General features: G+C 47.1%; 1 protein-coding gene across 2 annotated transcripts; it reads right to left on the bottom strand.

Moving 5' to 3' along the window:
* Positions 1-25,324: 25,324 nt before the first annotated feature.
* On the bottom strand, positions 25,325-67,204 carry ADAMTS15 (ADAM metallopeptidase with thrombospondin type 1 motif 15). Of its 2 annotated transcripts, XR_014542082.1 has the most exons (9): positions 64,291-67,204; positions 45,565-45,697; positions 39,586-39,753; positions 35,798-36,081; positions 33,683-33,860; positions 32,179-32,360; positions 30,869-31,044; positions 25,854-29,617; positions 25,325-25,819 (listed from the first exon to the last, which is right to left on the bottom strand). XR_014542082.1 is itself a non-coding variant. In XM_083588422.1 (8 exons), exons 1-8 carry the CDS (start codon positions 65,284-65,286, stop codon positions 28,837-28,839), a joined length of 2,898 nt encoding a protein of 965 aa, XP_083444548.1. In that variant the 5' UTR covers positions 65,287-67,204; the 3' UTR covers positions 25,325-28,836. The 2 variants fall into 2 exon arrangements, 1 of the variants encoding a protein (XP_083444548.1); XM_083588422.1 differs by having other exon boundaries at positions 25,325-29,617.
* Positions 67,205-71,782: the final 4,578 nt, after the last annotated feature.

Here is a 71,782-nt window from a genome sequence, read left to right as displayed (position 1 = left end):
GATAATATAAGGATTTAGACAATTTCAAAGTATGCAGAGAACAATATGTGCTGAGAAATCAGAGAGAGGAGCTGAGGGAAGTCTCATGGAGGGGAGGAGGGTTTGGTGGGGAGGTGGAGAAAAAAGGAGGAAATAATTAATACGATATGTTTTGATATTTTGATATTTTGTTATCATGAAATTGTTAATTATTATTTTTTAAAAAAAAGGAAATGTGAATGGCTCTGGGGTTGCCTGGAAAAGAGGGGTGTTTGTGTATACAAAGGTAAAATAAAATCCATTGCTCTGCCCAGTTTGGTATCTGGTCCTGCCCATCATTGACATGTGACCCCCCCAAAAGGTTGCCCCCCCAAAGGACACACCTTTGTGCTGAAAAAAAGTTCCCCACCCCCCAACCTAGAATATCCTATCCTGCAAGCTGGGTTGGTCTATAAATAGGCAAAAGAAACAAACGAGCAAACCATAAACCTCAACTAAGCATAGTACAAACAGTATCAATTACATTAAACATTAATTGCTTTTCACCACAAAACTCAAGCCCTCTACATTTCCCCATGAGAAAGTCAATAATAAGCTTGCAACTTGCATGCATTCCACTTGCATTCAACTTGTGCACATTCAGCTTTACAGGTGTGATAAAAAATAAAAAGGGGGCAGGGTTCTGGGGGGAAAGACATTAGCAATCCCACCTATCATCAAACCCAATGTGTTCTGACTATATGCTACTGTATTTATTGGATCTTATGTGCACCTGAATTTTTGAAACTTTGAAACCAAAAAAGTATTTGGTGGCAAATGTAAATGTGCCATCAGATCTAATGCACACCGTGATTTTTGCGATGTAATTTGGCCCAAAAAGGTGAACATTGTTTTCTAGTAAATATGATATCTTGGCTTTAGGCGTGATCCCTGGAACATAACCCCCACATAAATTGTGGGATTGCTGTAATTGTGGATCCCTTTTTAGGTATGTAAAAATAGACATATACACAATGGATAAGAAAATGTTGACTTCTTAGAACAGGGCCAAGAGACTGTGGTCCTCCAGATGTCAATGGACTACAATCCCCATCATCCACGTGGACTGCGGTTGGTGGAGTACAACGCTTTAGATTCTACACTGCATACAGTGTTTGTTCTGAAACCACCAAAGAACACATTACAGTGGTACCTCTGTTTACATACGCTTCAGGTTACATACACTTCAGGTTACAGACTCTCCTAACCCAGAAATAGTACCTCGGGTTAAGAACTTTGCTTCAGAATGAGAACAGAAATCGTGCTCCGGCGGTGTGGCGGCAGCAGGAGGCCCATTAGCTAAAGTGGTGCTTCAGGTGAAGAACAGTTTCAGGTTAAGAATGGACCTCCGGAACAAATTAAGTACTTAACCCGAGGTACCACTGTATTTGGCATCCCAAGGAATCCGTATCTTAATGGTGTTACTGATCATGAGCTCAGAAAGGTGGGAAACCTTTACCACAGCCCTGCAAGATAGGTTAGGCTGAGAGAGAACGTCTGGTCCAGAGGCATCCAGTGAGCTTCATGGCTGATGCAGAACTTTATTCTCCACAGCCAAGAGTCCAACATCCAAACAACTGCATTACCCCAGCCGTAAGTGTCTGTGCAAGGCTGTGATTTTGAAATGCCAGCCCAGTGACACACACACGGCCCTTCATTTTGCCTTACTTCTGCAAATCGCACATAATTTCAACTTTGCAGCCTCTCTCCATTTAAGCAAAAACATCTGCCTAATGTATATAAATCCCTCATCCTACAAAGTCCTGGCAATCGAGGCTCCCCCCACCCATCCACCCCCATGTTTACTCACATCAGGCTTGTTTAAAGTCACCTTTGACAGTCGAACAAATGAATGCATTTTTCTCCCTTAGCGTTCAGGCAAATCTCACGTTTCCCCAAAGGAGACCTGGCACAGCCGATTTGAAGGTTGAGAAGCTAAAAGCCCGGTCAGCAGAGCAGGTTGACGGTACCCGTTTTTGAATCACATGAAGAGAAGGCATTGACCTTAGCCCAGGCTAAAACCTGTAGGATTTCAGGTGAATTTTGGGGTGCTTGGTGGGGTGAACTTTGGGGAGGCAGAAGGAGAAATTCACTTACCGCTTTCCCTCTGCCAGACGGCACCACCTGTTTTACAGGTTCACTGGTGGCTCCCATTCTCTTTCTTTCCCATAATGCCTGTGTGAGCAAAGCTACCTCGTCACATAGTGCAGGGAAGCTTTTACTGCCTGGGGGCCACATTTCCTCCTGGGCAACCTTGCGAGGGCCACATGTCAGCAGTGGGTGGGGCCAGAAGCAAAATGGGGTGGAGCAACAAACCAAACCTTTGTTGAGCAGGCTAGTTTCTACATGCACTCATCTCCGACTTCCATCCAGATAAACAAGAGGCGTGATCAGAGCTCAGGGACATTTTCCAGCCAGCAAAAACACTCTGAGTGTGAAGCAGGGTTAGGGAGGGGTGTGGCTTGTGGAAAAGAGATGTGTCCTAAGGACCAGACTGAGAATTCTGGAGGACCACACTCAGTCCCCAGGTCTGTGGTTTTAGGAACAAATGGCAGCCATCAGCGAAGATATAATTTCTTCCCCCAGAAGGCTCCAGTGAATCCTAAGAAACTTAGGTCTACAGGATCAGGGCAGAGATATAGCCACCAGCCCATTGTCCCTGACTGGCTCCTGGGGCCTTGGCACTTCTGGCCCCCAATATATTTCTTCTGAGGGGGGCAGACCTTCTCAATGTCCAGAGGGAGTCATCAGGAATCGCACAACGTCAAGCAGGGTCCCCTCAATCAGCTTGAGAAGCTGGCACCTCTGGACCCTGAACATCCCTGGATGCTGTTCAGTTCTCTGAGAGAAACTGAGGCACTGAATTGGAGGGGGTGCCACTGAAGTGGGAAGGGGGAAACCCTATCACCAGCACCATCTTGACTTGGCTGACATTTGAGAGGAACGTCTGAAAGAGAGAGAGCTGCGTGAATGCATCTTTTGCCTAAAAACACTTAGGTTTGGCTCATACTTTGGTCAGCTCTGGGTATTTACCCTCCATTTTGCTTGCCAGAAAGCAAGGAGCCAAACCAGAGGTGGGAACACCAAAGGGACCAGCTGTAGGACCACCGAGAACACAGAGCTCAAGCTGGTCAGGCGAGGTGGTTAGTGATGGAAGCTGCCTTTCGAGGGCCTTGTTTGAGTTTCCATTTATTTACCTCTCCTGGAGTTAAGTTCTGGGCCGGAGCCATTCTCTGAACTTCTAATGAGAGGCAAGATTGGATCCAGAGATTAGGTTTCCTCCTGCGTTTCCTCAAAAGACAACCCACCTTTGGCAGGTCAAGCCGGTGCCAAGATTCAAAAGCTCAGCTGATGAGGTGAGGAAGCATTCGATTGAGCTGGGCTTCAAAAGCATGAATGAGAAACATCACTTTGAAGAGCGTCTTGAAAGAGAAAGTGGCCTGCAAGTGCTACAGAAACACCTCCCCCCCCCTCCCTTCCTGAACCTGGAGGGGATTCAGGTTACCCAAAGGAAGGAAGGAAGGAGACCGCATCAAAAGGAAACCTTTGGACATCTTCATGTGTAAACTGGAGCCTGTAATGTTTTGATTCAGATCCATAGTGAGGCGCCTGACGTGTCATGAACTTCAGCCATAACCCGGGCTGAAAGCGATTGGGAGATTTTTTTGCTGCTCTCAGTGAAAATAAATTTCCTTTCTCACATTGTGTTATATGCAGGGAAGGTAACTGTGTGTGAAGGGATGTAATCCCAAGGGATTTATTAATTACAATCCCCATCACAAAAGTAGTCTACATACACTCAGATTAGGAATAATAATAATAATAATAATAATAATAATAATAATAATAATAATAATCTACAGGACTCTTTTTCAGCCGGAAATCACCAGAACTCAGTTCTGGCACCTCTTGGTTGGGCGCCATTGCCATTATAAGAGAACCAGTGAGGTATTCGTGGTGAGTTCCAGCACCTCTTTTTCTAGAAAAATAGTGCTTTCTATGGGACGCGGGTGGCGCTGTGGGTTAAACCACAGAGCCTAGGACTTGCCGATCAGAAGATCAGCGGTTCGAATCCCCGCAATGGGGTGAGCTCCCGTTGCTTGGTCCCTGCTCCTGCCAACCTAGCAGTTCGAAAGCACGTCAAAGTGCAAGTAGATAAATAGGTACAGCTCCGGCGGGCAGGTAAACGGCGTTTCCGTGCGCTGCTCTGGTTTGCCAGAAGCAGCTTAGTCATGCTGGCCACATGACACGGAAGCTGTACGCCGGCTCCCTCAGCCAATAAAGCGAGATGAGCACCGCAACCCCAGAGTCGGTCACAACTGGACCTAATGGTCAGGGGTCCCTTTACCTTTACCTTAGTGCTTGATAGATACCTTGATACAGTATTGCATTATTTATTTATTTATTTATTTATTTATTCATTCATTCATTCCCACCCCTTCACCCTAAAGTCCTGGGGCAGATTACAGCATTCAAACACAATATGAAAACAATTGAAAACAACTAACACAAGAAGAGCCCTGCTGGACTGTTTCTTTGTGACTGCAATGGAAGCCCACTGTTTGAAAAGGAACTTGCAAAAAAAATAAAAATGCCAGCGACATCCCCATTCCAGAAATGCACGTATCTGTCATTTTCCAAGCCTGGAAACTTAGTTGTGTTGAACCTCTTTCCACTGCTGGGACTTGGATGTGCTTCTCCTCACCCCAACCCTCCTCCTTGCTTGTAGTCTAGGCCCCCGGCTGCCTTGCTATATAAGGCAATGAAGAATGAAACGGGAACTGCATTTTCACAAATAAACACACCAAAGGATGGTTCTCAGGGAGCAAGAGCACTGACCGGGGGGGATGCTGACATTTCCCAGAATCCTTTGTGCCTGGAACTTGGACCGTTCTTCTGTGTCTGCTCTGTCTATTAGGAGAAGGTTTTCCGTTACTTCTTACCGCATGCTTAGGACTGGTCCAAGTGTGTACATAAGGGAGAAATGTTTGGTTTGGTGTCACTCAGAACCTTTTAACTTTTGGGGGAGCGGGGAGCTTCAAAAAAAAGAAAGAAAGCAGCTTTCGGAAAAATACTTTGATGTAAAAATAAATATCTATTTAAAAAAAAATACCATTGAAAACACAGCTTTCCCAAGGACTGGTAAATATAACCCGTTCAGAGAATGCATTGCAACAAAATGTATCAATGGTCATTAGCAAATACCCCTTTGAGAAATGGGATCCATGAAGGATAGCCTTCCATGGGTCATCAAAGTTTTTCTGCAGGGAGACGGCTTTGGGCAAAATGTCCTCAGTGAGATCCCTTCCTCACCCCCCGCCCCCACCTTAGCATGGATCCATATCCTTCTCAACACTGTCTCCATTACCCTGTCCGTCTGTCTGTCTGTCTGTCTCTCAGAGGAAGAGGAAGCCACACAAGAGGTACATGCTACATTATTTCCTCACTCTTCTCACCAAATTTTGTAGTGCAGGCCCTCCAGACAAGTAATGTGATCGCAAATACATACACCAGGGCAAAGTACGCCTAGAGATTGCCTGCATTAGTGAAAACGGCATACAAGTGCCTCATATAATAGAAAATTGCTTTGCAAAAATGCACATGTAAGTCAAGATTCCCTACAAAAATATGAATGTGAGTAGAAATGCCTGTTAAAAGACTGATGGATTTTCATGAGGACTTAAAAAAAGGAAACCACACACACAGACTGATGTGGAAATGTGGAGAGCTGAACTTAACATAGGAAAAAATGAGACAAAGAAGCCAAAACTGCCAGGTTCACGCATCCCTACTCATCGGCCGTTAACTTAGCTGTGTGTCCCTTTCGACTCTAGAATCCCATGAGTCTATGAACTTAATTGAATTTGCTAGCATGAGGCCGGGTGATGGTCACTAGACAACAGGTTGAGTTGTATCTCATCACTTCAACAGTCATAGTTTCCCCCAAAGAATCCTGGGAACTGTAGTTTCCTAAGGGTGACGAGGGTTCTCCCAGAGCTACAATTCCCTTAACAGACTACCAAAGGGGAAGCTATGGCTGTCCAAGTGGTATAAGAGTACTTTAAATGTATGGTGCGGACAGGACCATGGTTAGCGTCGGGTCTTTCCTGGTCCTTGTTGGAGCTATGAAGAACTGACCTTCTGTATGACCTTCTGTATTCAGGGCCTTGGACTAGATGACTCTTAGGGGTCTCTCCCAATGCTACAATTCTAAGAGTAGCAGCCCCTACCACTTCAAGTCTTCAATTTCCAACAAAAATCCTATACAACTGATTTACACATTACCCTGCAACCATTCTGGCTTTACCCCTGAATGCGGCTGCAGCTAATTCCTGTTCTTTGATGGGCAAACCCATTCTATAACCCAAGGATGGGAGACCTGCACCCCCTGCAACCACTTTTTGGACTCTCACCTTCCATCAGCCCTGACCAGCATTGCCTACAGTCAAGGAGGATGGGAGCTGTAATCCAACTTCTCCAGTACCACAGATCCCTCCATGCCTGCCATAACCTAAACTGGTGTTCTTCGCAACTTTATGCATTTGAGGTGTAACAAACTGGTGAGTCAGACACTTGCTTGTCACCCTTTTAAAAGCGTAGTGTCGGAAGTCTCGAACAGCACCTGAGTACATCCACAGAGTACGGAGGTTTGGGTGCATTTACAAAGTTAAAGTCAGCAAGGCCAATTTTTGTATTGTGACTCATGCAGAGTTTATTATAATTATTATTATTTATTTATTTAGGTCAGGTGGAGTGCTGAACAACGGCCAAAAAGACTGGATAGAAATTGCAAATCAGAATGGAAAAATAATTACATCTTGCATGATCCATAAAGTTACAGGAGAAGCCTCCTAGCTACCACTTCCTTTAAAGTCTTTTTTTATTATTATTTCCTTTTATTGTGAGGAGTATTTGTTTCCTGGCAAGGGATCAAGCTAGCCAGTTTCATCCTTCTGCAGAATTGTGCTGGATTTCCAATGAGGAGACACCCTGCCTCCCTTTTCCCAAACGGCTGAGCGTTTCACCCAAAAGGGAGGCTAGATTTCCTCCCAAATTACATTTCATTAATAACTGCCGTTGTTATTGCAAACCGGGATTCCGCGAGGGATTATTTCTTAATCTGGAAAAGCAACATTTCAGAAGCAGTGGAAAAGTTCCCCATTATCAGCCCTGAGGAGGTTCAGAGAGGAGAGATTAGCCTGAACAACACAGAGATCTTTTGCTCGGGAAAGAAAAATAGAGAATCGCTAGACTGGAGTTATGTGAAACAGGCCCTGGAGGGGACAAAAAGAAAACAGTTGCATCTGGTTGAAAGATCAACAACAGTCAGGTGTTTATCTTGTAGTCAGTCCTGATACACTTTCATGTGAATTCTTAAAAAGAAATCAGCTGAATCTTTTTCTCAACAAGCCATCATTGGACTAGCACATATTTACATCTAAATATGATGTGCATCAGTCTACAAGGCAGAACTCTTTCCTAAAGTTTGGAATCCAAGCAAAACACTGGAAAAAAGAGGAATGTGGGGGTGGGCAGGCCGCAGAATTACTGTGGGAAGGTATTGCTCTCATTGTTTTGCATGCAGGAGGTCCCAGATTCAGTCCCTGGCAGCTCCAGGTAGGACTGGATGAAATCTCTCTCTGAAACCCTGAAGAGTCACCTCCAATAATGATGCCCATTGTTCAGCTAGATGGACCAACAAATAGACACAGTTGCTAGCTGACTGCTGGAGGGAGGAAACCCAAAAAAGTGTGCGGGAAGGCAGTGGCGGAGCTTCATGCTCTGGCACCGGGGGGGCAGAGAGCATGCCGGGGCGGGGCTGTTGCGTGTCCTGGGGACAGGGCACACCGTCTGCAGTGGCGTGGCGCCCAGCACGGGCAGGGGGGCAGCCGCGATGACACCCTACTGGGATCGCGCTGCCGGGGGCATGCGCTCCCCCCACATTCCTCTTCCTCCACCAGTGTGGGAAGGAGGCATGGAGTGGAGGACTCTCCGAGGAGGTGCAGCTGAACAGGAGCGTTCCACGCTGCAACATTTTGTTGCTGGTTTCACTTGCGTCAATAACAACTCGTTTCAAGATGTAATCCCAAGCACTTCAGTAACATTTCAGTTCCAGTTTCTTGGCGGTGGGGGGGGGGGACATCAAGCTGAAAATGTTATAGGGTATCCAGCCAGCCAGCACTTTACTGGCACAGCCGAAATGTTATCCTCTTGGCCGGTTGCCAGATTTAGAGAATGGAAAGAATGGCTGCAATTTCAAGCTGGGCCATTCTTGAACATGTGCGCGCTATGCTCTAGCTGAGCATGCTTCTGCACTGAGACATCGCCTGGGCTGAGGGGGATGCACAGTGCATTCATGTAATGCAATGGTTCCCAAATTAGCGGTACTGCCCCCTGGGAGGGCTGGGTTACCTAGGTGGACTCTTAAGAGGCAAGGGGGCAGCATGGGGGCACTGAAGATGCAAATGACAACCAGACCCTGAAAAGTTGGTATCATTGCATCAAGTTCACCCATTTTAGTTTTAATTGGATTTTGAATAAATGTGCAAATAATTGTTACTGGTTCCTTGCCCCACCCAAATAATTTTTATTGATTTTCATGTAAATACAAGAGCAATATATAACTACAATAACTTGTCCCATCTTATTCAGTTTCATATGCAGTACACAGTACACAAGCAATACATTTATTTATGCTTTATCAATCTGGCTACCCTCTCCGCAGAGATTTTTGTGTTGTTGGTGGAATAAAAGTATCTTCTGTCTTGTTTCTAAAGGAAAAGACAGGAAGCCAAGTCTTGCCAAAAGTGTCTATCCTTCAATTACCCGTCTGTGGCGAATAAGGCATTCCAATGGAGCCACATTCCAAATATTATTCAACCAGATTTCAATGGGGATTTCTATAGGTTGTTTCCAGTATCGGGCTATTGTTAATTGGGCTGCTGATAATAGAAGAAATACTAAATCTCTGCATTTAAGGTAATTGTTTAAATTTGAGTCTAAGGATAACAAGGCAAGAGCCAAATTGGGATTGCTGTGGAATTTTGGAAATAATGTGAAACACCTTTTTCCCAAAAGGAGTATATTTTTACAGTTTTGAATCTTGCTGTGTTTTTTAGATTTAAAGAATCTTCTTTAACCACAATTCTGAATGGTGGTTTTGATAGGGTAGGAAGCACTTGGGATGAATTCCTGGAACCAATGGGTGAAGTGCCCTGAAAAGGCCTGGGAACCAATGAGCTCATGGCCTGCCATTCCATTCCCTCCCCTCCCACCTCCTGATAGCAGCTACTGGCAAAGATGTGGTACAGACACTTAGGCCACAAACACACCATGCATTTAAAGCACAACAATCTACTTACAATAGACTTAGCAGGCACACAGGTCACTTGGTCACAGTCTTCCCCACTATGGTGAAATGTATCAGAGTGCTACTTAATTCTGCACCTAGGAATTAGGACATGCAAATATTATGCCATTCTGTTTTGACCTGTTTTAGACTAGGGCTTGCTTTCTGGTTCGCCAGAAGTGGCTTAGCCATGCTGGCCACATGACCTGGAAGCTGTACACTGGCTCCCTCGGCCAATAAAGCAAGATGAGCGCCATAACCCCAGAGTCGTCCATGACTGGACCTAATGGTCAGGAGTCCCTTTAACTTTAGCTTTTAGGAAAATGCAGAAGAGCTTGCCCAGGATGCTCTGCTTGGGTCCATCAGTATTTTTTGTAACAATTTCTTTCCTTTTGAGCAAAGCAACTCTGCAAATGCTCAGAGGCCCTCTGTCCTAGGTGTGCAAGTTTCTTTAAAGGGCAGGTGGCAGATTGTCGAATCTTCAGAAAAGGAGAGAGGGAAGTCTCATGCATCTTTGTAGATCACACATCATGGTTTATTTGATTGTTTGATTATTTGATTGTTGTTAGCCGCCCTGAGCCCGGCTTCGGCTGGGGAGGGCGGGATATAAATAAAATTTATTATTATTATTATTATTATTATTATTATTATTATTATTATTATTGGTGTCCTTACAGTTTCTGCTTCCTGTTCTCCCTGAGACATTCGCCACCATCTCCATCTGCCTTTCCTTGACTTTGTCATACCCAGGGGTGGAGGAAGGGGGGCCGGTGGGGGTGGTCCACCCCGGGTGTCACCACTGGGGGGGGGTGTCGCTCATCATGGGGCCTGCAGCGCGCCCAAGCCACACGTCTCTCCTGGGAGAGACGCAATGGCTTGGGTGCATGTAGGCTCCATCCTGCCCAAACGGTCCACCCACTGCCTCCCCCCCAGCTGTAGGGCGGCTGAGTGGGAGGAGGCAGGCAGATTCCAGAGGCCCTGTGGTGCACCCCGCCCCATGGCTTCCTCCAAACGGCTTCCTCTTCTGCTGGCCATACCCTGGAAAACCAAGGGAATTTTTTTGACCTCATTGCCTGCAGCACCGAAGGCTGGCAGGGAATGGAAGCACCCAGCATCTTCTTGCTTGCAACACTATGACGCAGCACGAGACGAGTGTTTTTGCAGATGCTAAGAGGCAAATCTGTTCAATTGGCAGAAAAAGATTGCATTTGGGCACTGTGCAAAGTGCGGAGACTCCCTTACATACCCAGCCTGCCTCCCCTACTTTCCCCAATGCCGCACCAGTCCTTTCCAATCTGCTAAACCACTGAATTGCACTTGATAGCTATTACATGTGTAGCCCTGCCAAAACTAGCTCCCGAGGGTGACCAATTACACACACTTTCTCAGACTCGCAGAAACTTTTTATCTGTTTGACCTCGCTTTAACAGGCCTGGCCCAACCTTTTCCTTGATTCTCCAGAGTTTTCCACAACCTCCTGTATCCCCTTTCCCCCAGACCTACATGTTCCTCCTCTCAAGAAGCCTCCCAGTTTGGGCCCCCTTCAGCCCCCGAGAAAAGCCTGCGCCTTTGGCCCGCTGAACGCACGAAGGGTCTCTCCTCCCTTGTAAAACAGCTTCCTCCACCCTCTCATTACTCATTTCAAGCTGTCTCAGGCGTCACCAGTGAGGCCATTTAACTGCTCCCAGTTGAAAGCAAATTAGTCAACCCAAAGTAGCTGGACTTTCTGACACCCACAACAAGGTCAGCACAGCCTACAAATCCTTAGACACTCTTCCTGGAGCTTAGATTTTGGAGGGGATTTTTGTTTTTGTTTTAAAAAGGTGGGTCTCCCCTTTCATGGGGTGGTCGTGTGTCCTGCTTTGCAGGGGACAGTCCTCTGTCTGAAGGGCTGCCCAGTGTCCAAGTCCAGTTTAAGGTTAATGAGCCCTGTTAGGAAGAGAGAGAAAAGGTAGGAGCCTTGAAGTTGCCCAGGTGAGCAGCACCTGGGCAGCAGACCCAGCATGTTTCCTAGGGACAGACATGTTTGCCACTATGGCAAGATGCGTTTTTATTTAAAGGGCGGTCTTTATTTCCAAAAACTGGCATCTATTTATTAGATTTGCATCTCAGCCTTCGTCCCAAAGGAGACCAGGACAGAACCTCTACACCTGGTTGCATCTGTACAATTTCCAGAGTGGTTTAACAATCAATCTCTCTTCTCAAGAAACTCTGGGAAATTTAGCTCTGTGAGAGGGGAATCAGCATCTCCTTGCCATTCTCAGCATGCTTAACAAACTACAATGCCCAAGATTCTTTGGGGGGCGGGGAGTCATAGCTGTTGATAATGGTATGCTACTGCTTTAAGCATATGGTGGATCAGGTTACCAGTGGCTCCCAACCACAATGGCTATGTTCTAAAGTGGTATAATAGTCTTGTTTTGTTTTTAATATTTTTTATTTGCTTCTCAAAAAGAAATAACAGAAAAAAGAAAAAAGATTATATATATATATATATATATATATATATATATATATATACATCCAAAACCATATCAAATCCAAAAAAATTGAGATTCTATGAATCTCACGACTTCCCTCCATCTCGTCCCTGGGTCCTTCAGATTTTATTTTCAACTGCATATCAATAGTATTCCAGTTTTTCACAACCCATATTATCTATAAATCCTCCTTAAATTACAAGTGTTCCTAAAATCCTACTAATGTTTTAACCTGTTTACAATAATTTTGTGAATACATAATAAACATTTCCCATTCTTTTTTGTATTTGTTGTCATCTTGATTTCTGAGCTTCCCAATTAATTTTGCCATTTCAGCATAGTCCATTAACTTTGCCATTCTTCTTTTGCCTAGACTGCTTCTTCCTTCCGTTTATGGGCTAACAGCATCCGGGCGGCTGTTGTAACAAACATAAACAGCTTCCTTTGATCTTTTGGGATCTCTGTACCTATAATTCCTAACAGAAAACCTTCTGGGTTTTTTTAAATAAAAGTTACTTTAAGCATTTTCCCCCCATTTCATTATAAATCATTTCCCAGAATGTTTTGACTACCTTACATTTCCACCACATGTGGTAAAAGGTTTCTTCTGTCTCTTTACATTTCCAACATATATTCTATATATTTTTTGCTAACTTAAATGGGGTCAAGTGTCACCGGCACATCATTTTCATGTAATTTTCTTTCAGTAAAGTACATGCCGTAAATTTCAAATCTGTCTTCTCTAGCCTTTCCCAGTCTATCATTTGAATATCTAAAGTGGTATAATAGTGATTTACATCTATGGTGCAGATGTGGCCAGATCTGAGCTTTCTGGACGCATCCCATATCATAAACTCCCATTGCTTTTCTGGTTGTTCTGGCCTTTTGCCCTTCTGGTATCTGTCACAGGAGTCTGAAAGATTTCTGTTTGCCTCGTTGATCATGCCTGGATTTTTGCTTTATTCTCTTTATCACCGGTTCCTTTGTGTGTTGCACAGGCCATGGCTTTGAGTCTTATCTGCTCCCTGAATTCACTTGTGTTTGCTGAGATAGTTGCCAGATGGATATGGGATGCCAGTGCCGAGATTCCTGCAGGTCACTTCCGGGAGGTGTTGCGCGCTCCCATACGGCAACAGGCGAGCAGAGCTCCTCACGTGCGCACTGCAAACATGCAGTGAAAAGCTTCTCCATAGAGAAATCCATCTCTGTTAAGTGTCCGGAGCTGTATATAAGCCAGCCTTCATAGCAAGGTGATATGAGGTCAACGCACTTTTACAGGAATCATATAGCATTGTATGACCTCCCTATTTCCTTCAGAGGCAGGTAGTTAAAGCTTTTCTACAATCCTTTCCCTCGCAATTCTTTTCCTATCAGCCAGGCAACAGGCAAGCATCCAGAACAGGTTCAGAAAAGGTCAACTCAAATGATGAAAGGGATGGAGCAGTTCCCCAGAAGGAAAGGTTGATGTTTCTGGGACCTGGGGGGGGGTGAGTAAGAGGTCAACCAGGCCATCTGCTTGGCCACTGTGAGAACAGGATGCTGGACTAGGTGGGCCATTGGCCTGATCCAGAAGGCTCTTCATATGTTCAGTCCATGCAGACAGTACTCGTCAAGGAAGACCAATAGTCTGACTCGGTAAAAGGTGGCTTCCTGTGGCTTTTTAAGGTTTGTGTCTAGGTTGCAATTAGACCATCCCAACTGCAGAGCAGAGAGCTATTGTGTTAACTCGGTGGTACAAAAGCAAGACTTTGTCCTCCTCTTCCTATCTTTTTCTTTTCTAAACAATTGACAACGTTGGGGGCTATTTCAATGGCATGGGGGGGGGGGCTGGTGCAAATTTATGAGGTGGATCAACCAGGTGCTCCCATGACAGGCTCCCTCACTGAGACCAGAACCGCAGGGAAGTAAGCTGCATCTGGGCCAGGCCTTTGGGGCTGGGGAGCTACCACCTCCTTCTTCTCTTTGTGGCCGGCGAAGGGATGCCCATATGTGCCCCTCCCCTGGGCTGGCTGAGAGGGAGGGAGGCTGAGGCCATTGCCCCCCCCCCATGGACAGAGGGAGGAAGAAGGCAGGAAAACACTGCTGGAGCCACATGCATTGCCAAAACACCTTGCTGTAAGGACAGGAAGCTGAGGCAACACCATGGCGCTCCTGGCTTGGTGTTTCCCTGTTTTATCTCTGCTCCCAAGTTTGAGCTGTTTTGGAAGGAGAGACTTCCTTGATTAGATGCTGGTCCCAGTGAAAGGACTGACTACTGCCCAGTCCCCTTGCCCTGCCCTGGGCACAGGCAACCCACGCTATGCCCCTGAGCTATTCAGAGCTGGCTGCTTGCTGGTGCAGATGCCCATCTACCATCAAAGATTCCAGGTCTCATTTATGCTCCAGGCCTCTTTGTAGCCTTCCGTCTGGCACCTCTTGGGAGTGCTGAATTCATTTACACTCCCTCTCTTTATCTTCCCCCTCCCAATATCAAACATTTCAAAAATAAATGGCTGAACCAAAATTAAATTACTCTCACGCCGCCTTTACATGCATTTAACAGCCTCTGCTGAGGTCAGTGTTAATTACACTAAATGGAAACCCCCGACAACCACATGGCAATGGGGGTGTCCATCAAAAAACCTACCACAGTCAGCCTTGACCACAACAGCAGAGAGATTTACCTAGCTAAAAGAGTTATAATCTTTAACAGCTGCTTGCTTTTCTCCAGTCCTTTGATTCCCCCAATATGTGGTGATTCAGACATAAACTTTGGAAGCATGTAATAATCTCTTATCATGTCAACAGTCACTTGTTGATCAAGTCCTGGTCAACAAACCAGGTAGTTTAGTAATAGAGCACGTGTTTTGCATGTAGAAGGTAACCTTTCAACAGTTTGTTTTCAGCCCCAAAGGCACATTCCTCCATTGTCTCCCGAGACAGGCAGATGCCAGCAGTAGACCAATAGGATCACAGGATCATAGGACTGTAGAGTTGGAAGGTACCATGAGGATCATCTAGTCTAACCCCCTGCAATGCAGGAATCTTTTCACCCTACATGGGACTCAAACCCACAACCCTGCTTTATCAGCTGAGCTATCCATAGACCACTTGATTGTAATAAAAACTTCAAAGAGGTTTACATAAAAAAACAATAAAATTATTGGTAAAAACAGTTAAAACAACTACAGTGGACCCTCTAGGTACGTACCACTCTGTATATGTAACTTTCAGGTTATGAACGTGTATACTTCTGGGTTTTGCAGCGCGCTCGGGCGCAGAAGCACTCAATCGCACCATGCACATGCGCAGAAGCGGCGCCTCTGCCTACAGACTTTTCAGATTGCGGGCAGACCCCCGGAATGAATATAATTCGTATCCGGAGGGTCCACTGTATTTAAAACATGCTGAATTCTTAAAATCAGCAATAAACAAAAAAAAAAAACATCAGGCTTAGGAAAAATACATCAACACGATATCATTTAAAACACACACATAAATATTCATCTTACAAGACAAGGATGGAGCAAAGTCCCCAAGAGTGAAAAAGAAGATGTTAAAGACTGGTCCTCTGAAACAACCTTTGCAGCTTCTAGCATTGTCCAAAAGACCACAGTCAAATTACTTAAACATTCCAGAGTGACCAGCCAAGGGTGGGTGGTAATGAATGAGAATAGGAAACGAGAGTTGAGGGGGAGCTGGGGGCACTCAGCATCTTGGTGACTCCTATGAATTGGGCCCAGTTTGCTCCCCATTTCAACTTGAAGTGTTTTCTCCTCCTTACAGCTCAGCAGGGATTACATTGGACGGATCCTGTTGTGACATTCCCCCTTCAAACACCACCACAATTGCCAACCATTAATAGCTTTCTTGGCTGCTTCAAGGCCAAGCCTTGTGCAGGCCAAGAAGAGGTCATCTTTCTTGCCCAACGTCAGGTTTTTCCAGGTCATGAACTAAGCTGCCTTGTATGTAGGGACATCCAACTCACTATTGACTACTACATTGACCAGCAGCATCTCTCCAGGGTTTCAGAAAGGGCGTCTCTCACAGCCCTACCAGAAGATGCAGGAACCTGGGGCCTTCTGCGTGTGAAACAGATGCTCCCCCACTGAGGAAATGCAAAACTCCCCCTGAGGAAAGTAATGGGATTGATTTTGGAACTCTTTTGGCATCAGTTATTCCATATTTGTGTCAGTGATTCACTTGATGCAAAAACCATTGACAACCTGAGACTTTGTGGACAATCCTTTTCTACCCACCCAGGAAATTTCACCAGGCAAGTGGAAACTCTTTCAACTGCCCTTGAAGTTCCTCACATGCTTCCCCTACAGTGCACTTCCTTAAACTTCCTCCTTCTGTGAGGCTCATCTTTTAGTGTTGTGGGTGGGACTTGTCCTTATTCATACTCTGTTTTACTGAATGAACATTGTTTTCCATTTTTTCTGGTTTTAAATTGCTTCGGTTTCTTGCATTTTACCTTGTCAAGTCACTTTAATACTTTTTCTTTCATAAATGGTAAATGTAATCAGTATTAAGACTTTAAAAAAAATCCAGTACATATACGATTGCAATCTAAATTTTCACATTTTGGTTTGAAATTTGTGTTAAGCGAACTTTCAGTGACAATTCTTTTATCCTTACAGGAAGGTTTCCTGTCATGGATGAGAACACAACTGGAAGGTATGAGGCGGTGCAAGGGGATAGATCTGAATATATTCTGTAGCATGGGGTTACTTGGGCCAATGTTTTATTTTTTGGTGTGTGGAATTTAGAATAAGTGCGCAGAAATTCTCTGCATCTGGCTGTCCCATGTGAAAATCATGGCAAGGGGGAGACCAGCCTGGCTTCATCCATTGGCCAGTGAAGGAGTAGCTGCTCCTCTGCTTGCTTTCCTCTTCCCTCCTCAGTCCCCTTTTCCTTTTGTGTCATGTCTAATCAATTGCAAGCCTGCATGTCAACAAGAAACGACTAAATTTGCACTTCTTGAAGCAATGTGAGAACTAAAAAAACTGCTGCCCTTTGAAATTTTTATTTTTTAAAAAATGCAATGCAGTTCTGCAACCAGTATGCACCAAAATAAATATATTAGGGGAAAGTGTACATAGAAATGCATATATCAGTGAAAATAATATACAAAGCTGCATCATATTAGGGGAAAACCCTTGCAAAAATGTGTTTATTATTCAAAATTGCATTAAAAATGTGCTGATTTGATGAAATCAGTTCTAAAATGCTGGTGAGTTTTCATGGAGATTTTAAAACCGATGGAAAATTGCTGCAGAACTGTGGAGAACTGAATTTAAGATTTTTTAAAAAAAGGAAGAGAAAAGTGAAATTGACAGATCATCGCTCCCTAGTCTATCGACAGCCCATTTGACTTTCACGGCATCCATTCCCATTTTTTGACATGCCTGAAGACCTAATGTGCAAAGTAATCAAATTATGGTGCTGTAGGTATATAATAATAACAATAATAAATTTATACCCCACCCATCTGACTGGGTTTTCCCAGCCACTCTGGGCGGCTCCCAACCGAATATTAAAAACACAGTACAGCATTCAACATTAAAAACTTCCCTAAACAGGGACATCATATTTTTTATTTTAAAAATTGTTTAAATAGAAGGGTTTATTGCTGGCAACAGCAGCCTCTCCCTGCTGTGTTTTGCCTCCAGTTTGCTGAACTATTCAAGTGAAATAAAACAGCAGAATAAGAAAGCTGGCCAGACAAATATGGCCACTTGAGCTTGGCCTGGGTAACAGCACCACAAACCTTTGGGGTTACTCTGACCTTGGAATGGAAGAGTGGTAGAAGAGGTTCTGCTTTTTATGATAAACAGATTGCATTTGCAAAATTTGCTCCACGCAGAGGAATTGCAGCAACAAGCTTGACTCTGGGAGAGAGAGGGGGTCGAGATAAGGCTTTCCGAAGAGATGCATGCACATAGAGAATTTTAGGAAGGGGCAGAAAAGTGAGAACCATGGCCGGCCCAAGGCATTTTGATGCCTGAGGCAGAAGATCCCCCTGGCAACCCTTTCTAGTGGGAGCTGGACCTCCCCCCCGACCAAATGGTGTGCACAAATGATGTGACAAAGCACACTATTCATAGTAACCTGTTGTGCGGCCTTTCTGTTCGGTAACCCACCCCCCAAGCTTGTTTAAACATATTGATTCATTATATTTAGCAAGAATGGTCACAGCAGCATCTATGGAAGATCTTAGAAGGAGTGCTATTAATACAATAAACTAGAAGCCAGTTGGGATGGGACGCGGGTGGCGCTGTGGGTTAAACCACAGAGCCTAGGACTTGCCGAGGTCGGCGGTTCGAATCCCCGCGATTGGGTGAGCTCCTGTTGCTCGGTCCCTGCTCCTGCCCACCTAGCAGTTCGAAAGCACGTCAAAGTGCAAGTAGATAAATAGGTACTGCTCCGGCGGGAAGGTAAATGGCGTTTCCGTGCGCTGCTCTGGTTCACCAGAAGCGGCTTAGTCATGCTGGCCACATGACCCGGAAGCTGTACACCAGCTCCCTCGGCCAATAAAGCGAGATGAGCGCCGCAACCCCAGAGTCGGCCACGACTGGACCTAATGGTCAGGGGTCCCTTTACCTTTAGAAGCCAGTTGAAGATCAACCTCTATGCATGTTCCAAGACAAAGTGATCAGACTGAGGGTGGGAGGAAGCTCCACTCCTGAACTTATCCCAAGGCCCCTTTCCCCATCCCTCCTAACTAAGGCTGTGAGACAACCCCCATGGCTCACCTGAAGTCTCCCGGTTTCCTTGCCCCTCCCCTAGGTGGCAGGGGGAGTGTTTAAATCTGCAGGTAGGTGAGTTAACCTTACAATTATTGGTGGTGGTGAGGATGATGGTGATGCCTGCTGCTTGCAAATTATTGCAAAGCCACTCTGGGGTTCCTGACTGTGGTTAGTGCTTAATGTGTCATGATTAATGACATCAGTGGGACCTACCCCTGTGACATCACCAAAGGCCACTTGCAGGTCTCAGGTTTAGGCTCTGAAATCTTTGGGATGCTTCTGACCTGGGAACCCTATACCTAACCTCAGACCCCCATCACCCTCGCCCTGTCCCATCCTGCAAACAGCCCCACCCCCACAATGTTCCATGAAAATATACTTTCTCTTACACCTCTCTCATTGCTCTCTCAGATACTTGTACTGTTTGAGCCTCAATAAATAGAATAAAATACAAAACTCCAGCCTGTAATAAAAGTCAAATTCTGCTGCTAGAGGCCTCTGCCTCATACAGTGGTACCTCGGGTTAAGTACTTAATTCGTTCCGGAGGTCTGTTCTTAACCTGAAACTGTTCTTAACCTGAAGCACCACTTTAGCTAATGGGGCCTCCTGCTGCCGCCACACGATTTCTGTTCTCTTCCTGAAGCAAAGTTCTTAACCTGAAGCACTATTTCTGGGTTAGCGGAGTCTGTAACCTGAAGCGCATGTCACCTGAAGCGTATGTAACCTGGGTACCACTGTATTGCCTCTTGTTAGGGCCAGCCCCCATACAAGAAAGCTCAAAAGGCACAATGCAGAAGCAGTGACACAGTCTCCTGCTGATACATGATCATGGCCAAGTTGGCAATCAGTGAAACAAAGAAAATTCTCAGTCGGAGGAAATGGCAGTTTGGGGACCACATCACCTGCTTCATCCATTGACAACAATGCCTACTGAAAATAGCCACTCTCACTTGAGTCATTCATAATCCCCATTGTTTCACAGGAACACTGAGCACACCGGCTTCCCAAAACCATGGGCAGCTGAGTCACATGTGCCACACACAGGCAATCCGTTCTCCTTGCTCTTGCTGGTAAATTTCCTCATTGGCACCATCCTTTTCCTTGACCCACAACCTCTGTGGAGATTCAGGCTTCCTGTACATGATTGTTTATTATCCTTGCAGCCCACCCTTCCTCTAAGGAGTTCTGCCTGGCACAAAACAATTTCTCCCTTTCCATTTCTGGATTGTTCCCCAGCTTGCTTTGCCCAGTGTCTTCGAAGACCATCCCTCTGGTTTAACTAGGAGAATTATTCCAAATTCACTTTGAAAGTGGAGCATTTCACTCCTGTTCGTTTGCAACTTCACTTTTCCCTGCAGTGAAACACTACAAAAGGAGGTATTCTTTGGTGACTTTACAGAAAAGTGTGCAAAGATTCTTTCAGTGCAATGTTTTCTCTAATTGCAAATGCTCACCGCTCCCCTCCCTGTGTGTTGGTAAAACACCACACAAAAGGCATCTTATTTAGGATGCCATTGCAAGGAAGCTGTGTTCAAACTGTCTTCAGGGGCACCCCTTACAAAGCACATGTTTGTTTAGTCGTTTAGTCATGTCCGACTCTTCGTGACCCCCTGGACCAGAGCACGCAAGGCACTCCTGTCTTCCACTGCCTCCCGCAGTTTGGTCAAACTCATGCTGGTAGCTTCGAGAACACTGTCCAACCATCTTGTCCTCTGTCGTCCCCTTCTCCTTGTGCCCTCCATCTTTCCCAACATCAGGGTCTCTTCCAGGGAGTCTTCTCTTCTCATGAGGTGGCCAAAGTATTGGAGCCTCAGCTTCAGGATCTGTCCTTCCAGTGAGCACTCAGGGCTGATTTCCTTCAGAATGGAGAGGTTTGATCTTCTTGCAGTCCATGGGACTCTCAAGAGTCTCCTCCAGCACCAGAATTCAAAAGCATCAATTCTTCGGCGATCAGCCTTATTTATGGTCCAGCTCTCACTTCCATACATCACTACTGGGAAAACCATAGCTTTTACTATACAGACCTTTGTCGGCAAGGTGATGTCTCTGCTTTTTAAGATGCTGTTTAAGATGCTGTTAAGTGCATTACAGTAATGAAACCTGTAATCAAGGCACATATCACTTGCAATCATAAGTACAATTGCACCAGATGTTGCCTAGCAACCACTCAGATTGGCATGATCCTTGCGAGTAACTCAAGCGCTATTGGCTGTGTGATTCTGAGGGAGTTTCCCCCGTATGTTTAGTTGTTTAATATCTTCTTGCAATTTTTTTTCTCCTCGCATTATGTCTTGTTTTTGTTCAGCCTATCCAGTATTATCCTTTCCTCTCTGGACTCCACCTGCATTGTTTAAGTGAATACAAATGATCCCATAGGCTTGTGAAAGAGCAAGCTCATTGTTATTTGGAGGGAACCTCACAGAAAAAGGTGGGAAACTATCCATTGATATTTTTGTGACACAAAGAAGTGCAGAAACCACTGGAGATTGGCTGAGCTGCTCTGATGTCATGGAACAGAAGGCAGCAGTGTCTCTTGTGTCATTGGCTGAGCTACATAGGTCCCTTTGTGGGCTACCAAGCCTAGGAAAGATGGGGCAAGCAAAGTCCAAGCACAAGAAGGCAGACGGGGAAAAAAGAAACAAACTGAGAGACTTAAGAAATTAGTAGTGGGGATTTGAAAAGCGAAAACTCCAGGGGGGAAAGCTGGAAAGAAGCGTCTGGGAAAAGAAGGAATACAGAGAGGAGAGTTGTGCATGACCAGGACAGCTGCTGAAGACCTGAGGAATGTTCAGGTTCCATACTGACTAGGGGTGGTAGCCAACTATCACACCCCATCAGCACAAGGATTTCTGATCGTGCAACAGAAACCTCCCCCCTGCGCACTCCCCAAACCCTCCCCACATCTGCTCCAGAGGATTGGGGGAACCCCAGAACAGATAAAGGGGACATACGGGGGGGAGAGGGGGAGGCAGTCCCACTGTGCAAGCAGAAAGCCATGTACTGGTGGAAGTCTAGTGCTCCTTCAGAGACAACCCTCAAGAATCCAGCTAAATCTTTGACTGCAGGCCTCTGCTGATATATATTATGCTGCCTGAGGATGAATTCCAGTGTCACATTTTTCCCACCACAGAGGAACACCCGTGGAGGAATGCATGGGAAGAAACAATGTTGACAAATGCAGAAATCCATGTGCTCAACCACACACACAACAGGGTGCAGACATCTAATCTCCTGCCCACAGATCTTTCCGTCCCTGTCTTGATGTTGCATCTGAATGTAAGATTTCTCCATGAAGGGACAGGAAAACATCTCATTAGATCCAGCTTTGGAATAGTTAGAACCAAGCTTGCATTTTTCTTGCTGAACTTTGCTCAGCAGAAAAATGAGGGCTGCTTTTGAGATTCTCCTCATCCAAATTTCTCATCTCACTGTCCTTTTGAATTACCTGGTCTTCTTTCCAAAATGGAACAGATGCATCAGCAGTCTCCATTGTTGTTTTTCCTGACCTATGCTGACAGGTGCAGTTTGCTTTCAGATTTTTACAGAATTGTAGAGTTGGAATGATCCCAAGGGTCATCTAGTCTAACCCCTTGCAGTGCATGAACCACAGCTAAAGAATCCCGACCGATGGCCATCCAACCTCTGTTTAAAAGCCTCCAGCAAAGTCCACCACCATCCGAGTTAGTCCGTTCCGCTGTTTAACAGTTCTTACCATCAAAAAGTTCTTCCTAATGTTTCATCAGAATCTCCTTTCTTGTAACTTGAACACATTGGCTCAGGTCCTGTCCTCTGGAGCAGCAGCAAAGACATTTGCTCCATTTTCCAGTTGACAGCCCTTCATATATTTGAAGATGGCTGACTATCATATCACCTCTCAGTCTCCTCTTCTTCAGGCTAAATATCCCCAACTCCCTCAAATGTTCCTCATAAGGCTTGGCTTCCAGACCCTTGATCATCTTGGTCTCTCTCCTCTGCACAAGTTCCAGCTTGTCAATGTGCTTCTTAAATTGTGGTGCCTAGAACTGGACACAATATTCCAGGTATGGGCTGACCAAGGCAAAACAGAGTGGTACTCTTACTTCCCTTGACCTGGACCCTTTGCAATTTAAAAAAAAAAAAATCTGTTTCTTTATTCACTGCCTTTGTTATGCAGTGAATAAAACAATCAATGTATGCATTGATAAAAGACTGCAAAAAAAAGTAATTCTAATGCAGTTGTACATACATTGAGGCTATTTTTTGGAGAGACATTTCACTCTCAGTTGCCTCATCTGACTAACATTGGCCCTCCACAGACTTTCCAAGCCTTGTAATGGACAACACCAGGGCCTTCTGCATGCAAGGCACATGTCCTGTCACCATGCAACGGCCTTCTGCCTAATGGTTTGCTAGAAGAGAAGGCCAGATGTTCTTAATAAAGCTTGTTTGTCGCAGCAAAATGGAACATATGCAAGACCTTTTTTGGCTGAAGACAAAATTATCAATCATTTTCCGTGAATGGTTTAAAGAGGATTTTGGTAGAGGGTGTTGCTATTGGAAAAGAATAGTGGTTTTCCCACCCCCATCTTTACGCAAGTAAACCTTTCTGTCTCTGCCACAAAACTGAGAGGCCCTCTAAATTTGCCAAATTTTTCAATAAAAAAAAGAGACAGTCTCATTTATTTTGGAGTGGAGCAGGATGGCGTGCCCTAGAACAGACTCCCCCTCCCCTTGTTCTGTTTCAGATAAACCTCTCATCACAAACACATTCTGAGGAGAAATGTGATGGGGCTGAAGCCCTTATCGCAAGGCTGGAGCCAGTTTTGTTTCCCAAGAATAGACTGTTTCATCCAGGATGTGCTGGGGGGGGGGGGGAAAGGTGGCAAGAAGCTGGTTGAGTCATCTTCCAGACCTTCCAAGTGTCATGATTTTCCAGAGACTATCCCAGAATTACAGAAGCCATCCCGGTTTCTGATTTGATCTCGGAATGTCCTGCTTTTCCTTTTTCCTCCCCTCAACGTTTTGGAGAACAATTAAAAGTGATGTGTGTGTGAGAGAGAGAGAGAGAGCAGGTGCAAAAATGGACCTCTGTTTATACTAACAATAAAATATCTGCACCAAATGAAACCCTTCCTATAATTTTGAAGGCAAATGTCACCAATCCGCTTTAAATTCTTTAATTGCAATGCTTTTGCCAGGCTAGAATGTATCCTTGAAACATGATTATGTTGCCTTGATTATCTGACGGGAAAAACATGGGTGGGTAAGGCTGGCACCTTCAGTTTCTGTCGTTTGCTCGAGGCACATTGATTTACTCTGGCCTTTGACATTTGAGAGAGATTTTTTTGGACCTACCTTATTCTTGTGACTAACTGGTTTACAACTGCTTTTGATATTGTATTTTAATCTGATGTGGGCTGCCATGGGGCCTTATGGTGGCAGAAGAATGAATGATGGCCTCCAATGACATTTCAGATGTTGCATCTCAGAGATGACATTCAAACCTCTGAATCTTGCATGGCTAGCAAGTCGTCTGCAAAGTTAAGAGCAACATCAATTGATGCAGCCAGGAATGTTATGCAGCAGGGAGTGAGGGAATCTTGCTCTTGCATGGAAAAAAGTTCCTCAACCCAGCATGTAAAAACCACAGGGCTAATGTTTATGGGGACAGAATTATGCCAGCATGTAACTCCAGTGCTTCAAAGACTGTGCAGGCTGCCCACACTACTGGGACAGATTCAAGGTTCTTGTATTAATTTGTAAGACCCTTAACAATTTGGGCTCAGTATACCTCAAGGGCCACCTAAAGCCTTATATTCCTTCCTGGTCACTGTTAGTGGTCCCACAGTAGGGACGCGGATGGCACTGTGGTCTAAACCACCGAGCCTCTGGGGCTTGCCGATCGGAAGGTCAGTAGTTCTAATCCATGTGTTGATGGTGAGCTCCCATTGCTCTGTCCCAGCTCCGGCCAACCTAGTAGCTCGAAAGCATACCGGTGCAAGTAGATAAAGAGGTACCACTGCGGCGGGAATGTAAATGGTGTTTCTGTGCACTCTTGTTTCTGTCACAGTGTCCCATTGCACCAGAAGCCACATGACTCAGAAAAGCCTGTCTGTGGACAAACGGTGGTTCCCTCGGCCTTTGACTGGACTTAACCATCCAGGGGTCCTTTACCTTTTTTTTTTAGTGGTCCCCCATGGCTCAGACGCACAAGCCATATCCACCGGAAGCCATGCACGTTCAGTCTTGTGAGTCCAATTTAGTGCAACTCCCAGCCAGCTCAAGCTATTGAACTTCCAGTGCCCACTGAAGACATATTTTATTCCACCAAACATTTTAATTGAAGTTACGGTATTGGACTAGGATCTAGGTGAGACCAAGGTTCAAATCCTCACCCCTTTGGCCATGATGGTCACTGGCTGACCCGGAGCCAATCCTTGCCTCCCAGTCTTAACCTACCTCATAAGGTTGTTGTGGGGATTTTAAAAAGGGTGTGAGAACCATGTACTGCACCTTGAACCCCTTGGAGGAAAAGGTGGGGTAGAAATGCAATGAATGAATAAATAACTGGGTCTGATTTTAGAGTTTTGACCGATTTTTACCTTTTCTGTAGTGCGTGTCATGCACACCGCTTGTAGGGAATCAGAATATAAACAGTATAGATAAATAGAATACAAATTTTTGAAATATAGATTATAGAAGATGCAATGTGCCCTTCAGTGATTATATGTGCACCAGGACCCAAAAAAACTGTGCAACAGCCAAATTGTTTAAATACTTAACAGTTTTATTTTAGGTTTGCTATCCACACACAAACAGCAGAGACCAACACATAGTATACATGGTATACACAAAGCAGCCAGTACAATAGGCATTTCCATCCTTTTGCTGTATATCTTGCAAAAGAATCATATCTTTAACAAAAATTAAAAGCCCCTCCCTTCACAAACACACTGCAATGGGCAAGGATGTCAGTGCTGCATAGTTGATGGAAACCAACCATTTTGATAAAGGGAAGCCTCTGAAGCCATCAAAGGCTGGTGACTGCATTACTGGGCATGGCAGAAGACAACAGGGGGGGAAAACCCCAACACAAATTAAAATGCATTTTCAGAGAAGTCAGAAAGTCAGTTTGAAGTCTGTACAAGTCACAGATGTGATATCTGCATTACAGAATTAAGAGCAGGTCCTTCTGTCTCCCCCAGAGAGCTGCAGTTCTGCAAAAGGGCGAGATTTCTAATTGAGACTCCTCCACGCCAAACTACAATTCCCAGGATTCTTGGGAGTGAACCCACCATACACCATTGCAAGTAAGTTTGCAAGGTGTACTAACCCATCATACCACATGTAACTCTGCTACCCCTTTGTGGTTCTTTTCCTTACTCTTCACTGGCAGACAAGGCAAGCAACTACTTGCAAGCCTGGTAAAACTGGTATAAATGCAATGTACACCTGTGGTGTACAAAGACCTAAAGATACATGTGGCCTCTAGATGTTATTGGCCCCTATCTGTGATTATCCTTGGCCACTGGCTAAGCTGGCTGGGACTGATAGAGTCCATCAACATCTGGAGAACTACAGGTTCCCCATCTCTGTCATCTAGAGCTGCACTAATATGTTTTGACAGGTGTAACTGGTTGCCAAGAGGGACCGACAGGTCTAGAATTTTGAGGGAATGGATCTAGAACTTTGGCCACATGGTGCTTTTAGAGAAGAATGTCAACTGGGACCATTTTGCCCCACCCCGTGACTTTCACAGTGTCCTCCTTGTTGTAAATATATATATATCAACCTGATACCTTCACAATTTTTTTCTTCTCACCATCTATAGAAGAAAATAAATAAACCCAGAAGTTCTGATTCCATTCTCAAGTTCTTTGAATATCACTGCAGAACTCTTAGTTTCAATGGAACACACCAAGCATGTGTGGACAAGCAGAATATCAGGCCCAGCGACTTGAATTCACAACCTCTCTTAATATATAATTCCATTTTACAACCTTGTAAACAATCGGTTAAGGAAGAAGTGGGAATGCCACTGTTTTTAGTCAACAGAAATCCCCATCCCCAAATACCATAGAATCAGCACCATTTTGAAATCAAGACTGCCTCTATTTGCTACATGTGGCAGAGAAACAAACAAAGTGGAAGGGACTCTATCAAGATGATGAAGGGTATGGAAACTAAGCCTTATGAGGAACACTCCCATGAGGGAGTTGAGCATGTTTAACTTGGAGGTGACTGAGAGGTGATATGATAGCCGTTTAGATATTTGAAGATTGCTGACTATCACATGGGAGAGGGAGCCAGCTAATTTTCTGCTACTCCAGAGAGGAGGACCTGAACCAATTGATTCAAATGATAAGAAAGGTGATTCCAAGTAAACCTCTGATGCTAAGAGCTGTTCAGCAGTGGAATGGGCCATCTGGGAACATGATGGATTCTCCTTCATTGAAGGTTCTTAAACAGAGATGGAGGTGGAACTATCTGTCAGGGATCCTTTCACTGTGGTTGCTGCATTGCAACAGGCTGGACTAGATGAACCTTGGGGGTCCCTTCCAACTCTACAATGCTATGAAAGCTATTGACCACCTTACATCCAATGAAAATAACTTGGAGAGAAAGGTGGTGTTGATTCACCCATTTGCAGACACATGAAAAGGCACTAGCAGAGTTGAACTGAAGGGCATAGGGGCACTAAGACATGGGTGGGCAAAAGGCAGATTGACTGGGAGATCTCTGGCTGATTTGCTGTTTAACAGCAGCAACAATTTTTTATTGGGGGGGGGTGGGACTGCCATTCCCTAGAATTTCAAACCAGGGCTTCTCCCAGTCCAATTTGGAGTTGCCAGGGATTGAACCTGGGACCTTCCGCATGCCAAGCAGATGCTCTACCACTAAGCTATGGCCTCTCGTCTCATGGTGGGAACAAGCACGCTATTCTCACTATAAGGGAACAACCATAGCATTCCAGCCTGGAGAGTTAAAGACGAAAACCTTAAGGTGCAATATCACACTAATAAGCTCCAGATATCAGAAGTGGAGTAATGGGGACCACCTCTTCAGCATATCCTTAGTATAATGGTTGACTTAGCCCCAGGCATCAGAGCAGCTGTAAATATCCACCTGACCGTATGATTTCCCCCTTCCCTGAAAATTGTTCAAGTAGCACACAAGGATGGCTGCAGGAAACTCAATTTGGCCCTTAAAGATTTTTCATGCACAGTACAAAGTCAGCTTGGCAAATATCCAGAGCACTTCAGAGAAAGAGGCATTCAGATTCACAGGTATTTTGCAGAGGCTTACTGCAATCTCTGGAAATACTCATAATACAGCAATGAATTTGGAAGAGGTGTGGCTTATGAATAACTCCTAAGAAGAGAAGAGAAGAATCTGGGTTTTCTCACTCCCTTGTGCATGTGTTGGAGAGATAAAATGCCCCCTCAAACTGCTATAGGGGTTGTTCCAAGGGAAATAGGCAACAAACAAATGGTTTACTTCAACCAAGAAAGACAAAAAAGAATAGAAAAAGAGGTCAAGCACCATTTAAACCTACACGTTTGGCCCGTAAACATGAACAGAAGTAAAGCAACCCATCCATCATCAGCCCTGCACAGAAGCCGGAAAGCAACAAGGGGGTGGGAATTTCTAGAGACCCACAACACATCAGGGCTGGTCAGCCTTGGGGGTACCTTACTGTACCGGTTGGAAAGCCTTGCATTTTGCTGTGGGTGCAATGGTAATCCCTTATGGTCCTTTACAATGGGAGGGTGTTGGGGTGATGGGTCCCCAATAGGAGATGACCCCTTTGTATTTCGGAATAGGCTGGGGCCATGACTCTAAGGAACGGCCGACATTGTCTCTGGTCCATCTTGGACGGCAATTTCTCTCAATCTCCGATCTTGCCTTTCTACTTCATGACTGCAGGTTGCACCATGCGAGGCAGAGATTGGGTGGTTTGGCAGCTTCGAGGTAGTTGTTTATTCCTGCTTCACCACTGAGCGCCCAGATCATCAAACCCTCCTACTCAGCCCCTTCTCATTGGCACTCTCCCTTGCTTGCTCTCATTCTCTCTCTCTTTTGGCCCATTTAGAATCCTTTAGTTCGTCCAAATGCACTATGTAACAGATCCCACTCCACTCAGTCGACTCCCTTTTCCCTCCTTCCCTCCCCCCGGAGGCTATTTTTGTTTCTTTTTTTTTACACTTTCAGCCACTTGATCATCAAGAGCCAGAATTATGCTCATTAGGCCTTGGTCAATACGAGGGTCCAGCCCGGTCAGCACGGCCTCAGGGTGCAAAAGTCCAGCTCCTGTGGCTTCTTCCTGAGGTTGCAGCGGTCGCGGGGCAGCAGGACGGCCCCCCTGCCCATGCACTTCAGCATGCGTCGCTTGAAACCCCGGCCACATGTTTTCGAGCACGGCGACCAGGAGGAGGCCTCCCACACCGGGCAGGGGTCCCCACATATCCTGATGTCAGTAGGCCGCTGAGTGGCATCACACGCAGAGGCCGCCTGGCCAAGGGCATCGCGACACTGCACCATGCGCTTCTGCAGCCCATTGCCACAGGTGACCGAGCAGTCCTCCCAGCTGGTGGTGGCCCACTTGTAAGAGGGGCGTTTGTAATCCGGTCTGCCAGGATCAAGGCGGTTGGAGAGGGTGAGGATGCTGTTGGTGAGGACCGGCGGGCGCTTCCCATCTTTGCGGTATGAGGACTTGTCCTCCCTGCTTTCTTTGGGCAAGTAGAAAGAGTATCGGACCCGAGGCGGGGTCATCTTCCCCACGGACAACACTTCCACCGTCAACGGTTCCTGGATGGGCATAAAGGCTTGGAGGCTCTCCACAGCTGTCCCGGTTCCACTGTAGCGCAACACGCTCCCCTTGACCATCAGGTCCCTCTCTACCGCCGAGACAATGAAATGCCCATTCAGGAGGTATTTGCCGTGCCCGTTTTTCACAGCTAGGTAGTTGTCATCACTGACCAAGCCCTTGTAGCCCCGCTGCCGGATGTCAATGCTGGAAGCTCCTGCTGGGATGAGCACCACAAAGTTGTAGCCATGCCTGGATGAGAAGGGGGGGGGGGGAGAGAGATTAGATGTGATACAAGTTAGCAAGTTCGCACAGCATAGGGCTTGCATGGAGTGCAGAATTCAGTCTCAGAACATCTCAGGATGGAAGCTTTTGAGCCAGTTGGGCCCAGAATTAGCAACAGCATCCTCAAGCAGTTGATGGGAAGCCTACTGTGAGCCTTGGGTGTCAGGAGGGTGACACCACACATTTAGAGCACTATGATACTACTTTAAACAGGCATGGCTCCTTCCCACTCAAAGTATCCTGAGAACTGTCCTTAGTTAATGGTGCTGAGAGTTGTTCGGAGACCCCATCATAGAGCTGCCATTCCCAGAGTGGTTTAACAATCAATCCCTCTTTGCAGGGAACTCTGGGAACTGCAACTCTGGGAGGGAAATAGGGGTTTCATAACAATGCCTACCAAACCACATCTCCCAGAATTCCTTGAGGGAAGCCATGACTGTTTAAAGTAGTATCATAGCACATTAAATGTATAGTATGACTGTCATTCTAGGGCATTGTGGGAAATTTAAATGGAGTCTCACCTTCCAGTGCTAATCAGAGGACCACTGCCTGCCCTCCAAGAGCCCCATAAGAGGGCATCAGCTGAAACTGGCTTTGAAACCAGCACTTCCCTTCTAAACTAGATGTCGATAGTCATTTTGCAACATAAATTGCGCCCTCTCTAAGAAAGCTTAAAATAAACATACAGAAGATGTCTTGAGCTGGGCAGCAATAGTAGCCAATGTGGCTTTGCAACTCCCACCATCCCTGACTGGATGCAACTGGTGGGAGTCCAACAGCATCTCCCCACCACCCCCAACTCTACATGTTGATGCTTATTCTCCATTATTCAAATCTAGCCTCCTATGGACTGAATCAGACATTTGTTGGGTGTAGCTCTGTAATCTCTACAGAAAGCCCCCCAGGATCTCAAGCAGGGCTCTTTCCCAACACTTTCCCACAGCTCAGGGGTAGAGCATCTGCTTTGCATGCAGAAGGTCTCAGATTCAATCCCTGGCATCTCTGGGTAGGGCTTGGAGAGCTGCTGCCAGTCAGTGTTGACATCCCTGAGCTAGATGGACCTATGGTGAGACGTGACATAAGGTGGTTTTCTACATTGCATGCCAGAGATCTGACCTCAGGCTTTCTGCACGCAAACTGGGTGCTGCCCCACTTAGCTGTGTCTGCATTCCTCTCTCTGGAAGCAGGCAGAGGTTTTTAAAAAAGAAGCTCACTCACATGGGTTTGGTGAACAAGCCGGAGACCTTCTTGCAGGTCTTGTTGTCTCCACCACACACGCCGCATTTGTCATACTTCTTTTTGGAGCCCAGTCTCCCATCGCATCCAGCCTTGATACATTTGCCCTGGACGCACAGCGAGGTGGAATCTGGAGAACATGGCGTGCCATCCACCACCTGGGCAGATAAAAGTACGTACTTATTCGTGCAACACATAGTTAAACAGGAGGCAGTGGTGGCCACCAACCTAGGTACTACCTAGTACTAGCCATGCTCTACTTCCTGGTTGGGGGCACCAATGCTTCTGAAGACCAGTTGCTGGAAATCACAGGAGGGGAGAAAGCTCTTGTACTCTGGTCCTACATGTGGGTTTCCCACAGACATCTGGTTGGAAGGCAGGTATGCTATTATACTCCCCTTGAAAGAATGGCACAATGACCAGAACTAGTCCTGAACAATAGCAGAGCCCAATGCACACTTGTACTGGAATGCAGAATGCCGATTTTCCACCCATGAAGATGGAATGGTTTGGGACACACCTTTTATGTTGTGTTTGCATTCCAGTACAGCTGTACCAAATGTGTGGGGTTAAGGGCAAGTGAAGCATTGCTAGGTTGTGGGTAAGGTAAAGGTAAAGGAACCCCTGACCATTAGGTCCAGTCGTGACCGACTCTGGGGTTGCGGCGCTCATCTCGCTTTATTGGCTGAGGGAGCCGGCGTACAGCTTCCGGGTCATGTGGCCAGAATGACTAAGCCACTTCTGGTGAACCAGAGCAGCGCACGGAAACACCATTTACCTTCCCGCCGGAGTGGTACTTATTTATCTACTTGCACTTTGGCATGCTTTCAAACTGCTAGGTGGGCAGGAGCTGGGACCAAACAATGGGAGCTCACCCTGTCGTGGGGATTCGAACCGCCGACCTTCTGATCAGCAAGCCCTAGGCTCTGTGGTTTAGACCACAGTGTATGAGTGTATGATTCACGCAAATCCAGATTACAACCCACATCATTCAGGTGATTCCAGAACACCTCCATTTAGCTCAACAGGGGAAGTTTATTTATATTTCAAGTAACATTTAATCAAAACAACCTCATATGTTCTTTCTCTGACGACGGTTCTTTCCAGTTATTAATTCTCATTGGTTCTTAGTTGAAAGTTTGCAGAAACACATTATCGCTGATTAAATTTTGCACTGCATATCACTCCCCTTCCATCCGCGCTCAAGCCAACTCTGCAAACAGCTTTTGCCCCCACATCGGTCTTCCTCTCCCAATTTACCAAAGAGACCACGGTTTGGGATCCCAGCTCACCTTTGGAGCCAAGACGTAGAAGTACCCGGTTCCATTCGCTCTGCAGATCAGCTTACACTTGTCACGAGGAGACACTCCGGAATACTTGGGGACCCAAGAGACTGTGGCCGTGAGCCGGTTTGTGCTGTGGTTGTAGCCATTGAAAGCCTCGCACTGCTCTTCCCGAAAGCTCTTCCCGGGGACTGTGTGAAAACAATTTCATGCAGTTAAAAAAAGAAAAAGAAACAACCCTTTGGGACGGATTCACACATGCAAACAAGTTATCAGGTTATGCCATCATGTAGCGACTCTCCACTGAGTGTCAGAGCCATCCCCAGTGTTTGACGTGCTATTTCACCTGCCATGTCTATTTCACACATGCTCACGATTACAGGCAGTAGTTGAGAAAACTCTTTGAGGCTTGTGGCCCTCCAGATGTGGTTGAACTACAATACCCGTCATCTCTGGCTATTGCTATTGCTTGCTTGGGCTGATGGGAGCTGGAGTTGTCCAAAGGAACAAAGGAAGCTTGCCTTATATTAACTCAGACTGTTGGTCTATTGGGTTTAGTATTGCCTACACAGCTCTTTCAGGCAGAAGTGTTTCCAGCCCAGCCTGGAGTCTCCAGGGGTTGAACCTGGGTCCTTCTGCACGCAAAGGAGATGCTCCGTCACCTCCCTGCCCTTGATTTAGGGTCTCCTCCAAGTGACCATTGTTTTGAAGAAGGCAGGTCACTTTGCTGCATGCATTATATGATGCAGGTTACACCTAAAGGAGGGCCAGTCTCATAAAAGAAGCATGTTGTATAAATGAGTTTACATAGGGAGAGCAGGGATACAAGAACCTGTTGCCCTCCAGGTGAACTTGGATTCCAGCTCCCATCAGCCCCAGGCAACGTGGCCCAATGGTCAGAGTCTGGTATTTAAGGTACAGTTTGGAATGACTGCAGGGGACCAACAAAGTACTAAGTTTTGACATTGTTATAATTCAGCTACTGTTAGGGGAATATTGGAAAACTAATAAAAATTTATTTGGAAAAAATAGCACTGAGTTTCATTTCCCATATATTTTTAATATGAGAAATCATATACTATATGTTTGCTTTTACTATATCCTGTTCTTGTGATTTATTTCCTCCCAGAAGTCTCTCATCCAGGATTTGCCTGTCTCGTCATCTGCTTAGATTCATTGGTGCTTCAGCCTCAGATATTTATTAATTATTATTATTATTACTGAATCACTCTTCAAACATAGCACAGGGCAATGTACAACAAAATTAAATAAGTAATTAAAACAACTGCAAAATGAAAATATGCATAAAGCAACAGTCACAAAAAGTTCAGTCCACACGTTGCTGTCCGGTGACAGGCGTTGTCAATCATCTGGTGGTGGCGGCAGCAGAAGCTGGTGCTGGTGGCAAGAAGATGCTCCGAAACCATTCACTGGCTCCACCCAAGCTGCAGCCTCAGATGGACTCAGACCGTTTGCTGGCTCTCAGCCAGGCCCACCCCTTTGCAAAGCTCACCTGAATCAGAGCAGGGGTCCAGACTGCAGGAGCGGTACTTCACTCTCACTCCTTCACAGTACTTCCCTTCGTTGGCAGGGGGCGGGTTGTTGCATTCCCGCTTTGCCAGCTGGACTCCTCCGCCACAGGTCCGTGAGCACTGGCCGTAGGGTGCCCATTTCCCCCAGTTGCCATCCACCTGCCAAGGCACACCGCAGAGAGGCAGACGTGAAACCCACAGCCAACGCCACAGCTTAATTATATTCATCACATTTCTACTTAGGATTTATCACTAGCCTTGATAAAAACAACAACAACAACATGAACTTTGTATGCCATGGTTTGCTCAAGCCATGTTAGGCAAGAAAGGGCTATCTTTTGAGCATGTGCAAAACGCCCTTCTCTGTAGTCAATAGCTTCAATAATATTATCTCCTGCTCTGCAAGCAAAGGACAAGAAAGCAATCCAGCAAGCAATTAATCAAGTCAGCTGCTCATGCAGTGCCCAACAATTCAGTCTTGCATTGTATTGATGGGTAACCTGTGGCCCCCTTCAGATGTCAGACTCCAACTCCCAACAGACACAGCCAGCACAACCAATGACCAGGGGATGATGGGAGTTGTAGTCTAGCAACACCTGGAGAGCCACAAGTTCCTCATCCCTGGTCCAGATATGGCCACACTTGTGGATGACATGCAGTGCTATTTTTCTTGAAAAAGAGGTGCCAGAACTCATCATGAACATCTGACAGGTGCCAGAACTGAGTGAAAAAGCCTTGATGACATGCAATTATGAAAATTCATTATGTAATTAATTTAAACCCTTGCAGTGGGCTAAAATAGTACTCTGGTACTCTGGATGATGGTGCTGATGCAATCATTGTACAGTGGTACCTTGGTTTACGAACTTAATCCATTCCAGAAGTCTGTTCTTAAATCAAAGCATTCTTAAACCAAGGCGTGCTTTCCCATAGCAGTGGGGGACTCAATTTACAAATGGAACACACTCAACAGGAAGCAGAACATGTTCTGCTTCCAAGGCAAAGTTCACAAATCAAAATACCTACTTCTGGGTTTGCAGTGTTCTTAATCCAAGTTGTTCATAAACGAAGCTGTTCTTAAACCAAGGTACCACTGTAAAAGTCTGCAGATGGCAAGCATCCTCTCCAGGAGCACCTCTTCTTCCTCACACAAGAGGCAATGCCTCTTCTGATGCCTGCCTGCTAAGGCACAAGCATGCAACACTGCTTTCTGCTCGGAAGCTGTTTTTATTCCAATGCAAATGTGACCAATTGATCCATCAACCAATCTACTTCAACCTTAATTGTGTGCCCCTCCAACAAAAATAAGGCACATGCAACATGGAGCAAGGATCAAGATCAGCACTGCACAAATTGCAATCTGCTCTCGCTGCTAAGCATCCCAAACATTCAATGGCCAAAACAAAACAAAAAAACAGTGGAAAGAAAAAGGATAGTTTTCTAGCATCACTACCTCTGGGGAACCCCTTCATGCAGAACTTGTGAACTCCTTGATTCTGTGCAAGCATGCAGTTAATACTGGGTGGAGAATTCAGCGTTTTGAGAAGCTCAGCTTTTAGGGTTTGTTTGTTTTTGTTTGTTTGTTTGTTTAAAGCAAGTTTCTAGCTGTTACGCCTGTAAAAGAGGAAGCATGTCAGTGATGGCCGGTGAAATCTCAGAAGCCTGTCAAAGATTCAAATTCTCTAAAGCCCTCAGCTTAGTCAATGGAAGAGGTTAAGATGCGTTTCATACATCTGTTTCGTTTACATGATTTAGAGCTTTGTAACGCATAAGTCTAGACCAGGGGTCAGCAAACTTTTTCAGCAGGGGGCCGGTCCACTGTCCCTCAGACCTTGTGGGGGGCCGGACTATATTTTGAAGGAAAAAAATGAATTCCTATGCCCCGTAAATAACCTAGAGATGCATTTTAAATAAAAAGGACACATTCTACTCATGTAAAAACACACTGATTCCCGGACCATCCGCGGGCCGGATTAAGATGGCAATTGGGCCAGATCTGCCCCCCGGGCCTTAGTTTGCTTACCCATGGTCTAGACCTCCACAGATATCAGCCCTCCCCAAGCCACATCCTCAGTACGGAGCCAACAGGTACTCACCCGGTACTTACTGATGTTATGCCTCTCGACACAGACACCCTTCAGGCAGAACCTCCCTTCTCCACAGCTGGTGCCATCCGCCCAAGGGAAATGGCGCGTCTGGCACATGATGTGTCCCCGTGCCTTCCCTGTGCACCACAGCTTGGTGCAGTACTGCATGTATGGGCAGGGCTTGGAGCCCATGCCAAAGGCCAGCTCACACTGCTGGTTGAGGTTGTAGTTGGAACCAGGGAGGTCTTCAGGCAGTGGGATGGGCTTGGTAGGTTCATCCAAGAGGCAGTCACCTGGAAGAGGGAGGGAGAGGAGGGGAACGGGGAGGGAGTCAGCAAAAGAGAGACTTCATAGATTTTGACAGCTTCCCCAAGCAAGTAAGTTGCCACATTCCTAAACAGTCTAGCTTTCTGCCGAACTCTGCTTACGCGTACACACAGCTCCATTGGATGTGTGTCGCAGATGTCGTACAGAACGGCTCCCAGAGGGACTGTAAAGAAGATCAGATGCACTTTCAACATGATCATGAGACCTGCGGGTATATGGCGGTATATAAATTCAACAAATAATGACAATGTTGATGATGATCAAGGGCTCTGCCAGTGTGGTGTAGTGGTTAAGAGCGGTAGTCTCGTAATCTGGGGAACCGGGTTCGCGTCTCCGCTCCTCCACATGCAGCTGCTGGGTGACCTTGGGCCAGTCACACTTCTTTGAAGTCTCTCAGCCCCAGTCACCTCACAGAGTGTTTGTTGTGGGGGAGGAAGGGAAAGGAGAATGTTAGCAGCTTTGAGACTCCTTCAGGTAGTGATAAAGAGGGATATCAAATCCAAACTCTTCTATACTGCCTTGGTCAGAATACCTGAACACCTGAAATACTATGTTCTGTTCTGGCGCCACAGTTTAAGAAGGATGTTGACAAGCTGGAAGCTGTGCAGAGGAGGGTGACCAAGATGGTCAAGGGTCTGGAAACCAAGCCTGATGCGGAACGTTTGAGGGAATTGGGTATGTTTAGCCTGGATGAGAGGAGAAATGCATAGCCATATTCCGATATCTCAAGGGCTGTCACGTGGAGGATGAAGCAAGCTTGTTTTCTCCTGCTCTGGAGGCTAGGACCTGAAGCAATGTATTGAAGTTAAAAGAAGGAAGATTCTGGCTAAACACCAGGAAGAGCTTCCTGACAGAAAGAGCTGTTCAGCAGCAGAATGGACTCCCTCAGAAGGTTGTGGACTTTCCTTCCTTGGAGGCTGATAAGCAGAGGGTCCCTTCCAACTCTGCAATTCTATGAAAAGAAGCCAGTGAGACATTCAAGACCTATGAATGTAAGTCAAAGGCTTCGTATCCAAATATGGTAAGAGTGGCTAATCTGTGGCCCTCCAGATGCTGTTGGACTCCACCTCCCATCAACCCCAGCCAGCCTGGCCAGTGGCCACAAGTGGTGGGAATTGCATCTGGAGGTTCCCCAGCTCTGCTCTGTGGGTGTTGTTCCAGGATGTGGTTTGAAGTCACATGACACTAAGGCAGAGGTTCCCTCATGAGGAACCACCTGAGAACTCTAGGTACCTCTCCTTGAATTCCATTAAAGATGAGCTACAAAGGAAATAAATCAAGTACATTTTAAAGGTGACAGTCCATATGGAACTTGCAGTCTCAGTCGAGGGAACTCTGCCCTAAATTGCAATTCTAGCTCAAATAAATAGATTGCTCAATCCAGAGATGGCCAGTTCCATCTTGGGATGAGTCTGTTTCTAAAAAAAAATGTCCCTGATTTGTTTTTATTTTTTTAAATGGCAAACCTCGCATCGTCAAGAAGAAGTTTTGGGATTGTATGTCTCTCTGATGCAACAAAATCTCATGTTTTGAATCATCATCTACAAAATGGAGATGGTACAGACCTCGAAGGACTATACCATCTTACACCTACAAACATGAATTGGAGCTGGCAGAAAAAGAGTCAGGGGAGCCAGCTCCCCATTCCCACTCACATGCACAGTCACCAAAGGCCAGACTGAGTTTTGTAAGGACAAGCCCAGCAAGGCCTTCCTTCCAGGAACAGGTAAGACCTTCCTTTACTGCAGCACTTTCAACCAACTGGGTCTGCTAATACGCTTTCCCCCATCTGCTGATTGCTTACTTGTCCATTTTACTTTTATAACATTTAAATAAATAAATAAATAGATTATTATTTGATCTGGTGTTTTCTGACTTGCAGTACAGTGGTACCTCAGGTGACATACGCTTCAGGTTACAGACTCCGCTAACCCAGAAATAGTACCTCAGGTTAAGAACTTTGCTTCAGGATGAGAACAGAAATCGTGTGGTGGCAGCAGGAGGCCCCATTAGCTAAAGTGGTGCTTCAGGTTAAGAACAGTTTCAGGTTAAGAACGGACCTCTGGAACGAATTAAGTACTTAACCTGAGGTACCACTGTATTATATAGTATACTGCTTTGGACATCTGCATTGGAAGGGGATGTAAAAATCTCACGAATTAAATTAATGTAGGAAGGCTTCAAAAACCAGTGAAACAGAGCTGTCGTAACACAATTCGGGGGGTAGGGCATAACACAGCTGTTTCAAGCAGCATCCAGGTTTTGCATTTTTAAAGACTTGTAGCCCTCCCGGTATAAACTGTTTAACAAAACCAGAGGAGCAGGCCAAGTCATCTGGGTCAGTGCCTGATGACTCCAACCTTGGATGCAGTTGGACTGAAGCCTCTCTGACATCCCTTGTTCTCTAGGCCCATCATTTGCTGAGGCCTCATGCCTCACACTCATTAAAAGCAGAGCCACACCACCATTTTGACTGCACAATAACATGGTAGTGATGTACAGAACTCACTGGAGAAGTTCCCCTAGCCTTGATAAAAGGTTTTGATTGACCGGCAATGTCTCAGATGTTTTTTTCTCAAGCAAGAACCTTCAGATTCACTTTAGGCAAAATCCTTTGGCAATTCTAAGCCCAGGTCCCAGCAACTTTGTGCAATAAATAAAGGCTTCCTTCACCAGCTATTCAATCCCCAGCAGTGCTGGCAAGGGACAAAGGATGGCACGCAAAGTGTACAGTTTGACCAACAATACACATTCATATTTTCTGTGGGCCAAAGTCTGTAGAGATCTGCAGAACCCCTCTGGGAAATTTTGTTTGTCTTACTGAAATGGTTGGGGGCTCCACCACCAAAATCCATTGGGGGCTTTACCTGAGGATGAACCTCCAATATCCACCTCAAAATTACACTTTGGGCAAAATTCAGCGGCAGCTCTATAGAAAGGTGGTGCCTTATATGTCAATCTTTCTGGCAGCTTCTGGCCAAACGTTGGTCTGGAGGCAGGAGGCGGGGAGAGACTTGCGCTCATATCAAATGCCATGACTGGATGACAACCAAGAGGCAAGGAGGACTCACTTCACTGGCGATGGAAGAATACAAATGCTGCACTCGGAGGCCTCCATATGTTTTCTCTTCATAAGCTCCAGCCTTCGTCATTGCCAGGGAGAAGAATGGGAACTGCGGAGCAGAAGCTTTGGCCTAACCAATCTCCTTGGTCTTCCAGACATGCCATTCCACTGCTATCCTTCAGGCCTGGAAGAATACTCCTATAAGCTCCCCTTTGCCTCCTTGTTTATGACTGAAACTATTTAGCATTCGCTGCTATGTAAGCCCAGCAAATTTCAAAGTAAGGTACCTCCTAATTCTGGCTAGCTTTGACAACAAAGCAATACACAGGGTGGCACCCGGTCCTGGCACCCAAATGCCTCCTTCGCTCACCCCTTTTCACCTACCTACTCCCTATCCCCTGCTCACCATGTCCGCTGTCCAGGAAGTCGGTGATGATGGCAGCGCTGCAAGCCGACCAAGGGCTGATGCGGTCAATCTGGATAAGAGTGGGCGACATCATGTGGTTGGTCCTCAGCCTTCCAAAGACCTCCTCGCAGACCTTCACGTTGTCATGGGGCATGTTGAACACGTGTCCTAGAAGGAGAAACAATTGTCATTTGAAAACCACGGAGAGTATCTCCAGCAGCCTTTGGGAAACCAAGTTCACAGTGAACCAAGGTGTCCAACCAATCACCTCTCCAGTGATTTCATGGGGGGCTGAGTGTGGAATCTAAATTATTTGGACAGCCATAGGGATGGAAGCATCTGGCGATTTCAGTTCTCTCCATTTCTCATGTTTCCGTTCTTAAATTCCCACGCTTCTACGGCAAGTTGCATTTTTTTAAACTTAAAAAAATATTATTACATTTTAGTGCAAATGTCTCCTAATAAACATTTATTTATTTATTTAAAATGTCAAAGTGGGGTACAGCATGTTAAAATCAACCAATCAATCAATCAATAAAACATTAGCCAGGTGATGTTCCTCCAACCTCATGAGGAGCCTCTTCAGTGGGGCTGGTGAGTGTGGGCCCAGCCCCCCAGGTCAGGAGGAAAGGGCCTTGCCGGGAGCGGCCTTCACGCCTCACAGCTGGGCAGTGTTCCTCCAGCCTCAGACATATTTTTGTATGCAATTTTGAACATATTTTGCCTGCATTTTTGCATGCTATTTTCACTAATATATTCCTATTTAGGCACACTTCCTTGAAATATATGCATTTTTGTAAACACTGTTTGGTTGGAGAACTGCATCATAAAATCCAAACGAGTGCATGTTTTGAAGGATGTCTGTGTTTCGGTTTTCATATTGTTTCAGAGCATGTGGACTGAATAGATTTGGCTTCAAATGCAAACTGTATCAATTTACTCCCCCATCCCTAGTCAGTCACCAAACTCCATACAGAAATTTGCTGTGGGTTTGCACTTTTGGATTGATGATAGCAGATATTGGAGAGGCACCCAGCACACTCCAGGGCCACTGCCACCCTAAACCTAGGAGTGGAAGGAGACCAAGTTATTGACACAGCATCTTCCAGGGGCATTATTTGCAAAGAAGATATGGCTGTCATGGCAGCAAAAAGCCTTTAGGAAAAGAAACAGGGAGGACAGATGCCTCATCAGTTTCTCATCATATAATGCTTTTCACTAATATATGCATTTATATGGACACTTTACAGCAATATATGCATTTTGAATGTATTGCTTTCCTGGTGAGCTGCATTGCAAGATTCAGAGAAATGCAAATGTCAAAGGATGGCTCTGTTTTGGTTTGTGTATGGATTGGGACAAAGCAGATCAGGTAGGGTCAACATTTGCTTGGAACTGAATCCAATTTCTCTCCAGCCTGACCAAAGGTGGGTCACAACAGCAGCCCTATAACCATAAAGACAGACGGTAAGGAATTAAGAAGTGGGTCCCCAAACACATGGGTCTGCGAAGGTTGAGCACAATCAGACTACAGTAGTCTACACTGGGATATTTACACTGCAGTCAAGCCAACAATGCATGTTTGCTAGATAGGCACATGATAGGAGCTGAACTTCAGAGTTTCCCTGTAAGTCTGCTAGAGAGGACTCTGAGAACCACTCTCACCGTGCCCTGACAGCGGGAGGGTGTAGCCATGTAGCCACATATTACACATCCTTAAAATTTCATGCAGGGGTGTCTGCAAACCCTACTGGAAATTGCCCCTGGCACCTTCTGCATGCAAGGCTGATGCTGTACCATTGAGCTATGATCCTGAGACACAAGAGATGCAAGAAAACCACTGCCCATCATGGTAAACAATACTAGGCTAATATAACATTCAGAACAAGGCAGCTTCAGGTGTTCATTGACGTTCCTTGAAGTTTCCCATCACACACCCCAGATCAGATTTCCCCAAGCCGGTCCGGGATGCTCATTGCACATCCCCTTTTGACTTGCATCTTGCGGCGGATGCCTGCACAACGTCTGGTCAAACACAGCTCATCAACAGCGTACTGCGGCCCACGAGGGGCTTGATAAACCTCTCCTCTTTGTCCTGGATGCGTGGGCTAGCAGAAAACAGTCTGAAGTGCAGCGCCAATGGCTTGGCAGGCCCCCGAACACACAGCTGGTAGACTGTGGCTTGGCCTGGTGGGTCACAAGTGGTGTCTTCGCTTCTTCCGTCACCCTCCCTGCATAATCCATAAAAGAGGCATCTCGGTCGCTCCTGGGACTCCCGGCTCTCTGCAAAAGCCTGCAAGTAAAGCCTTTGCTCCGTTGGATCCGCTTCCTGGCTCTGCGTTGTTTCTCGCTTCTCGCATTCTAATCAGATTGCCCCCCAAAGGCAGGGGGAAAGCTACACCAGATGCATGTAACCCTGCCAGGGTCGAGCCTGCAAGCCAGCCACATCCTGGCCAAGGTTCACACCATCTGCTTTGTGTGTGGACACTCGCCCTTGCAGAAGGCAGGAGGAGGAAACCTGAGAATCCGAGGGAGGAGAGGGGGAGACAAGAAATGATTTCCTCCTTCCAACTCCCCAGCTACCCGGAGAGGAAGGGCCTGCCACAACTGCCCATTTCCCCTGGACGTCTGAAAGCAGATGCCTCCTATGATTGGGAAAGCTGTTAAAATCAGGGCTACGTTGTTTTCTTTTGTTTAAAAAAACCAAACCCACAAACCCCTCTAAATCTGACACTTGCCAAAACCTTAACATTAAAACCAGGCAGCAAACTTGAAATGTGAAGATTTGATTCATCCTGCAGGCACCTGCATCCCTGGGCATCTGTGTTAAACATACAAATATGTTCGTGGGGAAGGACCGGAACTCAGTGGCAGAGCATCTGCTGGGCATGCTTAAGGTTCCAGGTTTGGTCCTCAATGGCACCTCCAGGTAAAGGTGGGAGAGACTCCCCTGCTTGAAGAGCTGCTTGCAATACTAAGCTAGATGGACCAATAGTCTGACTTGGTATAAGGCAGATTCCTGTGCCTTACTGGACCAGCATCCTGTTTTCTGCAGTAGGTGAATTGATGGCTTTGGGAACACCATGAGCAGGGCCTGAAGGCAATAGCCCCTTCCTGTTGTCAGTGGCATAACATGGGTTGCCAGTGCCAGGGGCATGGCAGGGGTGGGTAGCAGGGAACAAAACAGAGCACACATGTGCATTCAACTGCGCATCACCCAGGAGATTGCAGCCACAGAGATAAGAAAAGAAGAGTAATTCTGTTGTCTGGGGAGGTCACTTGCTGGTTCACTGGTTTTCAACGGAGTTCTTGAAGTGCACAGCTGTATTGAGGCAGCACCAGCTGATGAAATTGTGCACCCCTAAGAATTTTGTGCCTGGGGCAACCGCTCTTGTGCCCCCTCACTATGTCACTGCCTGCTGTTGCTCCCCATCAACTGATATTCTGTGGCCCCTGATCTGGGAGGATTGCATACTGCCATCATGGCAAGCAGCCATTGGCAGGCTTTCCCTCCATGATTTTCCTCCCTAATCCCTCTTTTAAGCCACCCAGACAACTGGGCATCACCACCCACAACCTTGTGGGCAGCAGATTCCACAAATGAGTTATGCACTGTAGTGGGAAGATGAACTTCCTTTTGCCTGCTTCTGCATCTCCTGCTATTCAGCTTTATTAGGTGACTCCCAGTTCTAGCATTCTGAAAGAGGAAGGAAAACTACCTCTTGGTCCTCCACACTAGAGATAGGGAACCCGTTTTCAGCCTGAGGGTCACAACCCCTCATGGGGAACCTTCCAAGGACCACATGCCCTTGGATGACCACCAACCTGAGTAGATTTAAGAGAGAACTGGCCAAATTAATGGAGGAGGAGAGAGCTATTGATGGCTACTAGCCACTATGGCTCTGTCCTGACTCTACAGCTGGAGAAAGCAATGCTTCTGTGTACTTGCTGCTGGAAACCACAGGAGAGGAGCGTTCTCTTGTGCTCAGGTCCTGCTTGTGGGTTTCCCTTTATGGCATCTGGTTGGCCACTGTGAGAAACAGGATGCTATTATACGTAGATGGGTCATTGGCCTGAACCAGCCCAGGCTCTTCTTATGCCCATGGTGTCCAGAGACAAAAGTGGGCAGGGCAATAGATGTGGCTTTTCCCCTTTGTACAATATGCTCCAGTATGCACAAGAAACTGAGGTTCCTATAGAGCAAACAGTCAGGCAATGTGGCTTCATGCATCCAGGCTTCCAGCAGGAGCATCACTTCCACTTATCAGAACAGAGCAGGGTGGTGAGATCCAGGCAACAAAGTGTGCCACTCCATCCTGACTGCCACCCTGCCCCACCCCATCCTGGTGAGTAGCAGCACTGCTGCTTCAGGGAGGCTGGCTCTGCCATGGCATCATGCCAGCCACTCCTGATCCTCAGACATGTCTCTCCATCCTCCATCGAGGCAACAAAGAGGCGTTATCACCAGCCAGGTGCTGTTAAGAACACAAGAAGAGCCTTTTGGATCGGGCAAATGGCCCTTCTCTAGGTGTGGCTCAGAGACAGTCCCAAGACCAGGTGGAGAAGCCTGGAGGGCCCACATCCAAATCCCTGCTCTAAACCATACATAATTTTATAAACTTTGATACAACCCACGGCCGGAAGGCAACCTGAACCGGGGGCTGCTCATTTGCACAGCTGAACGTGTGTGAACCAGCCCATTCCCACCAGGGAAATCTGATTCCTGGCAGTTCCATTTCCGGCTGTGCAGTGGAGTCCAAATCAAAATTGAGGATGCAGAATTTGTTGTGGCACTAATTAAAAAAAAGTAAAGAAAAATAGCAGAGCCTTTTCCTGTTATCCAAATGAGAGCCTAGCAATTTGGCTACGAATCCTGTTGACAATCTGGCATTCCACTTCTCCGGATCTAGGTGTGTGTCGAATGCGTCCTGGCCATGACATGTTATTTCAGGATTTCTAAAGCCTGGGAAACGAGGTAGTGACCAAGCCAGAGCAGGCGAATTTGTGGCTTGGGCTCCCTTGTCTTCCCAACAGCTGCTTTCCCAACAGTTTAACTCAAACCTCCCTGCCCCTTTGGGAATAAACTTGGCGTTCTCTCTCTCTCTCTCTCTCTCTCTCTCTCTCTCTCTCTCTCTCTCTTTCTGACACACATAGGGAACAAGGCTGCAGTCTCACTCGCTTTCTTTTTCTCTCACACACACACATGTGGAGTTTCCCAAGAAAGCTATTTTGGAAGCTTTGCTATTGTCTAAACTTCCTGAGCAAAGTAGTCATAGTTTTTTGTTTTTAAAATCAGGCTCATCTCCAAATTATGGATTAAGACTGACTCTGACTGTCTCTCTCTCCATGCATACGCGTGCACACATGCGCGCGCGCGCACACACACACACACATATATATACACACACATAAATGGGTCCAATCCTGTGTCTCCACTTCCCCCTGGTCTAAATCTGCTTCCCAGGTGGAAACCACAGATAGGGGCTCTGCCTCTTTGCTGTGGCTTTGGTTTAAGTGGCCACTTCCTAAGCCACAGGATGATGAATGGAGGCTTCGAGCCAAGAATGGTCTGGCGAACATTTGAAGGAGAGCCGGCAAAACCAGACAGATGCAATAGCTCAGGCAGCAAAAGACTCTATGCTGTTCTGTGGCGCTGGATTGATAGCAATATTCTGGGGGATCCCAGCTCTAAGCATGTTTACGCGTGCGCGCCCCCTTCCTGGCACCTGAGTTTGCTTTCTTCTTCCTCTGCCCTCCTCCCTTTTTCCATCTGTGTTGTGTCTTTTAGACAGAAAGCCTAAGTTCATGAGTTATCTTGTTTGCTTGTTTCTATTGAACTGCAAGCTGCTCTAGGAACCCTTTTGGCAGAAGAGTGTGGGGTCAATAGTATAATTATATCATATAAGAAATGACAATAAGTAAATGATGTTGAATGCATTTTCAGACCAAATCTCGTACTTTGCCAAAGCTACTACTTACCTAGCTCATGAGCTGTAGTAAAAGCAGAGGGGAGGCCATCGTCCTCAATGACAGAGCAGCTACGTTTGGGGTCACACATGGTGCCGACATCTGCCATGCCCAAGGTGTCGCAGGTGGTAGCACCACACAAATCCTGCCAAGAACAAAAGGGTGCTCTTTAATCTCATGGCAAGAAAGGTACCCAGGGTTGTTGGCTGCTGCAGCCAAGGTGGTTACAAAAGAGCAACTTTGCTTGGATTGAGTTTGGCCCAGAACATGCACTTTCAAGGCAACCACAATTTATCTCTTTTATTCGAGATACAATCTTTCCAAGGTGGTTTACAACAGAAGAAATAGTTGTGATTTCTGCATCATGGGGGGACCCTTTGAGTTGCTTCCAACTCCACAATTCCATGAAATAAAAACAACAGCAAAGAACGAAAAGGTATGTCAGCAAGCATTTCAGCAGAAGAACCTAAAAACTGGATCAACATACAGTCAGGAAGCCTTGCACACAGAAAGCCTTGTGGAACACAGAGACCTTCATTGCATGTCTAGAGAAGGTGAAAAGAGGGAGTCCATTGGGAAGGGAGTTCCACAGCTGTGGAGACACCACTGAACAGGCCTTGCAGCTGCCAAGTTTATACTAACTAATAATAGCAACAAGCAAGACAGCAGGGTCTCTGAAGCTGATCGCAGGCACGGGGATCAATGGTAGGTTCAGCTGTCCATACCAAAGCTCTGCATCTATAGAAGGGAAATGTTTTGCCAATAAGAGTCATAACTAGGGATGGGAGGATCAGTCTATTTTGGGTCTGTGTCGTTCTCACACACATTGATTCAAATGCCCATTCTCTTGTGTTTTCTGCCATCGCTTTTAAAACACATAAATTCTGCATTTAAGTGGTACGCCTTTCCTCCAAGTATATACATTTTTGCATGTGTCCCCCCCCTATAACGCACAATCATTTACGCATTTTTGCAAAATTCTGAGAAATGCTCTGTCTGCAGGATAACTGCATTCCAATCCACATATTAGTCTGGGAAGTAAAAAATTAGACCAGTTCACTTTAAAATGCAATCCAGATGAAATTCTGCAGCACCTCCCATCTTAACTTCCTCTATCGGCTAATTATTGTGAGTAGAAAAATAATATCCCTGAGCCAACCGACTCTCAAACTTTGGGATTGTTAAAATAGATACAGAGGAAAATTAATCAAATTGAGATGTGCGATTCAAATTTGGTCTACTAGATGCAAAAAAAATTAAAGCAATGTGGACTAAAGTCTGGGGATTAGGAGCCCCATATCTTAAGCTTATTAGTTTCATAATAGATCTGACCCTGACTACAGCAGTCAGGCTATCCCTGTCCAGGAACAGCCATTGTTGGTGAACCAGACAAGCTGGGAAAAGGCACGCCAAGCCACGGAGGACACCTGCGATTGCTAACCCCTGCATGTCACATTCACACTTTAAAATCCAAACCTGGGTGTATGCCTTGTGGAGCAGCTCAGGTTAGTAAACCTGCCATTCTGAGAATCCCTTGTACCTGTGGAAAAGTTGGAAAATGGGGCTCTCAGTGGCTGGACATGACTACCTTGAGTAGCATAGGAGCCAAGTCTTAGGGGCCAAGGTTCCTTCAGGCCCCCAAATAAAATATTTGAAGTTGCTGGGGCCTCCCAAAATTGATGGGCATTGCCCATTCAAAGGGTGTGTGCATGCTGTATCTTGTGATCAATTATGCAAGGTGGGGCTTACCTCCCCCCCCCCAATATTTTATTCAAGTTGGCACCCCTGTTCTGTAGCACAAGAGCAGGGCAGGAAGGATTATGGGCATCAAGGCGTGGAAGCAGGAGATAGGTCTCAAAAAGCATCGGAAGAACTGGGCAAGGGATGGAAAACCCCCAGGGCCAAAAAGGGAAGCGAGATGGTTTGGCTTTCAAAGCTTGGAAACGCTCCTTCCTCAATAGAGGAGGCCGTCCCTCCTGCTCTTGACAAGGTGCTGCTGATAGACTTTCCAGCTTTCTTTGCAGCCAAGGAAGCAAGCGAATAAAGGCCTCCGTGGTGCGCACATGTGTGCGAGAGATGCTCTCTCGATCGGCAAAGGGCAAGCAAAGAGGAAAGGGTTTCGGCTCCCCGGCTGGAAGCCTGGAGGTTAGCTACTTCCTTGCAGCTCTCGTCCTCTCATCTCGCAAGCATGAAAGCCCCAGGCCGTGACCCGCCCAGCTGGAAAAGACAAGAGCATCAGCCTCCAGCGTCAGAGGCACCGTGGGGGATTTCTGCCACATCCTCATCTTAAGCGATAAGCCCCCTTGCTGCTGTCAGGAGCCAGGGCTGACATCATGGCTTGCAGATGTTGCCTGCCGAGGCCAGCGCGTGAGCTTCAGTTAGGGCAGTGCCGGCATGAGCGTTCTTACAAATTGCTTCCATATCCTCTGGTCGCAAGAGCAGAGCGAACAGATTCAAAGCATGCCCTCAGGAACAACGTTAAACTAAAACAACAATGGGAACGCGTGCTGTCATGTTCCGCGATCACAGTGTGGAGCCCGAAGGAGAGGGTGCAGAGTGCAGCAGGTTATGGCAGGGTGGAGAACACCTTAATCACACCTTACCCAAACACAGCATAGCATATCCTCTTGGGGTTACACCAAGGGCATGGATCCCACCTCCTCTTGTGATCATTTTGGATTTTTGGGGGTGCTCCCTGGTGACAGCAAGGAGCTCTGGGGGTGGGGGGAAATGAAAGAAAAACCTTGCTGGATCAGGCCAATGGCCCAGCCGGTCCAGCATCCTATTCTCACAGTGGCTGACCAGTTGCCCACAAGCAAGGCCTGAGGCCCAAAAGGCCTCTCCCCTCCTGTGGTTTCCAGTAACTGGCATTCAGAAGCATTGCTGCCTCCATCTATGGCCGCCATGGCAAGTAGCGCTGATAATCCTTCTCCTCTACAAATTTGTCTAATCCTCTTTTAAAGCCATCTAGGTCAGGCACAGGCAAACTCAGCCCTCCAGATGTTTTGGGACTACAACTCCCATCATCCCTGACCACTGGTCCTGTTAGCTAGGGATGATGGGAGTTGTAGTCCCAAAACATCTAGAGGGCCGAGTTTGCCTATGCCTGATCTAGGTTGTCATCCTTGTCTCCCGAGAGAGCAAGCTTCGCAGTTTAACTCAATGCTGCCTGAAGAAGGCCTTTCTATTATCTGTCCCAAACCTTCCAACATTCACTGAGTTCCTGTGTTACGATAGGAGAAAAAAACTTTCCTCTAATCATCGTTTCAGTTGCCCTTTTTCAACTCCATCGCATCCTTTTTGAGGTGAGTCAACCAGAACTGTACATTGTATTCCAAATGCGGCCGCAGCACAGATTTGTCATAATGATACTGGCAGTTTTGTTTTCGTTTTCTGAAAACAGGTGACCTAACTCTACATCACCACGTCTTTTTGGCAATTTTGCCTGTCTGTGAAGAGGGCCTTTCTTCTGTCAAGTCCTGAACGCCCTGAGAATCAGCGCCATGCCTCTGCACCAGCAGCGCACAGTCAGCCGACGGGATGATCCCACCAGGAGAGCATTCCTTTCCAAACATCATAGAGGTGGCTGACCTCCAGGACTGGGCTTGCATCCTGAGTCATCCAATCCCACTCAGGTCCCTGCATGTGCTTCTCCTTCTCAGAGGCAAATGCAGCCTCCTCCTTTCCTGTGTGGATCATTTCCTTTGAAGTGCGCCCACACAAGAGAGTGAGGTGGGGAGAGAGAGGAGGAAGATAAATGGCTGCATGGAATTCACACATGGGCATTCTTCAACCTTTGGGGAAGATGCATCGTATTTCAACGCTATCGTCTTCTGCAATCTCGCCGACAGCTGAAGGAATCCAGGATGAAGATGCTCGGGATGTGAGCCACCAGGAGCCGGCCGTGATAAGTCATAAATATTACACAAAAGAATCAGAACTGGAGGAGTTGGGATACCAGTAGGCTAACTAATGCTCGTGGGGAATGATTGGGTGGGAAAGCAGGGAGCTCAACAGTAGGTGGCGCCAGAGCCAATAACAGGCACTGCCAATTAATTAGAGCAGGCATAGGCAAACTCGGCCCTCCATATGTTTTGGGACTACAACTCCCATCATCCCTAGCTAACAGGATCAGTGGTGAGGGATGATGGGAGTTGTAGTCCCAAAACATCTGGAGGGCTGAGTTTGCCTATGCCAGAATTAGCGCTTCATTCCTATCCTCTAACTTGCTGAGATCTACAAGGGCAACACCAAGACCAGGCATCTCCAAGCCCTCCAGATGTTTTGGATTACAATTCCCATCATCCCTCACCACTGGTCCTGTTAGCTAGGGATCATGGGAGTTGTAGGCCAAAACATCTGGAGGGCAGCAGGTTGGGGGTGCCTGACCAAGACTAAGGTGGAAGAAGATGGAACCAGGCAGAGGGCCTTCTCGGTGGTGGCACCCGCCCTGTGGAACGCCCTCCCATCAGATGTCAAGGAAATAAACAACTACCTGACTTTTAGAAGACATCTAAAGGCAGCCCTGTTTAAGGAAGTTTTTAATGTTTGATCTTTTATCATGTTTTGGGAGCCACCAAGAGTGGCTGGGGAAACTCAGTCCAGGGGGCTAGCATGGGCTGCAATTATTAATTGTTGTTGTTGTTGTTGTTGTTGTTGTTGTTGTTGTTGTTGTTGTTGTTGTTGTTATTTATACCCCACCCATCTGGCTGGGTTGGTGGGATGGTGCCCCCATTCACCCAAATGGTTGGCATCCACTGGGATACTTGTGCACAAACAATACAGCTGTTTATCTTCAGGGTGCCATAAGACACTCCCTCCCTCCCTCCCTCCCTCCCTCTCTCTCTCTCTCTCTCTCTCTCTCTCTCTCTCTCTCTCTGGAATATGCTTCTGCCAAGGTAGCCAAGATTCCTCTCCATGCCCTTCCCTCTCCTCTGCTGGATGCTAACCAGAGAAGCCCTTCGTCATTGTGACCCAGAGAGAGCTTTCCATTGTCTCTGCGCAAACTCTCCCTAGCCAGCTCACGCTCCTCTCTGTGGCAGATGATGGTCAACGGAGCAGATAATCAGGCACTGGCTTTAACCAAAAAAATAAAATAAAGGGAAAAGGGAAAGTGAACGGAGAGCAATGAGCCAAAAACTCTCTCTCCTGTTAGGCAATCACTGGTCCTTAACAGCAATCTGTTAATGCAGCTCACTGGTGGGTCTAGAGCCACTACATGTAACTTTTGGCCCTTATGCAAGAGAGGGACATGAGATTTCTTGCCCCAGTAAGAGCCTCAAGATGACTGCAGGGCTGGCTCTAAAGGCCACATCCACACCATGCAGCCAAAGCATGATGATCCCACCCTGAACAGTCAGAGTGCCTTCCCCCGAGGAATCCTGGGAGCTGTAGTTCAAGGGTCCTGAGAGTTGTTAGGAGACTCCTATTCCTCTTGGTGGGACGCAGGTGGCGCTGCGGGTTAAACCACAGAGCCTAGGACTTGCCGATCAGAAAGGTTGCGGTTCGAATCCCCGCGATGGGGTGAACTCCCATTGCTCGGTCCCTGCTCCTGCCAACCTAGCAGTTCAAAAGCATGTCTAAGTGCAAGTAGATCAATGGGTACCGCTCCGGCGGGAAGGTAAATGGCATTTCCGTGCGCTGCTTTGGTTCGCCAGAAGTGGCTTAGTCATGCTGGCCACATGACCTGGAAGCTGTACGCTGGCTCCCTCGGCCAATAAAACGAGATGAGCACCACAACCCCAGAGTTGGCCACAATTGGACCTAATGGTCAGGGGTACCTTTACCCTTTACCTTTTTATTCCTCTTGGAGAGCTCTAATTCCCAAAGGTGTTTCACAATCAAGCCCTTTTCCCAGGGAACTGTGGGAATTGCAGCTCAGGGAAGGGAAACAAGGAATCTCCCTAACAACTCTCAGCACCCTTAACAAATCACAGCTCCCAGAATTATTTGCGGTGGAGCTTAAAGTGAAATTGCAGTGGTTTCAATGTATGGTGTGAATGTGGCCCTGGTACCCCTCAAGGCACAATGGAGCCCCAGGGCTTTTTCTGCTGAGTCCCAGGACTCAGCTACATTAGTCAAGAAACAGTGTTTTGAATGCATTATAAACATGCAACACCAGATGGCACCAGAGAGCAAAAATAAATTTCTAAGCAATTTTCCATAGTGTTTCTTTTTTCTTTTGTTACCTTGATTTAATTTCTGGCTTATTTTAGCCCCAGGGGCTAAAAGGGATCACATGAGGTCAAGGTGAGGCGGGACCCCTGCTGGCACATCTTTGCAGAGTATGAGGAGTATCAATTGCATCTTGATGACAGGCCACTTACGGGCTTGCACTAAGGAGCTTTGACAGGCATTTTGAAGCAAGAGATTGGAGGGGGGTGTTCCCCAGGGGCTGTTTTCCTGCAGCCACAGGGGATGGGAATCACATTCATCTCACTGTGGTATATGGACTTCAGGAGGAAGCTAAGTTCATCCATCAACAAGATTGTCATGTCCTGATTCTCAGGAGATCAAGATGAGAATCTACCAAATTCCTTGGTCAGCACCCATCTGTGCCCATTTTCTGGAACGATTCAGGCAGGGTGGCAGCTAGCAGAAGAGGAACATGAGTGGGTGGGAATAAACTCTCAGCTCACAAGACAGCTCTGTTGATCACTTATCACACTTTGCAATGACCCATGTTAATATAATTTCCAAGTCAACCTGCCAACTCCACAGAAGGTTCACAGCCAAGGCCATCATGCTGAATACACCCCCTTGCACAGTGAGGAGTGTTGTTGCACTCCAGCTCCCATCAGCCCTGACCGTCATAGCCAATTGTCAGAGATGCTGGGAGTTGTAGTTCAGCAACATCTGGAGAACGACAGATGTCCCCCACCCCTGACATACTGCTTAAAAGCATGGTTGTTTGTGGTTATTTTGGAATCTCACGCTGAAGAATCTAAGCTTTTGAGATTTTGTTAGTTTAAGGACAATGTTCAAGCCCTTGCACATGCAAAGATAACATCTGAGAACACACAGTAACTTCCTGTGAGAGGCTCCAAGTGCAGGGTCACTGGACCTGTGCCCTGCGTGGCTAGCAGGCTAGCCATTCCTCCCTCATGGTATCCAGCTACGTTGCGCTCTCTGTTCATCCTCTAGTCGCTTTCACCATTTACGCCCACTCTGAAACACAACATGCCTTGCCAGAGAAACTCCAAACCCTGCAAAATAACTTAGCCACCAGATTCAGATTGAAAGTCAATCTTTACGTTTCAGAAAAAACGTACGCAACAACATTCTTTAGGGACTATCGGTGTAAGATTGCTTGCTTGGGGTTATAAGGCACACTTACCTAGGAGTAAGCCCCACTGAACACAGTGGGAGTCACTGCTGAGTAAACATGCATAAGATTGCAATGCAAATATCACCCCATTTTTAAAAAATAAAAAGGTGTCTTTGCATGCAGAAATCTAGCACACGAGAGAAAGGACCAAGGTAGAAGCTTCCTTCTGTAAGTGTGAGCTTTCTAAGTGCAGGGAGTTTGGGCTTGTTTGCTTGTCACTTTTCTATAAAGGGGGGCATTTTAAACATGTCATTCACCCCCTCTCTCAGGCTGATGTGGCCACCTCATTATGCTGAATGTATAAATAGGTTTGTAAGCAGGACCCAGAAAGGTTGGGGCTGGCTGTCTCAAGCATCATGTCCTGCTTGTGGCCTTCTCGAAGGCATATGGATAGCTTCAGCTGAGAACGTAAGGAAAAGCTAGCTGGACCCCCTTGCTCTGATCCAGGAAGGCTCACAGATCTTCCCTGCAAGGTCTATGCAGATTCTCACCAATCTCCAGAAACGTTTTCTGCATATACTCTTCCACACCTCTTCTTCTGTTGGAGAAATGCAGTCCACAACAATGAAGCCAAGGCTGGTGGAGCTGTGGACCCACAGGTGCTGTGGGATGATAACTCCCATCACCCCTGGCCATTGGCTATGTTGCTTGGGGCTGGGTGGGAGCTGGAGCCCAGCGGCATCTGCAGGGCAGCCCAGCTTAGTGTTGTGGCAAAGCTGTCAACTGTGGACACAATCCTAGCTTGCCCCTGCTCCTTGTCCAAACATGCAGCCCAGAGGAAGCAAAGCATGATGGGTCTTTAGTTCCTGAAAAGCTTCTAGGTTCAGAAAGTACGGTCTACAAGTTGTACCTTAGTTAACTGGAGAGGGGGAAATGCTGCTTTATGGGAACAGCAGAAGAGCTCCGCTGCCAGTGGCCCATTTTGACAGGCATCCTGTTCTCAGGTGCCCCAAGGGGGAAGCCCTCTTTCAGGATACCCAAACACAAGAGCACCCCCCCCCTTTCCTGTGGCTTCATCAACTGGTATTCAGAGGCATTATTGCCTCTGACCAAAAAATGGAAGTTGGTTGTTTCTTTTGCCTTACTCATTCCTTTTTCCTTCATTTTAGTTCTCCTTGCCTTGCAAGCTGAAAGGATCTCTTGGCTTTTTGCCTAAGACTTGCACTGACATACTGACCCACTTTCTCTAGTGAGCTTTGCCTCCTGGTTGCAGACAGAGATTAACAAGGAGCTTTTAACAGGCCCTCCTTTAATGCCCCCTTGCCCCGCCCCAGACCCGGGTCACCCAAAGTCATTTTTCCTTGAAGATCGTACAACCCTCATTGACCTAGCATGCAGCTTATGAGGACAGGCACTGGATCCTGTCTAGTAGCATCGCTTAAGGTCGCTGATGTTAAAGGTAAGAGGTTAAAGGAAAGTCTTTTTTTTTTTTACAGGAAAGGTGCCTTTCTGTAAACAAATTGTAAGTGAATCATGTAGTGCTATGACAGAAGGTGCCTATAGTAGCTATTAAGTCAACCACTGTTTTCAACCAGACCACATTTGCAGTATGGAAAGAATAAGACTGCCCTGCCTTACAGGATTGTTGTAAGCAGAGAGATGGGCAGATCACTATTTCCTGGCCACGTCTGTTTTGCACACGTTCATTCATAGGTTTTCCCCATCCCATTTCCGCATCGACCTGCCCATTTGAAGATGTAAATCAGGTCAACGTGCATCAGAATTTATGAATGGCGAGTTCCTCAGGCATCCTAAGCTAGGAGGCATCCTGGGATAATGTATATGAAGCATGATCTACCAGTCGATCGCATGATGTCCCTGGTCGATTGCAGGATCCCCCCCAAAAAAGCTCAACAACTTTGGCTCACAGCTTACCCTCCCTAAAGAAAGCTGAAAAACTTTGATCAATACAATGGGTAGATCACTGCCAGTGTGAGTGGATCACAGTCTCTTGGAAGTTGGATGTGCCTGCTCTATATAAATGCTAAATATTGTTGATTGCATTTATACCGTGTTTTCTTCTGTTCTCCAAGAGAACAAACCACAGAACTGGACCTCACCGAGACGGCATTCTGATGTGGTCCCCATGTGGTCCTGCACATGGGGATCTTTCCAATATCACTTTAAAAGTCACTGTTGGTGCATTCTCCCAAGTATCATCATGCAACCAAGCACCTTCTAATTAGAGTAGTGCATCATATGGATCGGTTCCCTCTTTTGAGTGAGCTGAGTGTTTTGCAAACATTGTCTCGCTGCAATCCTAGCAACCATCCTGTAAAGTAGGCTCAGTATTATTATCCCCAAACTGCAGATATGGAAGGGTGGCTTAAGATCACCCAGAGAGATCTGGGAGATTTCTGCAGGAGAGGACTGTTGTGCTTACATCCTACTTGTGAGCTTCCCATGGGCACATGGCTGGGCAGTGTGTGAAACAGGATGCTGGACTCTGTTCTAATCTGGCAGGGCTCATCCTATAGGACAGAGTTGCAGCTGCTGGGCTACACCATTACCACCAAAGAATGAGACTTCCAATTCATACCTGCTTAGAAGATCAGGATGAAACAGCTGGAGCATAAAGTCAATTGCAGCTGCCTCCACAGTAATGCAATAAGCTGCCTAACCCTGAGTCAAACTATTGGTCCATCTAGCTCTGCACTGTTTACACTGACTGGCAGCAGCTGCCTCCAGGATTTTAGACAAGCTGTCTCTCCCAGTCCTAGTTGCAGATTCCAGAGATTGAACCAGAGATCTTCCGCCTGCAAAACAGATGTTCCGCTACTGAAGTGCAGCCATTCTCAAGTTTGGTGCCACTCCTGAACTGAGTAACCTGCCTTTCCCAGAACTTCCTGATACCAGAATGAGAAAGCAAAACACCCCAACCCGCCCGCCAGCTGCTCTGCACGGGACTTGTCGACTGCCACTGCAAACTGCCTATCAATTAGCTTGTCGCCCTCCCTCCTTTTTTAATGAAACAAGAGCTCGGGGTTTACGCAACAGCCTTTTTGGCAGGCAGATACATTTTGCTGTATCAAGAGACCACAGATGGAGGAGTTCAAGAAAGGCAGATGTCTCCATTGATCCAGTGCCCTCACATTGGGGTTTGAGGAATGCGCGGCTCAGTAATGCGCAAAAAATGCAAGCTGGCTATTATTCGGAAGATGGGACAAGGCCCCAGGAACACTGCAGCACAAACTCTCCCCAAACATAACCCCGTAGGCTGCCTTTTTCATACTTGTGAGCTGCGTACCCGCTACACCTTTAAGGCACATTCAAGGGACATTCATTCCCTCAAAGAATCCTGGGCACTGTAGTTCGCCCTTCGCAGTGTTACGGTTCCCAACAGCACTTATCAAACTACAGTGCCCAGAATTCTTTGAGGCAGAAAATGTGCTCCAGATGTGCACGGAGCCAGTGTGGTGTAGTGGTTAAGAGCGGTAGTCTTGTAATCTGGTGAACCGGGTTCACGTCTCCGCTCCTCCACATGCAGCTGCTGGGTGACCTTGGGCCAGTCACACTTCTCTGAAGTCTCTCAGCCTCACTCACCTCACAGAGTGTTTGTTGTGGGGGAGGAAGGGAAAGGAGAATGTTAGCCGCTTTGAGACTCCTTAAAGGGAGTGAAAGGCGGGATATCATATCCAAACTCCTCCTCCTCCTCCTCCTCCTCCTCCTCCTTCTTCTTCTTCTTCTTCTTTAAAGGGACAAGTGTGCACACAATCTACATCTTCTTAAATCAGACAGGTTCCGATCCATAAAACTGTAACCCCATTCCTGGGAAGCATCCCCAATAGATGCAAGGTATTTGGTTGCCTCCTTCTGAGAGGAGACCTGCTGAAGTTAGCAGACATGGCTCATTCATTTCAAAGGGTCTGCTCTTGAGTAGGACTAGCATTGGACACAACCCACAGATGCAAAGAGGAGAAGCCGCCCACTTTTTTGCCATTGCTCACAACCGACCCAGAGGGAGGGCCTCGGATTCAATGGCACACAACTCAAACCCAACAGAGTAGAAATGGTTCTGGATTCTACCACTGTAGTCTGCAGTGTGAGGTGGAGAGAATCACAGAGCCGAAAGCTCCTGCTTCTGGAAAAACAAAAAACAAAAAAAACCCAGCAACAGATATCAAGGGAGGAAGCGTTCTAGTCACACCTTCTCCCTGACATGTTAGTTTTCTGGATGCAATGATTTTTGTTTTATTTAAGTCTGGCTTAAATAAATCTTGCATTGCAGGGGGTGGACTAGATGACCAGTGGCACTTCCAACTCTACAAATTCTATCCTGTGATTCTATGTTTCCTCCCAGCCTCCCTCCTCCACCAGTCTGAAGTCGCATGACTCTGCACCCACGTTTATTTTCTCCATCTGATGTTTGTAAGGATCAGGACACGCAGCTCAGGTTGAACTGAAGGTCAACACTAAATCTGAGCCTTGTAGTCATCACATTGCCTAAATAGCTACAAACTCGTGGAGCCCAATTTCCTGCGATTCCAGAAAAGTGTTTTATTTTGGAACCTACTCAGTGGAAACCCTCATCCTGAAAAGAAAAGGGGAAAGGGAGTTACTCATCTGCTCCAGGATAGAATTCCACAGAATCGGGAGGAAAATGAAAATCTAAGACACCTCGCTTTATCTATTAAAAATATGTATTCTCCCTTCCCCCACCCTTTTTTCCTTTTTCTTTTTACTGTTCCCTTGGCAGTTGTGAGGCTGAATCACTCTTTCGGATTCCTAACATGCAGAAACGGTTCTTTTCTCTCCCCCTTTTCCATAATGGCAGCTTTTTGACAATCCGGCAAATAATATCGCATTTGTCACATTCACTTCCGTCGCCGCACTGCTGGGATGCAGCAGCTGGGGGAAGCCTTGGCTCCCTCCTTCCAAAGTCGGTGGAAAAGTTCCAGGTCTCGTTTTCAACAAGGCAAGGGTCTCATGCTCCTGAGCCACATCCTGCTCTAATGCATTCCATCTGAGGCTCCTGCAGTCCCAACTCCATAGACCAGCAGGGAAGGAGCAGCCAAACCTGGCTTGTTCCAGCCTGATATCATGGGAGGAATTGAGGGGACAAGGGAAGGAGGGTTCGTCACAGGGCGGAGTCCCATGTTCACTCACCGCCTCAAAGTCTGCGTCTCTTTCTAGGAGTTTTACAGTCCAATCCCACACATGTTTACTCCCAGTGGTGCAGCAGAGGGAGGATGTGAGGGAGCACAGTTTGGGGACCTTTTTCAAAGCATGAGCAATGACATCATCCACTGCAACACCAGAGGAATTGATGGACTCTATTTTCTCCAGCAACTGAATGAGGTTTCAAGGTTGTCATTTCCCCCACCTCTAGGATTTGTGGGATGTTAGCATTGAGGAAGTCAGAGAACAAGAAAAAATAATCAAGGCTAGGTACTTCCTTCCATTTCTTTGATGAGGTACCTGCTTCACACCAGTAAGATAGGAGCATTGTTGTTGTCATCGTCCTCAACATGTCTTTGCAAGATATTAGCATTTCTAATTGAAAAGGCTGCCATTGCAGTTGGCAGAAAAACTTGTTCTTGAAGCTCAATGTGTTTTCCAAGTTGAACCTCTACAGTCAGAAGGACCACCGAACTCAGCTTACTCCCAGAAAGTGATGCACGGGATTGCAGTCAATGCCATGAACGACAGTCTAACTTGTGAGTATGTCTTTGGTCTGGCTAGGGACTAAAGGAACACACAGTCCCTATAGCTGTACTGCAGTGGTGGCACATGCAAGGGCCAGATACAAAATTGGGAGGAGCAATGGATGTGACTCTTACTTTTTTACAATAAGCTGCATACTAGCCAGGCAGAAATCAGAGGTTTGACACACCTGCACCTGTCCTGCCCTCCATCCAGGCAAGCAAGAAGCAGGATCGCAGTTCAAATCCAACCAGGCAAAAGCACTCAAAGATGCCATAGAACAGGCTCGTTTTGTGCTTCGAAAGGGGAGATCCTTGGAGGCCAAACCGAAAGACCTGGGTGGGGGTGCATTTGGCACCCAGGCCTGTGGTTCACCATCCCTGCCATAGGAGTTGCCATCACGATGCATTCCCGCACTTCAGAATTTGCCATCGCACCAGTGTCTCCTCTCAAACAAGTCTCACTGAATTGCATGGGACCCTTCTCCAGGTGAAAGTGCATATGATTGCAGCCTCTGCCATGTGTTAAGAGGGCCATGCCTGTGACATGAGTAAAAGTGACAGGCCACCCCAAAACATCTCTGGGTCTGCTTCTCCATCCCCCTTGTCCTCAACCCCTTCTCTGAAATTTGCACAAACAGAAGTGCCTATGGAAGTTCGCAGAATGGCTCAAAGCTTTGCAGGGGCTGTGCCTACCCAAAAAAACAACAACCCAAGTCTAGGCATGAGTCATGCAGTTAGCTGCGGTCATTTGGCTGTAGTCATGGAAGGGATGAAGAGGGATGGAGTAGTATCTGAGATATTTCACACACATGAGTGGTCGTGTGTATTGTGCTGCTTCCTTACACACACAAATACACAATCACCATGCCTTTCATTCCTACCAGAAGGTTTGTTCTAATCTTTCTCCATCAGCAAATAGAGATGTGGCCATCCCTATATTCACAGCATCACTGCGACCTAAAGGATCATTGTGTCATCTAGTCCAATGCCTTGCAGTGGAGGAATCGCAGCTATTGTTGGAAATGCTGGGAGCTGTTGTCCAACAGCAATTCAAGGGCCAGACTATGGCCATGTATCTGGGGTTAAGATGGTGAGGCATTTTTTTTACCTGAGACCCAAGGTAAGCAGCGCCTCCTTAATCTTGCCTATCACAGCAGCTGGCCGCACAAACACAGAGGAGGAAGCCTTCACTTAGGCAACAGAACCCTGGAGGAGGAGGAGGAAGGCGGCGAGCAAATGGTAGAGATGGAAACAGAACGGTCAGAACGTTTCCCGGTACAAGTTTGGCCGAAGCTCCTGCCGTGTCAAATGAGAAATCCCAGTTGGATGCATACAAATGTTTCCTGCGAGCAAAACTGGGAAGGCTGCCATGGATCAGAACAGTGTGTGTAGCCAAGGTTCAGCCCGAGGATGACAAGGGATTCCTTGAGGAGATTTCCAAGTCAATCACCTGCCTGAAGCCCGTCCAGGTGTAGGGAAGCAAAAACCACTCGTTCTTAGGCGATGATGGCTGCTGAGCGACTGGGTCTAGAGGGAGCAGTTGCATTCCTGTCAGGCATGAAGCCCACAGCATCAAGGAGCAATCGCAGAGGATGCTCAGGCTGTCAGCATCAACATGGAGATGCAGGAGCCCAGGGGCTACAGAGGGGAGGAGTTAGGAACAGGCTCAGCCAGGTTTCAGGATGAGAGCCAGTGTGGTGCAGCGGAAAGAGTGCCAGACTAGGACCTCGAAGACCAGGGATCTAATCCCCACTTGGTCACAAAGCTCACTGGGCGACCTTGAGGGCCAGGCATTGCCACTCAGCCTGACCTACCTCACAGGGTTGTTGTGAAGATGAAATGGGAACTAGAACCTTGGAAGTTTAGAGTGTGTGTGTGTGTGTGTGTGTGTGTACACACGCACGCACGCACACACACACACATAGATATAAAATATTGGAAGATCAGGGTTCCAGTGTAGTGGTTAGTGTTTGGACTAGCATTGTGGAGAACTGGGTTCAAATCCCCACTCAGCCACGAAGCTTACTGGGTGACCCTAGGGGCCAGTCACTGCCTCTCACCCTAACCTACCCCGCAGGGTTGTTTTGAGGATCAAATGAGGATGGGGAGAACCTTGAGCCCCCTGGAGAACAAAGTGGGAAATAAATGCAGTAAGTAATAGATTTCAGAAGGAAATGCATGGTGGATGTCAGCAGAGATTGGTCCATTAGGGCAAATTGGGCATTGTCCGCCAACCTTAGGCTGCCCCCACCTGCCTGCCTTCCCACTTACACCCAGTCCAGGGGTGGCACTGCCTGTCACCTTCCTCCTCCGTTGTCTCAGAGTTGCCCTTGTATAACTCAGCAGGAAGGAGGAGGACAAGGACAAAGCTAGAATGAATTGGCTCTGTCTGTCATTGGCTTTGGCGCCACCTACTGTTGGGCTCCCGGACTTCTACCCCACCAGTCGCCACGGACAGCAGCCGCCACTGATCTGACATCCCTGACTGCCTTGAGATTTCCACTGACAAACTAAGGACTTAACTTTGCTCTCTCGACTGGATTTCACAAACACCACCCCAAACAAAAAAAGGAACAGCAGGAAAGGAAGTAGCAAATCCTTCTAATTAAGCGGGGAAATCGCAGGAATGTTTATTTAAGGGCAAAGTCGTGCAGCCAGACAAACTTAACTTGTTTACGTCCACTGTAAACAGATGTTGACATGAAAAATTACTCTAGGGGAATAAATCCCACTTCACACATGAGGCGAGTGAGAGATAACAATTTCTAAAGAAAGACAGTACATACAGTACATTAGTGGTGGGAGAGACACCCCAATTGGTCTCAAGTTTCCAAAACCTCATGCAATAGAGGGTTCTGCAAGAGATTTCAGAAAGCGATTGGTGCTCTGCCCAGCTGTTTGTGGGGGTCGGGGAGTTCAGAAAACAAAGCAAATCCCTGGCTCTGTGTGACCAACAAGAACATGAGAAGAGCTGGATGAAACCAAGAGTCCATTGATCCTAACTTCCTTTTCATAGGACTTCCCTTACAGCAGAGATAGGAGTTTATGGCTCTCAATATGTTTTTGGATTACAGCTCCTATCATCCCTGACTATTGGTCATGCCAGCTTGGGTGGAGAGAAGCTGAAATCCAACAGCATCAAAGGTTCCCACCGCAGCCACATCTCACAACAACAACAACTATGCTGTAGGTAGACTGCCTCTGAATATGGAGGGTCTCCATTTAGCTCTCAGGACTTATGTCAGCAGCCATAACCATTTTATGGTGAAAGGAAAACCTATGAATTCACTATGCAGGGAAGGAGGAAAGATATTTTTTTTCTTCTGTCTGCTGAATCTGCTGCCAGTTAATTTCAGAGGGTGATCCCAAGTCAGGAGCAGAACTTCCGATGCTCCAGGGGCAATTGGACTTCCAGGTTCCTCACCCCTGCTCTACATTTTATCACCCTAAGGGTCAGGTTGAGGGGGGGAGTGGATGCATCTCTATCCACCTTCTCCACAAGTTTTCCTACAATTTATGTATCTCCTACTATGTAAAAAAATGGTAAGATTTGAAGCTGAACATTGGAAGATTTAGGACGGATTTTAAAAAGTACTTCTTTATGGAGTGCAGACTTAAACTGTGGAACTCCCTCCCACAGGAGGCAGTGGGGACCACCAATTTGGATGGCTTGAAAAGAGGATTGGATAAATTCATGGAGGCGGAGAGGGCTATCAGTGGCTATGAGCCAAGATGGCTACGCTCTCCCTCCACAGTTGGAGGCAGCAATGATTCCGCATACCAGCTGCTGAAAACCACAGGACTCTTGTGCTCAAATCTTGCTTACAGGTGTTCCATAAGGGGCATCTGGTTGGCCACTGTGAGAACAGGATACTGGACTAGATGGGCCATTGGCCTGATTCAGGAGGCTCTTCTTATATTCTTAATCGCCTCTATTAATTGCCTTTTTCCTCTTGAAGTTTTTTTTATTACTCTTAAGGTGCAACTACAAATGCACCCTGCAATGGTTTTCTCAGCCACATCATGGCAGGCAAACCGAGACACTGCATTGGGTAATTGGCAGCTCTGGCCCAGTTGGCAAAGGCAGGAAGGAGAGAAGGAGGGAGAGACAGAAGGAGGAGAAAGGAGGAGAATCGTGGCTCCGCCCCGCCCAGCGAGATGCTCCACTGGCAAAGGGCAGCTTCTTGTCACAAATGACTCTTCCTGAAGAATGTCTCTCTCTTGACCCATTTACTGGCCTCGCAAAACACTGTGCCAACGGGTGTTTTTTCTCTACCCTCTTTTTTTATTTCTTTCTGGGCTGCTGTTCAAAAGGAATTCCATGTATGCCAAGCTCACAACCCACGTGCTCCCCTCTGAGCTGCAACCAAGCAATTGGGGTGGTGGTGGCAGAGAGCAAGGCTGGACTGCATGCATCCCACACAGAAGGTCCCAAACCCACGTCCCCCTGGCAGCTTCAGCAAAAAGACCAGAACATAAAAAGTGAGCCCTGCTGGCTCAGGGAACATGCCAATCTAGTCCAGCATCTGGTTCAGTGGCCAGCGGGATTCTTATCTGGGGAAACCTGAATGCTGGAGGCAGAGTGCAGCCATCATAACTAGGAGCTCCCTTAAGACATCAGGGCTGGACCTGCCAAGGACCCACAAAAGACACTGCCAATCCAAGCAGGCAGCAATGTAGTGGGCTAAACAAAGGAGAACGGCATCAAAGCAGCTTCCCTGGTTCCCTGCACTTCTCTGGAAAAATCAGCAGAGCCGAAAGTGACCAGCCAAGTAAGCGCTGTTGCTTTTCATTTGGACAGGCACCTTCTCATGGCTCGTAGGGGGCAGGTGCAACCTAATCCTGAATTAATTTGGGAAGAAGTCTCCACCCGTTGAAAACAAATGGGGCTTATTCCTAAGTAAGTGTGTACTGGACGTGGTAGCCTGAAGGTCACTGAGGCCACAGCAGCCTTCCTCAATGTGATGCCCTAGAAACACTGGACTAAAACTCCTATCAGCCCCTGCCCTGCATGGCCAAGGGTGAGGAGGTGATGAAAGCTGTAATCTGACAACATCTGAAGGGCCCCAGACTGGACTAAGGGAAATGGGATTAATGGGGCTTCGGGAGGAGTCAAGAGTGGTGCAGTGGTTAGTGTGTCAAACCAGCACCTTGGGAGATCAGGGTTCAAATTCTCACTCAGCACATGAAGCTCACTGGGAGACCGTAGGCCAGTCACTGCCTCTCAGCCTAACCTACCTCATGGCGTTGTGAAGATTACAATTTCAGAGTAGGACCTGGGACAGATCAGGATTCAACCACACATTTACACATGCGCACATGCACAAGTCATGAAGCTCAGTGCCTGACCTTGGGCCAGTCACCTCACAGCAACACTACCTCGCAGGGCTGTTGTGGGGATTAAATGATGGAGGGGACAACCGCACTCGCCACCTTGAGCTCCTTGGAGGAAAAGGCCAGATACAGATGCAATAAACCAGAAACCCGTACCATACACACAGAGAATGTTGGATTAGTAAAAACCATCATCGTTACAGCGCCTCCTGCTGGCCAAGGCGGGGAATCGGCCTCACCCGCGCTGCCGTCCAACCTCGAAGTCTCTTCCCTCGAAAGACCCATTCGACGCCCCTGCAGGGACCACTAGGGTGGAGGCGAGACGCACCCACCCCGCTTGGCAGCACCTCCTGGTCCTCCTGCCCTGGGGGACGAGCCGGAGGAGCCATGAGGCGACCCGTCAACCCACCCCGTCAGATCGCCCCCACCCACCTGCTTCGTGAAGAGGATGGCGGTGTCCCAGTACTCGGGGTGCTTGTCGTTGCCCTTGTTCAGTTTCTTCTGCCAGGCGCAGAAGTTGCGCAGGCTGAGGGCGGCGTTGCTCGTCACCTTGGGCCCCTTGTCGTCCTGCCCGATGACCAGGAACTTGACCACGGCCAGCTGGATGGGGTTCTGGATGCTGGGGTGCCGGTAGAGGCGCGCCGCCGTGGCCATGAGGGTCAGCAGGTAGTGCTGCAAGTCGCCGCCATGGAACTTGGCCATGGACTCGTCCGCCACCACCAGCGTCTCCACGTAGCGTGGGATGGAGACGAAGCGCTTGGCCCGGGGCGGTGGAGGCTGCGGCGCGTGGCCCGTCCCGTTGCGGGGGCCCCGTCGGGCCCCGGGGGCCCCCTTGTACTTCTCCAGGGCTTGCAGGATGGCCGGGTTCCAGCCCGAGCCGACGCCGCAGCGGGAAGTCGGGACGGCGGGACCTGGCGCGCTCCGGCGCTGCAGCAGGTGCTCCCCGGGGCCGCTCCACAGCGCCCGGTTCCCGCCGCTGTTCTCGACGGGGCGGATGAGGTACTCGGCGCCGCGGTAGCCGAAAGCCCCCGTCAGCCCTCCGCAGAGGCTCAGAGCCGCGAAAGAGTCCGCGTCCGCATTGACGTCCCCGGAGTAGAAGCAGCGGCGCAGGTCTCCCTCCTGCTCGGCCGCCCCCGCCGTCGGGGCGCTGCCCAGGTACTGCGTGGCGAAGGCGGGCGCCAGGAACTGGGCGTCGGGGCGCAGGTGCAGGTAGAAATCCTGGTGGAAAGCCGTGATCTGGAAGGTGGCTCCTTGCCCGACAGGGGTGCCCTCAGGGGGGCCATGGAAATACGGCCGGCCGCCCTCCGGGGACGGGTCCAGGCGGATGGGGGTGACCAGCTCCGTCTCCGCCGGGGCGCACAACCCTCGCAGGACGGTCAGGCAGAGCAAGAGGGCACCCCGACGGAGGAGGAGCAGGAGGAGCGGCATGGCGCGGCGGGGAGGGCGCGGACCGGGCCGGCCGGGGCAACTGCAGGTCCTCCGCGTCGGGGAGCAGCCCGCTGCCCGTTCGCTCACTCACTCAGCGAGGCATCGCGGCCGGCGCGCTCCTGCTACCACCCCCCTCGACGGTGCCTGGCTTTGCAAACAGGCAGCGCGCTTGCTAGGAGAGCTTTATATACATCGCCGCCGTGTGCCAATTTCTGTCCCTTTTCTTTTCTTTTTTTTTATCAAGGCTTCGGAGCCAGAGTTGCTTTTCCTTCGCCTGCTGCTTTTTTCTCCGAGGGGAGGTGCTGAAGGCGCTTATTGGGCCTGCCCTCAGCCACTTGCAGCCCGCCCGGTGCCTCCTAGTAGCGCGCTGCGGCGCGCTCGCCTCGCGTTTTAAAGAGCCAGAGAGAGTTTAGCTGACTTTTGCAATTATGGGGCTTCCTCTCTCTCTCTCTCTCTCTCTCTCTCGCTCTCTCGCTCTCTCGCTCTCGCTCAGAGAGTGAGACCATCTGCAGCGTTTGCTGTTCTTTTTCCTGCCTCCTCTGCAGCCCCTTCGCCCCTCTTCAGCGCAGCCCCTCTCTCATTGAAGTTCCTCAGTTCCACTGACTCTGCTTTTTTTCACAGGGCTGTTGTGTTGTGTTTGTGGCCAGATCTTCTGCGTTTTCCTGAACCCCAGGAAAGCCTTGACAAGCCAAAACAGCCAGCCAAAAGGATGTTTGTGTGTGCGTGTATGTGTTTTTCTAAAGAAAGATGCACTCTGAATGTGCCAAAAAGTGCCTTGGGCTGCTGCATTCCGTCTCCCTTCTCTTCATTAGCCTTCGCCTTATCATTTCCTACTTGGAAAGCACTCTGTGTGCACTTCTGAGCACCGCCTGTTACCGGCTGCTTGCAATTGAACAAATAACCTTTTCCATTGTCCTCCTTCCTTCGTCCACAGATATTCCTTCTTTATTTTCACACTCGTGTTCGCACACACCTTGCAGCCTGGAGACCAAAGACCTTGCAGGGGTAGCTCAGAACAGTGTGACCACCATGGAACTGTCAGAGAGGAGGGTTCAAATCCCCCCATGTGGCCACGAAGCTCACTGGCTGACCTTGGACCAGTCACTGCCTCTCGGCCTAACCTACCTCACAGGGTTGTTGTGGGGATTAAATGAGGGGGGAGAATCACTTTGTACCCTGCCTTGAGCTCCTTGGATAAGAAGATGGGTTAACAACAGCCAGTGTGGAGTCACGAAGAAATAGGCAAACTCTTGTGTCACAAAGGCCTGGGTCTTGACTATCTCCTCGCCTACAAAGTCCAGAGACGGACTTAGAAAAACCTCTCTTGCTCACACAGCCTCAGCCCCTCATCAGAAAAATGGGCATAATTTTCTGCTGATCAGACTTTCATGGACTGTTGTGAGGACTGTGACAATATTCCTGTCTGTCAGGGTTTGGAGGGTGCTTCCCGATGGGTGTTTATGATGGAATTCCCTCAGCAAAGAGGTGTATCCAGCACCTTCATGAGGCAGTTGTTTGCCTTTATCCTGGCCCTTAATTCTATTTACCTGCCTACCTAGCCATCTGTTTCCATGAGCAAGCCAATGCAGAGCTTGTCTAAGGCCCAGGGGAGGAGTCTTGCTAGAAGAAAGTTATAAACTCGCAGTGCATTCCTGGCATGGCAGTGTAGGTCTGGCTAGGCCCTTGGCAGGGGCCTCCAGTCATCCGGCCTACAATATTGCCATAACCCACTCAACCACTTCTATCAGTGGAAAGGACACTGTTGCAGCTGCCAGCCAATACCTATTCTGCGTTTGTAAGAACTCAAATCATTTAGTGTGGCAGCTCCAGCTCTTTGGAACTGCTTGACTATTGCGATCTAGCTGGTGTCTTCCATCTATACCTTTCAGCACCTGATAAAAACATTCTTGCTTAGACAAGCCTGCCCAGATGCTTAGAAAGTTGTGCTAATTTTAATCTGTTTCAGTGCTTTAACTTTTGTATGTTTCAAAGTACCGCTGTAATTTTTTCTTGTTTAATCTCATTCTAAAACGCTTTGGTTTCTTGGGGTTTTTTAAAAGAAAAAACAAGCAGTGTATAAATTTTATGAAACAAATATATATGGTACACACTATGTGATAATGTGCATTCGGTGCTGCAGGCAAGGGCCTTTCGGGGGTGCTGCACACACTATGTCATTCCCTATGTTGTCCCTGTCCCACACTGTTTTGTCAACCTAAATCGCGTTCCGCTGAGAAGTTATAATCCATTTTGTGCCAATGAGAATGCCTTTCTCAAGCGCTTGCTGCCTGCGTGTGGACACAGAAAGCGGTTTCTCAGGTCCCCTCCGATTGGGGCAGACCCACCGATGTTGCAGGACTGTGTTGCTCCCCCCCCCCATGTTAAACTTGTGCATGAATGAAACAGCTTGTATTTCTCCTCCATTTCACCCAGTGTTCTCTTCCTGGGGGAAATCCAGTTGAAAAAACCTGCTGTTTCCAGTGCCACATCTGCAATATCTCAAAGACCCATTTGCAGTAAGAAACCCTCTCCCCACCTGAAAGCACCCCCAGAACACTGGGGAACGAGTGCTATATGAATGCTCAGTATTATTTTCAAGTTGTCTGCAACAAATTGTAAAGGAAGCGTCCATGTGGATGTGAAAAAGTCTCCATGGGATTCGCAACCCTCCAGTAACCTCTTCTTATCACTAGCAACATCATATGAGCTTTGTATGCTGACATCAGCAGAGGAATGAGAGGATGCTGTCTGTTGCTTTTCCTTGCAAAACAGAGCAGAGAGAGCTGGCCAAAGCATAAACAGAAAGAAATGCAAGACTGAAAATGGTTAACTCCCATCCATAGTTGAAACAGACACAAAGATCAGCCATTTGAAAACTGCAGAGGAGGCGTTTATTAAGCAATCTGAAATAATTAAGAACGTCCCTTCAAAAAATACAAGACGTCTGCATCTTGGGATTATACCATGTGATGCAATCCTATATATAAACCATATTGAGTTCAGTGGCACAAACCCCCATGTTGTTTGTAGGACCGCAGCCTTTTCGGAAGATGTAAAGTATTTCCTAAACACTGACAACAGCTGATTATAGATCAGGCTTATTTAGTGTTTTTAAATTGTTTGTCTCTGCACTCAGGACAGTTAAAGACATGATAAAAAGAGGACCGGTTAATAGGCATTGTTTTATTGGTGGTTGATGTCTTATTGTGTGTACTGCTGTACATTGATAGTTTATCTGAGCTGGTGTGCATGATCAATTAAATAAAGTTTATGGATATGCAGCAGAGAGCAGGGAGGAGGAAAAGGCAGGTTTTGACAGTCCGCTGGACAGGCATGCAAGATGGAAGAGGAGACTATAAGGTTCCATCATCAAAGGGATGTAAACATGACCGCTTTGGGCACTGCATCCTGCCCAGGTCTCCCCTGTGATTTGCTGTTCCATCCCTGTGCCCTGATCAAAGCAGGATTATTCCTTCATGAAGATGAATCATTCATTCATCTTAAATATTATTCTAGTCACATGGTTGAAAGGCTTTCTGCTAGGAGAGGTGATTTATTTTTATTGATTTATTTTCAAAAGTTCCATCCCACCTACTTTACCAAAGAGACTTGAGGCAGCTAATGAAAAGTAATAAAAACAGAATAAAACATACACAGTCCCCTTATATGATGATGATTATTATTATTATTATCAAATATTTATTTACACTCCACCTTTTTCCTGGACAAGGACTCAAAGTGGCTTACAGATCAAATAAGAACAGCTAAAAATACAGGGAAATAACAAAAGGTCCTTTACCTTTAACAGATTTTAGTGTATTTAGACAGCTTTAATTCTATCTGTGTTTTATTGTTTTTAAAAACTACATAAATACATTAAAATCTATTACAGGTAAAGGTAAAGGACCCCTGGACAGTTAAGTCTAGTCAAAGGTGACTATGGGGTTGCTGTGCTCTTCTCACTTTTCAGGCTGAGGGAGTTGACGTTTGTCCACAGACAGCTTTCCGGGTCATGTCTAAACTGCTATTGGCACACAGAGAACCATGATGAGTGCCAGAGCAAACAGAAATGCCATTTACTTTCCCACCACAGTGGTACCTATTTATCTATTTGTGCTGGTATGCCATCGAACTGCTAGGTTGGCAGAAGCTGGGACAGAGCAATGGGAGCTCACCCCATCATGCAGATTCGAACTGCCGACCTTAAAATCTATTAAAACCATACCAGTAGTTACAATAAAAACAGCACGGCACCAACCATTTCATTAAAAATACAGTGGTACCTTGAGTTACAAATGCCTCAGGTTACAAATGCTTCAGGTTGCAAACTACGCTAACCTGGAAGAGTTACCTCAAGTTGAGAACTTTACCCCAGGATGAGAATGGAAATTGTGTGCTAGCGGTGCAGCGGCAGCAAGAGGCCCAATTAGCAAAAGCACGCCTCTAGTTAAGAACAGCTTCAGGTTAAGAACGGACCTCCGGAACAAATTTAATTTGTAACTAGAGGTAAAGGTAAAGGGACCCCTGACCATTAGGTCCAGTCGTGGCCGACTCTGGGGTTGCGGCACTCATCTCGCTTTATTGGCCGAGGGGGCTGGCGTACAGCTTCCGGGTCATGTGGCCAGAATGACTAAGCCGCTTCTGGTGAACCAGAGCAGCGCACGGAAACGCCGTTTACCTTCCCGCCATAGTGGTACCTATTTATCTACTTGCACTTTGACGTGCTTTTGAACTGCTAGGTTGGCAGGAGCAGGGACCAAGCAACAGGAGCTCACCCCATCGCGGGGATTCAAACCACCGACCTTCTGATCAGCAAGTCCTAGGCTCTGTGGTTTAACCCACAGCGCCACCCACGTCCGTAACTAGAGGTACCACTGTAGTTATTTTCCAAAAGCCTGTTGGAACAAGAACATATTCACCTGCCAGCAGGAGGACAAGGAGGGGGCCCGTCTAGTTTCTCTAGGGAAGGAGTTCCATTATATTGCCCTCTGATGAATAACTTATCAATATGCAGTGCATTTTAGCAAATTTCAGTAGCACAGAAAGAACATAAATAACAAAATATCTTTTTTATAAAAAGAAAAAGGGAAATGCCAGGCCTCCTCCGATCACCTGAAGCAGCATAGCGATGGAGCCTGACAACCCACACTTGGCAAGGTAGGTGCCACAACACAAAAGGCCCTGCCACTGGTTGCTAACAGCAGCCTTGCACCCTGAGGCCAAGAGATTTGAAGCAGGGGCTCAGATGGCAATCAGAACATGCAAGGGAAAACATATGGGGAAAGCAGAACTGATCCATTAGCTGTTTGGACAGGCGGTTCAATGTGCCTTCAGCACTTGAGGTGGCACAGTGTCCTCTGTTGCATTGGAAGGATCCATGCTGGGCTGTGTGGCAAACCCAGCTCTGTCCCCCAATAGAAACTACAGCCAGGAAGCTGTCCCTCAGCATCTGCCACCTGAGGCACTTGCCACACTTTGCCTAATGGTGGCAAAAGCACTGGGGGAAAGATGCCCCAGGTCCCAAGCCATTAAGGGTTTTCAAGGTGAACCACAGCACCTTGAATTGAGCGCAGAAATTAACTGGCAGCCATTGCAAATCACATGGGAATAGTTTGATAAAATCAAGTTGGCCAGTTTCTGCCAGCAATCTGTGCCCCTTGACACCTGACCCACTCTAACACACACACCCTGGGGTGCCCGCCTTCCCCGCCCCTGTGCAACACGTTTGCACATAAGTCACGTAGTCAAAACCAATGCTTGTTTTTATTGCCCTGAAATGGTTTAATGGTAAATGAAGCCGTCCTTGCAGACAAGCTGGTTTCTGCTTTGATTTAAAGATTTGGCAGGGAGACAGCTGCAGCTGAAGAATTTTATGCATTTCTGAAATCTAAACCAATGGGGCTGTCTACCAGGAGGTTGAGAGAGAGCTTTCCCTCCACCCCACAAGCCTGTCTTGCTAGCGCATAAAATTAGAGATCTGTTGCTAGCGCTCACATCAGCCGTCATCAAGGCCTCTTTTGGGCCAAACCTGTGACCCACAAAAGCTTTCTGAGCAACTCAGAGCGAGTGAATGGGTGAATTTAGCTAATGAGCTCAGTTACTTGAATGAACAGTACTTTGCTTGCGGGTGAAAAGAGGGAATTTTATTCAGTTGCACTTACAGGGCTCAAGGACTTCAGAGACTTAACAGAACTTCCCCACCCAGAAGCACCTCACTCACTTAGAGAAAGTCAGATGTTCCTTGCTTGAAAAGATTCTCCCTGATTCTGGGACGTGACAGTTTATTGCTGGAAAAGGAAAAGGGAAAAAAATGAATGAGTATAGCTGAATGGGCTGATTCAGTAATTGCATATTTGACGTGTGGTTTTTTTAATTGGAACTGTCTCCTCCGAAAGAGTGCTGGGCCCTAATTGTGTGTACCTCTTGAGATGCATGTCAGATGATCCTTCAGAGACAAAAATGACGTTCCCATCATTGGTGGAAGGGAGGGAGAATG

This window comes from Podarcis filfolensis (genome assembly GCF_964270895.1).
Source record: "Podarcis filfolensis genome assembly, chromosome: 15".
NCBI lineage: Eukaryota > Metazoa > Chordata > Lepidosauria > Squamata > Lacertidae > Podarcis > Podarcis filfolensis.
Note: the sequence above shows the minus strand (reverse complement) of the source record. Positions and strands in the feature narration are given on the sequence as shown.

Bases quoted from the DNA above. Each gene is read 5' to 3' on its own strand.
- ADAMTS15 (XM_083588422.1), bottom strand. From the start codon at position 65,286: ATGCCGCTCCTCCTGCTCCTCCTCCGTCGGGGTGCCCTCTTGCTCTGC. The intron at 36,082-39,585 runs GTGAGCAGGGGA...TCCCTCTTCCAG, and splicing joins CTTCCTGGACAGCGGACATG to GTGACTGCCTCTTGGATGAA. The intron at 32,361-33,682 runs GTGAGCTTTGCA...GTTTTCACACAG, and splicing joins GGACCCCTGCTCTGATTCAG to TCCCCGGGAAGAGCTTTCGG.